At 40.9% G+C, this 72,089-nt stretch overlaps 1 protein-coding gene across 1 annotated transcript; it reads left to right on the forward strand.

Annotated features, from left to right (window-relative positions):
* The first annotated feature begins 11,016 nt into the window (after positions 1-11,016).
* On the forward strand, positions 11,017-52,706 carry LOC149469980 (adenosine receptor A3-like). The gene is made up of 2 exons (XM_089668367.1): positions 11,017-11,670; positions 51,262-52,706. Exons 1-2 carry the CDS (start codon positions 11,327-11,329, stop codon positions 51,887-51,889), a joined length of 972 nt encoding a protein of 323 aa, XP_089524493.1. The 5' UTR covers positions 11,017-11,326; the 3' UTR covers positions 51,890-52,706.
* The last annotated feature ends 19,383 nt before the right edge of the window (positions 52,707-72,089 follow it).

A 72,089-nucleotide genomic window follows, 5' to 3' on the forward strand; every position in this document is an offset into this window, starting at 1 on the left:
GGTCTGGCAACACTGTGAAAACACTAATTGTTGTATTGCTTCGTGTCAATGCCTTAAAGAACTATTAACATTCAATATTCTTTACCTATATATGGTATATATGCAATATACCAGAAAATTACAACATTTATGTATGTGGTCTCTCCCTGACTGGGTACCTTTGGCCCGGGGCCCACCTACAAGTAAACAAAGTCCTTTATTAAAACAATTTAAAAAAGTCCCACAATGTAAATCCATCATCAATCAGGTCAACCAGTAACGTAGATCAACTTCAATCACAATGAACGATGTCTGCCAACCTGGTGAAACAAAAAGCACGTCGACCCCTTCAACCTCACTGACTGCCACAAGCTACTGACCTGGCCTCACTAATGTACTGAATAAAAACTAAAAGTGTACCCACCAAATTTTTTTGTGTTGCTGTGTGCCAACACACAGTAATGAATTACCACAGCACAATGATGTGTAGAATCTCTAATAAATACCCCGGCATCAGTTGGAGTATAATGAAAAAGCCCTGGCATCAGTAGTCAGTGAGAGCAAAAAATGCCAGGTCAGTGGCAAGTTTGAAATGTGGCGCCACACACTGACAGCTCAATGTTTGGTAAACTAAGAAAAGCGGCCTTAGCCTCAGCTCTTCCTGAGACCACAAACTCCTACGTATTTCACCCCACCCCAGTGACTTAGTCAGGAGTCTCAGGAGGAGCTGGGGTTTAGGCCACTCTTCACAGTTTAACACACACTGAGCTGTTGGTGTGCAAATTGCACATTTTGGTATGCTGTTTGGATTAGCATTTCTCATGACAGCACCCCTTTGAAAGTATGGATCACCCGAGCAACTTTGCTGGCACTTGGAGAGGCACTCTAAAAGGTCATAACAGATTGCAGTGGTACTTGAGAATCATAAATATCGCTACTTCAATGGTAAGTAAGACTAGAAAATGCCCCTATGCTGGTGGCCAGTGGGTAAGAGGGAGTAATACATTCCTCAGTGGTCAGTAGCAGTAAAATTATGCCTCTGTGTCAGTGGTCAGCGAAAGTAATAAATGCATCTACATCAGTGGTCAGTGAGAGTAAAAAATGTCCCTATATCGATGGTCAGTGGGTCTACAAAAATACCCTTGTGTCAATTGTCAGTGAAAGTAAAAAAGATGCCTCATAATCTTTGGTCAGTGGTCAGTTGGAGCAATGGAGCCTTATTATTGGTGTCAGTAGGAGTTAATCTCCTGTATTGTTGAAAGTGAAAAGTAACCTTGTGTCAGTGGTCAGTGAAAGTAAAATTTGCCCCTTCATTAATGGACTGTGGGAGTATTGAGTTGTAAATTAATGGTAGCCCCATCAGTGGTGTGACTGGAAGTAATAGATGTTCCTGTGTTAGTGGTAGGAATAGTGCCTCATCGTTGGTATCAGTGGTCAGTGGAATGAATAGTGTCTCAGCTCTAATGCCCCACCATTAGTTTCATTAGTGTCAGTGAGATTCTGATCTGCAAGCTGTTCGAAAATGCTGCTTAACAATGGCAGCGGGGATTGCAATGGGATTTCTAGTGATACGCCTCTAAAAGAGCCCACACCTGCATCCAGCATGGTAAATCGATTCACTACCCTGATGACTGCCTGTTATAGAAAGATATTTTTGGGTCAGAGCAGGAGCTATGATTTTGGAATATCTTCCAAAAATCACAACAAATGTAGATTTATCTGGAAAACTGTGCAAACAGCAGTGCTAAGCTTTGTATTACCAATATTTTTTTTATCAATATACAGAATTTATATACGTAGCATCAGTTCGCACATCTCCTTACAAAATGGAGGAAGACAGTACAGTTACAATTCAATACTTTAGAGGGCCCTGCTGGTTAGAGCTTACAACCTAAAAGGAAGGGTCAAGTGATGTAAAATCTGATACAGAAAGGAGAAACCCAATTTATTAGTTAGAGGTAGGATGAGTCACTCTGAAAATATGAGTTTTCAAGGATTGCCTAAAGGCTAACATAATCAGACAATTAGAGGTAAGGAGTGTTGGAGAGGCTCTGGAGAAGTCCTGGAGGCATGCATGGGAAGAGGTGACAAGGAAGCTAGAGAGTAGTAAATCTTGGGAGTGCTAAAATAATGGTTTGGCAGTTTTTTTCAGGTTGCTGATGTAGCTGGGGGTAGAGTTGTGGATGGCTATGTAGGCTGTTAGTATTGTAAATTTTATTCATTGAATGAGTGGAAGACAGTGGAGGGATTAGTAGAGTGGGGAGCCGGACACCAAACAGTTGGTAACGTGGATGAGTCTGCCAGCAGCATTCATGATGGACCGAAGGTGGAAATAGCCTATGTTATTATTATTATTATTTCAGGTACTTATATAGCGCTGTCAATTTATGCAGCATTTTTACATATATGTTGTACATTCACATCAGTCCCTAACCCTCAAGGGGCGTACAATCTAAGGTCCCTAACTTACATTCATACACACACATACTAGACAGGAGCCAATTAACCTACCAGCATATCTTTGGAGTGTGGGAGGAATAAACTAAGACTGTAAGGTAATTCTTGCTGATAGAAGTAAGTTCAAAATGTTTTTTTAATGAAACCATTTTAGCTTCTGTGTTGGAATTCTCTTTCTCAACCTGCTTTGCTTCTTCAGAATATTACAACTGTTTTTTTTTTAATTTCTCAAGCTTGGGTTTCCTGAAGGTCAGCATTCTTAGCAATGTCTCGTGACACCTATACATTTTTTAGTTACCACAATCTTATATATATGTAATTACAGGATATCAAATAATAATATAATATACCTGCACTAAATGCACTATATACAGTGAAAAAGCAGCTAACACATAAATGCAGGCAGCATATAATAAAATGCAGGCAGCATATAATAATAACAAAAAACAAAAATGTAGCTCTAATTTACTGTACTTGTACACTAAAAGTGATATGGTGATAAATATAGTCCTCAAGGAAAAGTCCATAAATGTGACTATAAGTTAAATATAAACCATATCTTCAACAAGGTGATGTGCCACCAATATGAAAAAGAAAGAAAGAATCCTCCACCATAACCCTTCACAGCCTCTTACTGGAGAATATGACCATGGAACATGCGGTCAAATACAGCAAAAATGAAATATATTGGATCGTAAATCTTCTCCACAAAAAAGGACAATTCCACAGTTGGTAACTCAATGATGATAATCCAGTTTTACATCTCAGAGATAATGGAATATGTACAGAAAGAACAAAGGCTCCTCATAGTGTAGTATTTAAAATAATCGACAATTTAATATAAGTATTGCACTTACAAGCATATGATGAAAGAAGCATGTTGAATCACAAATGTTTCCAACCAACAAAATGGCCACGGTGTGTAGCGTGATGATGTCATAAGCCGCAGCTCCACCCTACGTGTTTTGTCATAGAAAGACACTGTCAGGGGCGTGGCCTCCGCCGCTCATCACGCTATATATAGTTGCAGGGTGGAAACAAACCCGTGACATTTTCGCTCCACGGACTGGAACTATAGATGGATAACCAAAGCGGATGCCACAACGACATCTTAGAAAAAAGTCTATAAGGGTGTAAATGGACCCTAAATCACATAATAAAATAAAGGCCAAAAACAATTCTTAGCCTCAATCTCCTAAAAAAAAATATATAGTAAACATTAAGTCCAATATACCACCTAATGGTTAAAAACTGTGCAGGTATATCCGCCAATACTTTCTCCGGCTCTATAAGACATATAGTGGTTGAAAAATATACAGTGAAGAAATTAAGTATTTGATCCCCTGCTGATTTTGAATGTTTGCCTACTCACAAAGAAATGATCAGTCTAAAAATCAAATGGTAGGTATATTGTAACACTGAGAGACAGAATAGCAACAAAAAATTCAAAAGAAATGCATGTCTAACAAATTATGCACTGATTTGCATGTTCATGAGGGAAATAAGTATTTGATCCTCTATCATTCAGCAGGATTTCTGGCTACCAGGTCTCTTTCATACAGGTAACAAGCTGAGATTAGAAGCAGTCTCTTAAAGCAGTCCTATTGTTCAGCGCTGAGCAAACCCTTTGGCGCTATATAAACTCGTAGTAATAATAATAATAATAAATAATAATAATAAAGGGAGTGCTGTGAATCTCATTTTGTTACCTGTATAAAAGACACCTGTCCACAGGAGCAATCAAACAATCAGATTCAAAACTCTCCACCATGGCAAAGACCAAAGAGCTGTCCAAGGATGTCAGGAACAAGATTGTAGACCTACACAAGGCTGGACTGGGCTACCAAACTATTGCCAAGCAGCTTGGTGAGACGGTGACAACAGTTGGTGCAATCATGCAAGATCTCACCTCGTGGAGTGTCAATGATCACGGGAACAGTGAGGAATCATCCCAGAACTACACGTGAGGATCTTGTCAATGATCTCCAGGTAGCTGGGACCACAGTCACCAAGGAAACAATTGGTAACACACTATGCTGACAAGGATTGAAATCCTGCACTGCCTGCAAGGTCCCTCTGCTCAAGAAAGCACATGTCCAGGCCCATCTGAAGTTTGCCACTGAACATCTGAATGATGCAGAGGAGGACTGGTTGAAAGTGTTGTGGTCAGATGAGACCAAAATCGAGCTCTTTGGCATCAAGTCAACTCGCCATGTTTGGAGGAGGAGGAATGCTACCTATGACCCCAAGAACACCATCCCAACTGTCAAACATGGTGGTGGAAACATTCTGCTTTGTGGTATGTTTTTCTGCTAAGGGGACAGGACAACTGCACTGCATCAATGGGACGATGGACTGTGAAATCTTGGGTGAGAACATTCTTCCCTCAGCCAGGGCATTGAAAATGGGTCATGGATGGGTGTTCCAGCATGACAATGACCCAAAACACACGGCCAAGGCAACAGAGGAATGGCTCAAGAAGAAGCACATTAAGGTCCTGGAGTGGCCTAGCCAGTCTCCAGACCTTAATCCGATTGAAAATCTGTGGAGGGAGCTGAAAGTTCGAATTGCCAAACGTCAGTCACCAAACCTTAATGACTTGGAGAGGATCTGCCAAGAGGAGTGGGCCTAAATCCCTCCTGAGATGTGTGCAAACCTGGTGGCCAACTACAGGAAACGTCTGACCTGTGTGATTGCCAACAAGGGATTTACCACCAAGTACTAAGTCATGTTTTGTGAAGGGGATCAAATACTTATTTCCCTCATGAACATCCAAATCAGTGCATAATTTGTTAGACATGCATTTCTTTTGAATTTTTTGGTACTATTATGTCTCTCAGTGTTACAATACACCTACCATTCGATATTTAGACTGATCATTTCTTTGTGAGTGGGCAAATTCACCCCTAAAAGCAATTCAACTATTATTAATAAAAGCATTGATGTCCCATTCAATATGTAAGCCAAATGGAATATAAGTTTTTAATGTATAAATCGATCGAGTCTCTAATTTGGAAATTTCGCTCCTGGTATGACTAAAAAAAAAAAAAAGTCTCTCACAGCGTCTTTAAACAAGTAACCCCCAAAGTGATGAATAAATCCTTCTTCTTTGTTCGATTCTTTCTGTGCATGATAATTAATCCTTTCTCCACTTGTTACCCTCAAAAAAAGATAAAAGGTACATAGCGTATTAGCCTGAATTTGTGCAAAATTATAACTCCGAATCACACTTACAAAAATTTGTGAAAAATATGTGCTCCACACTCCACCAAGTGTCCACGTCTAAATATCTGTTATCCTTACTCTTTCCCTCTAATTACTTGAATATTGCCTCATAATGCATTCCACCAATAAGATTCTCCCATGAAGTAACCTTTTCTCTGTCTTTCCTCTCCAAGGTAATGGACCCTCCGAAAAGATGAAAATATAGTATGATATCTAGACTTCTCAATATGGTGCTCTTTTGTGCTCCCTTTACACATTCATATTACCACCAGTGAAAAGTGAATCCACACTCCACCACCTCACAGACCATGCGCCTTACCGGACCAGACTGGGTCATCAGCATGGAATACTACCGGCTCCTCCTGGCCACTATTGCTCCCAATGCCACATAGCCATCAGGCTACACCACTTCACCAATACTGAATAACGATGATTTAGTCAATAATACTTCCGATCCCAGATGTCAATATATAATGGATCAAAACAAGAAGTCCTCCGTAATATAATACAGTATTAAAATCTGCTATTTATTCCATAAAAAGCGCTTACATACAAACATAATATAATAGCACGTTCTCCTTTAAAATCAGCGTTTGCTCACTATAGACCTCGTCCAAGATTGGTGCTCTGTAACTTCCAGTCTACGTCTAACATCAAGGAAGTGACGTCACACGTAGACCGGAGGTTGCGGAGCCTCTTACTACAGCATCTCTATCCTTCTACTCCTTCGAGGTCCACTGCATCCGACTCTTCTCCCCCACCCCTCTGAGGATTGCAGTAATCTATCAGCCTCCCGGACCCCTTTCCCGCTTCCTTGACGACTTTTCCGCCTGGCTACCCTTCTTCCTCTCCTCTGAGCTATCCACCATCATCCTTGGAGACTTCAATATCACTATCAATGTCAAAAACCTGGCTACATCCAAACTCCTCCACTTAACCTCTTCTTTTGCACTCACACAGTGTACACAGTCCTCCACCCACACCGACGGGAACACCCTGGACCTCGTTTTCTCCCATCTCTGCACCCTCCACAACCTCACAAACACCCCTTTCCCTCTCTCTGACCACAACCTCATTATGTTCTCCATCTCCCCGTCCTCAAACACCTCCCCCCCAAATGTCAAACCATCACCAGCCGTAACCTCCGCAACCTGAACCCGGCCCCTCTCCACTCTGTAGCTGACCGTCTGTATGACAGTATCCTTCCACTGTCATGCCCTGACCTGGCCACTACTGCGTGTAACGACTCGCTATCAGCTGCCTTAGACTCCTTAGCACCCCTAACCACACGTAGCATTAGACCCTGACCGCTTCAACCCTGGCAAAAGGACCACACTAAAAATCTTAAATGACGCAGTCACGCGCTGGAACGATTATGGCTCGAAACCAAATCCCCTCGAGCGTTCTCCCTCTACAAATCTGCCTTCCTCACCTACTGCTCCTCCCTCCATGCCGCCAAACAAGACTACTTCGTAACCCTCTTCAACACCCTCTCCACCTGTCCTCGCCGGCTCTTCTCCACTTTCAACTCCCTACTCTCTCCCCACCCAGTACTTCACTCACCGCCCACGAGATTGCCAATCACTTCCAAAATAAGATTGACGCAATCCGTAAGGACATCGCCAATGCTCAACCTACCTCCCCACCTAGCCTCCCTCCCACTATAACCCCATCAACTCTCCCCTCCTCTGACCTTGCAACTGCCCTACCCCCCACCACACCTAACATCCCGCACACTATAACCTCCCCAACACTCCGCTCCTTCAGCCTTGCTACCACTGAGGAGGTCACTAAGGTCTTCTCAGAAGCCCACCTCACCACTTGCCCCCTTGACCCTGTCCCCAAACAACTCCTCCGGTCACCCTCCTCCTCCATCCTACGCTCCCTCACCCACATCTTCAATCTCTCCCTCTCTACTGGCGCATTCTCCTCCCCCCTAAAGCACGCGCACATCACCCCCATACTCAAAAAACCCTCCCTGGACCCCACCGACCTAAACAACCTTAGACCCATCTTCCTGCTGCCATTTACTTCCAAGCTCCTTGAGTGCTTAGTCTACAATCGCCTAAGCGCCCACCTCACTGACAACAACCTTGGCGATCCACTACAGTCTGGCATCTGTCTCCTACACTCCACCGAAACTGCCCTACTCAAAATCACTAATGACCTGCTAACCGCCAAAGCTAATGGCCACTACTCAGTCCTCTTACTCCTCGACCTTTCTGCGGCCTTCGACACAGTTGACCACCCCCTCCTCCTTAATAAACTACACTCCCTCGGCATCAGAGACTCCGCTCTCTCCTGGCTCTCCTCCTATCTATCCCAACGCTCCTTCAGCGTTACCTATAACGCTACCACCTCCCCCTCTCTCCCCCTCTCTCCCCCTCTCTGTTGGGGTCCCCCAAAGCTCTGTGCTCGGGCCCCTTCTCTTCTCCATCTACACCTCCTCCCTCGGCAAACTGATACACTCCCATGGCTTCAACTATCACCTCTACGCCGATGACACGCAAATTTACCTCTCCTATCCCTCGCCTCACCCCTTCAGACTCCGCCTGTATCACCCACCTACTGAACCCCAGACACTACTAAACAACTCGGTCACTCCCTTATTATCTCACGTCTGGACTACTGCAACTCCCTTCTCATCGGCCTACCCCAACACTATCAGGCTATCCTGAACTCAGCGGCCAGACTCATCCACCTTACCAACCACTCTGCTTCTGCCACCCCCCTCTGTCATTCCCTCCACTGCCTCCCGATTGCCCAACGCATTAAATTCAAACTACTAACACAGACATACAAAGCCATTCATAACGATGCCCCAAACGACCTCACCGACCAGATACCCAAATACCACCCAACCCGTACTCTTCACTCTTCACAAGACCTCCTACTTTCTAGCTCTCTGGTCTCCACCTCTCACGCCCGACTGCAGGACTTCTCCCATCCTCTGGAACTCACTACCCCAATCCATCAGACTGTCACCTACCCTCCTCACCTTTAGGCTCACCCTGAAAACCCATCTCTTCAGGGAAGCCTACCCCGCCCTCACCTAACAGCCGATCTCCTCCACTCCTCCTACCACTCCATCCCCCACAGCCACTTCCTCCTGTACCACTATCCCCTCCCTCCTAGATTGTAAGCTCAAAAGAGCAGGGCCCTTGACCCCCTCGTGTTTTGTTTTGTTACTGTATTGTCTCATGTTCTGTCCCCCACTATAATGTACAGCGCTGAGCAAACCTTTTAGCGCTATATAAATACTGTATAATAATAATAATAATAACTAGAAAAGCTACAATTTCTGGGGAAATTGTGTGAAGTGTTCTTGCCTCCACCAGTAGTCTACAACTGGAGTGGGCGGAGTAGCTTTTGTCACTCTGCTGCCTGCTCACACACCTGGGTTCCTATGGCAACTCACTCTACAGCAAGGGCAGAGAAGCAGTTAAAAACAAACTGCTCCAAATTGCTCACTTCACTGGTGGTTGCCATTTTCAAATGGTTGTAGTTTTAAAATTATATATCCTACACCGAAGAGCTTTATATTGTGAGAATCACAAGACCCAGACCTACATTTTGATGTATAGTATGTCTCTAAAATATTAAAAATGAAGGCACAGTCGCAGTTTAGAAATTGCCCTTCAAATTTGAGGTGGCTAGAGTGGAGTTTCAATGAATGTCAATGGGCAGCGTGAGTTGCAAACAAATGGTCATATTGGGAAACCTATCAGGATTATGGCTTAGCCATGGACATTTTTAGTGACAGCAGGGATAGCTGAACGTTTTGATATAAGATTTGCATAGGTGGGCTTGAAAATGAGGGAGTGATGGCAGTTTAGGAAATCATGTCCTGATTTTTCAGCTCACACTCTAGCTTTTGTCAGCTCCCACTCTAGTTTTGAACATTCCGCCATTCATTCCTACGGCACGAATTTCACCACAAAAACGCCGATATTTCGTGAACCATTCGGTGAAACGTTCCACAAAGTAATAGCACACCAATCGGGAACAATCCACACGTTTCGGTATATTACTGTCTATGTAGTGTAAAAACTGTGGGAGGAGTTAGGGTGGTAAATTTGGCTATAATAATAAGAATATATATGTGAGATAACAATAAGTGGTCTTGCCATGCAAGAACACTTAAATATTATTGCTGTGAGTTACAAACAGTTTTCTTATCTCTGCCATTGGTTCACTGCCTTGCAGTTTTCACACAGGATGCTGCTAAAGTGTATGTTAACTCGAACACAAAATTTATAATATTTGCTCCCTTTAGGCCTTTTACATATACAATTGAAAACATTTTGTTATATCATAGTGCAAAAAAAGTGGCTGTTCATCCAGCCAGAAATGTGTGAGTTGATAACTTTCCATGCTTTCTGCCATGACTGTTATCAGCATTGTTCTCTGCAACCATCCTGGACTACAAAACAACTCCCATTTGTTATGAAGAAGAAAGGAGAGTGTCATGTATTCCTAACACAGGGGTTTATTTACTAAAGCTGGAGCGTGCAAAATCAGGCTCGCTTCTGCATAGAAACCCATCAGCTTCTAATCTCAGCTTGTTCAATTTAGTTTCGGCAATGAAACCTGGAAGCTGATTGGTTTCTATGAAGAAGTGAGCCTGATTCTGCATGTTCCAGCTTTAGTAAATAAACCACACAGTAGTCCTAACATACTCTCTGTCCTAGGGGGACAACTCTGCTCAGTATTGTTGTCACTCTAGGACACAAAGTGTACAAATGGAAGGATTACTAGGCTCAAATAAAGGATAGAAGTGGAGAAAAAAGACAACTAATGCAGCAACCACCTCTAGGACAGGAAGTGTTTTAATGGCAAGATTACTAGGTTAAAATAAAGGGAAAAGAGTTTGTGGAAAAAAAGGAAAACAAATGCATTCACCACCTCAAAGGACATGTAAGCTGCAATGCTATAAATTTTTGTTCTTGGATTTAGGTTAAACACTTTAAACGCAATGCCATCCCTCCATATGCACCTCATTGTATTTTGCATTTGTGCTTATCTAGTCTATTTGTGATTGTTTTATTGTTTTTTTCTTTCTATTTTCATTCAGTTTCACATTAAATTTTCCCTATCTTTTTATTATTATTAATTATAATATTATTTTTGTTCTTTCTGTACTTCATATTTCAACAGAGCTGGAGAGGAAGCTTGCATTCTGATTGCTTTGCCTTAAGTTCCACAAAATTTTCAACAAAAAAGTGGTTATAGTGCATTTGTGCTTACAGTGCCAAATAGAAAGTTCCTCATTTTTTTCAGCTTTCAAAGCCATTAGTAGCATTTGTCAAAACGAAGTAGGTTTCCGGGATCATTTTAGTTTTGTTATAACAAAACTAGTGGTAAGTGTCTTCGTAAGCCTTGCAGAGCATCCTGTAGGTTCTTTTCATTTGAAAGCACAGCAGAAACTTCCTATGACACAAGCAGGAATGGCAGCAGGATTTAACCTTTTATCTATTTTAAAAGATCAATAGGAAGTGTCATTGCAAGAGGTTTTCTTTTCCTATTTACAAAGTGCGAGAAGAATATTTTCAGGAGTAAGTGCAGTAAAAGAATGAAGCGCACACGACATAGCATTTAATTTTTATTGTCACCCTCTGGCTTTTCTTCACTTTGAACGTCAGTGAATGTAACATCACTTTTGGAAATGGCAAATGAGACTGATTTATCGTATACCGCAGCCTATATTACAGTGGAAACTGTGATTGGAATATCAGCTGTCTTGGGCAACATCCTGGTCATTTGGGCAGTGAAACTAAACTCAAGCCTCCAGAACACAACTTTTTTCTTCATTGTATCATTGGCATTCGCTGATCTTGCGGTTGGAGTCCTGGTTATGCCCCTGGCCATTATTGTTAGCCTTGGAATGGAGCTACCCTTTTACAGCTGTTTGTTTATGTGCTGTCTGATGATAGTATTAACCAATGCATCCATCCTATCTCTGCTGGCAGTTTCTATTGACAGATACTTGAGAATTAAGATACCCACTAGGTAAGTTATTTTTATCTAACATCTTTATCTTTATCCTATTTTTTTTATCCTATGTATTTTATATCCTATTTATTTATTTTATTTCATTTATAGTATACATGACTTATTTGGTTATTTTATCACTGCCTAATTCAATGTAAAAAAAACCCACCTATGTCCAGTTCCCTATTCGACTGTGTATCCTTTCCTATTCTGAGTTGGCTTTCGTGTAACATGCATTAAAAAACCCCCTTTGGTATTAAACAGATATCTTTTTGTAGCGGCTAGCTCCAAATTGGTATCTTTACGTTTGAGGTGGAGGACGAATATTCCTAATTTAGATGATGAAGATTGGTCCGAGGTTTGGGGTTATCCATTTTCTTCCCTAGTTTCTGCCAGAGATAAACTAATTCAATTAAAAAATTTACACCAGGCTTGCTTTACCCCGTATCAGTTACATAGAATGAACCCCTCTTTTTCTTCAGTATGCTGGTGTTGTTCTCATGTAGTCTGGGAGCTTTTTCATATTTTTTGGACCTGTCCTGTTATAATGTCTTTTTTGGCAGGAGGTATTATGTACAATTGAAGAAGTAGTATATATTAGTGTTCCCTTTGATCCGAAATTCTGTTTATTGGGGTTGATTACTCTACATTGGAAAAAACGGTCTCCCCCTACCATGACCCACTGGAAAAATCTTGTGAATTTTAATTTACCCCTTTATCAGACTATCTATTTTAACAGAGGATGCCCCCACAAATTTTACAAAATTTGGTCATGTTGGCTGGATGATGTCTCTACCACCACTGTGGCTGCTGAGGTGGGGAATTGATTGTTTGATAGTCTTTCAGGTGCTTTGTCTTTTCTGTTGTGAGCTTTGTTCCCTTCTTTATGTTATGGTCCTGATAAATTGTCTTTATATGATTAGGCCTTGACTATTATGTGTGGTTTCCCCCCCCCCCCTTTTTCCTCCCCCCCCTTCTGCCTTATTTTTGTTTCTCTCCCTTGGGTTGTTTTTTACTGTTGTTGTTCTCTGTACATTTTGTTGGGCTTTGACCCTGCCCCTATGTCACCTATGTCATTGTAATTTCAAACAAAGCTATCTTTTATATGTTTTACTCATAAAGCTTCAATAATTTCAGCAAAATTTGGGAGAATAACCTAGTATTGTGTAGTATATGAACTTCATAAGATCACATTGCCTAATACTTGTTCCATATACGTTTATTGGGAAAGATATTGATAAACTGTTTTTTATTTTACTGTTAACATACTGTATTCTCACATAGTTAAAAATGAGTGTTTTACCCTGGGCAGAAAAACACAGTTTGGAAACAGATAAAACTATTGCTAACAGACTCTGAAAGTTGAGGCCCTATTCTCTGAAGCTGCGCAGCAGACAATAAATTTGCAGTTATTCCCATCAGACCCCAAGCATACCATGAAATTAAAGTGGTTATAAAAACAATTATTTTCCTAAAATGAAAAAGAATTGATACTTACCTACTCTGTGTAAGCCCTGGTTCACATCTGTGCAATCATACAGGCCACGATTTGAATGAACTCCCGGTTCCCGGGACAAGTAGGGAAAAAGTCCCTGCACTACTTTGGAAATTGTAGCCCACATGGGAACCAAGGTTCCCAGTACAGTTGTGATTTCCAGTGCGGGTGGCATGCCATTAGAATTAATGGCACCCGCCTGTGAGTCCTGCATTCCTCTGTGTGGGTGGTACAGCTGCAGGTATTTGTTCGGGTCCCACAGCAGCACCACCCGCACAGATGTGAACCGTGTGTAAGGGTATTGCACAGAGAGGTCTCTTACTTCTGGAGTCACCCACTGGCGCTCCGTTCTTCCTTTCTGCAAGTCTCTGATAGCACACTGGCTGCAGCGGGGAAATTTGTGCAGGTGTAACATGTTACCAAAGAACACCTGCCCAGGGGCGGACTGACCATTTGGAAACTCGGGCAATGCCCGAGGGCCCGGGGTCAGTAGGGGGCCCCATGAGATGCCCCTGGTACCTTTTTCATAGGCTTTTTTGAGTTTGGGCAAGGACACAGGGGCCCCATGATCCCCTATTGCCCGGGGGCCCCATGAGTTGTCAGTCTGCCCCTGAACCTGCCTATGCCCCTCCAATCCCCCACTGTGACAGTGGGCAGGGGATCTTCTCCCTGCACCTCCCTGCACATTTTAAAATGAGTGCGGCTGTGTGGGGATTCAATCACACAGCCATGTCATTCAATCACAGCAATTTATAAATGAATGAACTACAACTACCGTCTGCCACTGTGGCAGGTGGCTTGTAGTTCTTTAAGGGCACTGGTGAGTGCTCTCGTAGTTCATTGATCTTCCTGCTCTCTAGTAACTGTTTGCCTGCACGAGGTACGGGCAGACAGCTATACTGAGATTCTGCAGGAGCCTGACATTGCACCTGCAGTCTTTTGGTCGTGGGTGCAATGTTCCACAGGATGCAGAAAAAAAAATTATAAATGCACATTTTTTTACCTGCAAAATGTGAATTTAGTCTTCAACCACTTGTAGCACTGTCACTGTACATTTACTGTGGCAGGGTGGCATGGGCCAGCACAGTCACATACTGTATATATGCGTGATCTGCCCTCTTCTGGGTTTGGGATGTGCGCCCCCCTGCCGACCTGTGCTGTGATTGGACACAGCATGAGTTTGGCAGCTGATTTCAGCCAATGATTTTAGCTGAAGTCAGCTGATTGGCTGTGTCCAATCACACACAAAGTTCGGTGTTTGCAAAACACAAGACTCTGTGTACACAGAACAGCAATCTGGTGGCTTGCCATATAGTAAAATAAAAGCAACACACATTATTCATTGATAACACTAGAAGATAATTCCTTCCCAATGTCAATAGTACCGTGACAGTGTATAGTATTATCACTGATCATTGTATTGGTGCCACTATATTATTGTCACTATTGATGTCAGTATCAGTTAGTCAAACTCCCAGCCAGTGTCAGCTAGCGCCAGATTGCCTGCCACACTATCACAGTCCCACTGTCACTGAGAAGTTGCTGATCACCACCATTGCTAGTCTAGCATCATAGCTTCCTAAATTCCAGTATATATCCCATAGTTTGTAGATGTTATAACTATCTCACAAACCAATGTACACTTATTGGGATATTTTTTTTACTAAAGACGTGTAGCAGGAAACATTTTGGCCTAAATTTGTGAAGAAATTTGATTCTTTAAATTTTTTTATTGGATATGTTTTATAGCAGAAAGTAGTAAATATTGTTGTTTTTCTTTAAAAATTCTGTCTTTTTTCATTTATATAATAAAAAAATAAAAAGCACAGTGGTGATCAAATGCCACCAAAAGAGTTTTTGTATCTGTGAAAAAAATTATAAAAAATTAATTTGCATATAGTGTTCCATGACCATGCAATTACCAGTTAAATTAGCACAGTGCCAAAAAATGGCATGATCATGAAGGCGGTAAAACCTTCCAAAGGGCAAGTGGCTAATGCAGGAAACATATTAACCAGTTGCTCTTCACCCTATAGCAGAAATACTGCTACAGGGTGGCAGGGCTGCGCAAAGTCACGTATATGTACATGATTTGCATTCCTGGGAAGGGGGGGGGGGCGCACCGCATACCCGCACCGCCATTGGCAGCTAGGGATGTCAATCTCTGGGTCCCAGCCAGAGATTCTCTGCCGGCACCCAGCACCAGCCAAGAAGCAGTGATAGGGGAGAGACCTGTTTGTAACAACACAGGTCTCTCCCCTGCCAGCAATAACATGCTGCTGTGTATTACTCTGCACAGTAGAGAAATACACAGCAGAATGTTTCCCAAGTAAAACACACACAGCACACATAGTAAAACAGCACACAGTTAACCCTTTGATTGACCAGATGTTAACCCCTTCCTGCCCAGTGTCATTAGAACAATGTCAGTGCTTTTTATTAGCACTGTCACTGGGGATGTCAGTGGCAGTCAGTTCCCACCCAGTGTCAGTCCCACTATAAGTTGCTGATCGCTGCCATTACTAGTATAAAAAATTAAAAAATGATAGTATACAGTATATACCGCCATTTGTAGAAGCTATAACTTTCACTTAAACTATTTAATTTGCATGTATTGGGATTTTTTTTTTAGCAAAGACATGCAGCAGAATACATTTTGGCCTAAATTTTATGATGACCTTTGATTTTTTAAATCTTTTTACTCGATATGTTTTATAGCAAAAAGTCAAAAATATTGTTTTTTTCAAAACTGTCAGTCTTTTTTTGTTTATAGTGCAAAAAACAAAAGATGCACAGGTAATCAAATTTATAAATTTCATTTGGGTGCAGCATTGCATGACCGCGCAATTGTCAGATAAAGTAAAGCAGCGCTGTGTCACAAAAAATGACCTGGTCAGGAAGGGGGATAAATCCTCTGGAGGGCAAAGTGGTTAAGGTAGAAAATTAATTTTTTATGAATTCTTTATTTAGCATTCAAGGAATTCCACAATAAAAGGTAGAACGGAGTTGCAAGAATATATGACAGCTCAATATGTTCAAGTAAGAAAACGCCTTGACTTTAGAGTCTCAGGAGTAAGCCTGCTGGTGCGCCCCCATAGGAAAAGCTTCCTGTGGTGGTGCATCGAGAAGAGAAGCCAAGAGAGTTAGCAGAGGACCCCAGAAGAGGAGGTTCAGGGCTGCTCTGTGCAATGGAATTGTACAAAATCTTGTTATAAAAAAAAAATTATATATATATATATATATATATATATATTACTTTATACTCACTTTTTAGATCTGGAGTCTCTTTTTTACAAAGCCTGGTCTTGTCATCACCCCATTTTTGAACATGGGAGGAACTTTACTGCTTCTGTTCAGGTTTTATGAATCTTAAATGCTTTTCCTGTTTGGGCTGGTCTGCCAGCCTCTTTTCAGCTTTTTTTTAAACCTGTGTTTGTGATGCTTACCCTCCCTGCTGGCGAATTACATTAGTAGAGCTGGGTACAGATACATATTTTTTTTGTTCAGGTGGACTCACCCCATCCACACAAACAAGGGGGATGGAGGAATCTTCCCCTCTTTGTTATTGTATTCTGACAGCGGGATTCCTCTGTTGTCAGGATGCACTGATCAGCACTACAGTTAATTGGCTACAGTTACTGATTGAATGAAAGTTTTTCAGCAGTGCCATTTGATAGAAGGTGATCTACCAATCAACTTCTGTCAGACTGTAAGGGCCATAGACAAATCAAAATGTGTCCTGCCCCTGCTGAACTGGCCAGATTTTGATCCATGTGTACCCAGCTTTGATCAGAATTGACTTGAACTCCCAGCCTCTTTTTGCACCAGCATTTGGACTAGAACCTTCTGAGTAAACCCAGATATGTCCTTTTTGGTTAAATGTTCTGTGTCTGTCCTGTATCCTATTGACTCTGGTTACAACTACGGATAAGCGAACCAGGTTCAGTTCGTAGAAGGTTCAGAATGCCCCAAACTTAGCATCAAACCCTATTAAACTCTATAGCAGGGGAATGTTAAAATGTAATTCTGGCTATTTTTACAGATAAACGCAAGGTCTTTTTCTTAAGACTCTGGTGGAATAAGGGAAAAACTGAAAATACACAAATCTTTTAAATACCACATTCTGGGGGGTTGCCTTAAAGCTGTATGTATAGAAAAAAAACAGTACAATTGAGTCCTTAAAAAGTGACATTTCAAATGAAAAGAAGAACAAACAAAAAATGAGAAACCGCGTGGGATTCCCTCCAGGGGATAAGTATGGGGTACATTCATTCCCACCAAAAGATTTGCATGGGCAAACTGGTCAGATATGGCCAGAACGGTCTCCTAACTGCTTTAGTCCACTCAGATCAAAAAGACTGCACTAACTCCTGGTTGTTTTGACCACTTAGTCTCTTAAGATGGCCAAGCTAGCAGAATTTCTTTTGAAACTTTTCATTTTAAGAATGTTTGTTCTTCCTAGTCTCTCCTTGATGTAAAATAGAATCTCGGTGGTGGCCTCTGCATTGGCGGATACTCCAATTACCATGTCTATGCAAATTTTTTTATTGGGTGCCCCTATTACGGGGGCTCCAGTCAACAAAATGAGACTAATCCATAAGATTTGTGTCTCCTCCTTATGGGCCATTGCCCTTCATTGGAAGTTCCTTTGACCTCTGTTTTGCGGAGAGTTGACATGGTTATACTCATGGAATGTATTCACTATACACTGCTAGATAGGATGCACTTATTCGACAGAAAGTGGGATGGTTGGAAAATGTATCGGCATCTAATGTTTGACTGATGGTCTATCATGTTCTGAAGTGTTTTGAGTCTTTGTAAACTGTTTGGTTGTTTTGTATTTCTTACTGACTGCGTCATTCATGTACATGCATTTATCTTTTTAATGCTTGCATTTTATAATACTGTTAATTACCTATGTGCCTTTTTCTTGGGGTGTTTTGATCCTCAAGAGGTTGCACTGGTTTTGTTGTCTATCTCTTAATAAAAAACATTTGTAAACAAAAAGAAAGTTTGTTCCATTTTCTAAATATTAATGGGGTAAAATCAAAGGTTATTTCCGACCGTAGTGATGAGAATATTTGAAAGAGTAGGACTAAAATTTTTTTCTCAAATGAACGCCTGTGTGTACAACTTCATATAGGCCATATGCACTATGCATATGAAACTGTTGCTTAAATTGGAACTTCACCTTCTCAATCAACATGGACTATTTTAATCCTTATACAGCTAGCATAGATAGGAAAGTGTATCATATTCACTTGTTTTAAACATTTTGTTTAACATTTCTTCAGTTACTTCCATGCCTAGGCAAACAATGTCATACATCCCAGCAGTCTTCAGGAGGGGATGGGAGGGTTCTCAGCTTTGCCTGTGCATGAGCTAAGGGCAGATGGATTTCAGGAAGTAAATGCTACATGGATCATCTGCCCTTCCTCAAGATGGCCACTGCCAGAAATTCTAGGGGTGGTTTTCAAAATAATTTCTCTGCAAAATAAAGCATGGAGGCATGGATGGATGGGAGAGTTTGCTTTGAATATTAAAAATGAATTTTATAGCATGTTTGACTTGTAGTTCTCAAATGCAGTGCAGTTCCACTTTAACCTCCCTGGCGGTATTCCCGAGTGTAGCTCGGGGTAAAGTTTCAGTACCAAAAGCGGTAACCCCGAGCTACACTCGGGCTTACCATGCGTCGTTGCACAGGGATTCCCTACAGCGCTTACCTTGTCCTTCGCTCCCGCGATGTGTCCCCTGCAGCGTCCCCGGCCATCTCCTCCGGCCGATGCCGGCATTGGCTTCCGTGTTCCGGTCCCTGTGACGTCGGGACGTACGGGCACCGGAACCGGCAGCAAATTTGAAAATTAAAAAAAAAATGACTTTTTTTTAAAACGATTATTTCATAGCAAAACATTCCTGTATCAAAGCATTTCACATACATTTTGTCCCTACTGCTTTGTCCTGTGCTTTGCCTGCATTTTGACTGTTCTTTCTGCCTGAAAACTTAGAAAAGTCCACGGCGTCCAAAAAGCGTCCCTTTAGGTCAAAATCGGTTTTAGACCGGCTAGAGAACAGAGATAGTAAATCAGAACTACTTGCAGAATTGAGTGATAATGATTCATGTCGGAAATTCGTCATCAGACACTGAAAACGATATTGCGACTTTGCTCAGTGATGTGCAAACTTGGCGCTATATTTCAAATTTCAGTGTTTTTGGTTTGATTATATTATTGAATTAAATTTATTATTATTATTATATTATTATTTTTTATGAGTATTTATTAAATTATAATTTATGATTTCGTGTTTCAAGTCTTATCATACCCGGAATGTTTACTAGACTCTTGTTCAGACAGATTTCAGGGAGTTATTCCTAAATTACAGGCCTACAATAAAAAAAATACATATTTCCATGCAAAAAAATGGTACCGCTTTTGGTACAAAATTCCTGACATAATCATACCGCCAGGGAGGTTAAAGTGTGGCAGAGCCTTATGTACAGTTACATTTATTGAGCTGTACAAAAGTGCAGTTAAATTATTAGCAGTTCATAGTCTTCCATCCATGGTAATGAAATTCTTATGCCTGGTATCATTTGTAGACATTAAAAAAAACCTGTCCAATCTGTACAGGGCAGAATTGTGTTAATTCCCAATGGAGTTGATTTTCAGGGCTCATTTCTGTCTGTTAAAACAATTAGCATTTTGTGACCTTGTAGGTCCTGTTTGGCTGTAATAAATGGTGCTATATTTTGTTACTACAAAGTTTTATCTTATCAAACTAACATGCATAAAAATGTAAATGCTTTCTCTGCAGCATAAGCATAATTGCCGGTTACTTACATAAACCATTTCCTCTTTTTGGAAAAGGTTGGGTATTTCATGGTCTGTTACACATAACTTTTCAAGTATTCATGCGGCATGTGTTAACTAAAAATTAAATTGTGAATGCAAATGGCTGAAGTTCAAACTTAAAAAGAAATACATCTTTTTTAATGGTCTTATCTTTGTGCCCCTTATGTCACTCAGCAAAAAAAAAAACTTGGATCCTGTGATGTCAAATTAAACTTTTGTGGAGAACCGTTGTCATAAAAAAAAAAAAAATCACTAACCGCTTGACCACTGGAAGGTTTTACCCCCTTCATAATCACGGCATTTTTTTGCCATTCAGCACTGTGTTATTTTAATTGTCAGTTGCTCAGTCATGCAATACTGTATCCAAATGAAATTTATATAATTTTTTTCATACAAATAGAGTTTTTTTTGGTAGTATTTAAATACCATAGGGTTTTTTATCTTTATCTTTTCTATCTGATATGTAAACAAAAAAATACAGAAGATTTTGAAGAAAAAAAACATGTTTTTCTTAGTTTCTGTTAGAAAATCTTGCAAACAAATAATCTTTCTTCCTAATTGTAGGCCAAGATGTAGTCTTTAACATTTCCTTGGTAGAAAATAACCCACATCAGTGTATATTATTTACTCTGTATGAAAGATATAGAGTCTTCAAACTATAGAATACTGTATGTATATTTGAAAATTGATCACTCTTGATGTGATGTACTGATAGCCTGTCTCATTTCTTGAGGCCGTAGAATGCCAGGACAGTACAAATACCCCCCAAATTACCCCTTTTTGAAAAGTAGACAGTCCAAGTTATTTATTAAGAGGCATGGTGAGATTTTTAAAGTTGTAATTTTTTGTCAGAATGTTTTGGAAAATGAAGAAATTAAATAAAATCTGGGTTTTTTTTTACATACTGTCACCAGTGCAGTACAGCATTTGACTGGTGTGGCAGTGATCAGGCATACTCACTGGTGACAGTATGTAAAAACAAAATACTTTTTTATTCCATTTTTACATTTTTTTTGTCCTTTTTTACTATTTTATACTATTTATGGTCACTGTTATAAGCAATTGTTTTAAGTGTCATGAATGGATTTAATTTATTACAGCTTGGCTACAGCTAATCACAAGGTACATGGTGCTGTGATTGGCCCAGGTACCATGTAATAGCTGTGGGCTAATCACAGCATCACAATAGTAAACAAGCTATCATGAATGGAAGCCATTCATGACAGTTTTCCTTACATGTTATCATGTGATCGCTATGATTGGTCATAGCAGTGACATTTTTTTTAATACTGGCCACTCACAGTGGCCGGGTACTCAGCACTTTGATCCACCAGACACAACAATCACAGGACCGCACCACTGTATGCCCCAGTGCGTATGTGCAATGTGACGTACATGTACACCACAGTGACTGGGGAAGCAGCCCACCTGCAGTAAATGTACTGTTGGTAGGTGGCAAGTGGTTAAAGTGGTTGCAAAATTTAAAACAAAAGCACAGTAATACCTCTTCAGTAAATTTTATAACCTCTCCGTGACCCTTGTTTTTCTGTTTAAATCTTTCTTTTATAGAATTTACCTGTAAGTCAATAGGCCCTTCTTCTTTGTGGCAACAATCTGCAGACATCTACAATGTTGCCACCATAATGCATATGTTCTCCTTCTCTTAGCAAGTAAGGTCGCTCATACATGGTTTGTTTTTTATAGTCCAACCAGTGGGCTGAATGAAAAAAAAAATGAACAGATTCCTTCATCTACAAAAATGAAGGAATGCACCCTGCAGATCAAGTTACATTAGTGCTTCAGTTACAGTCTGTGCTACTTGTGAAGAAACTTCTTTATCACTCTAGTTTGCCACCCCTTTAAAGATGAATTAACCCCTGCTGAAGTTTGTTTCTGCTCTTTCCTTAATCTCAACCTAATCTCAAATTTCACTCTGTGTGTACTAAAGAAATACCACCCAAATTCAACGTCATTTAAAGGACAAGTTCCCTTTCCTTTGTGTTCACCCTCTCTTAAGGAAATCCTACCTTTACATCAAGAAAGATTTAAATCCTCATGTGCACCAACTAGGGCCCCATCGAGCATGCAGAAAATTGGACACTTTAGTTTAAAGGGACAATGACATATCTGATTAAAGAGCTCTTTTCCTTTTCAGAGTTAAACCCAGCTACCAGTAACTGAGAACCTAAAAGTGAGTTAGTCTGGCCATTTGATGGTTTCCTGCAGCTCACTTGGGAAGAAACATCTCAGAACTGTCGCTACTGTTTAAATTCTGATTTGTAGGACATCTAAAAATTGATTAAAGTTGTTGTGTTGCAACTCTTACTAGAGTCTTCTAAGAGTGTAAGATCTTGTAGTACCTGGCAGTACTGAAATGTAATGTTACCTGGGGGTAAACTAAATACACTTTAATATTTTTTAATGTTATTAGCTTAATAACTGATGTTCACATCAATTATCTTTAAAATAAACAAATATGGTCAAATCCCAATTGGTAAATTAAATGCACTACTGTTTAAAACATCAGTTTTTCATAATACATTATGTACCATAAAATTAGATTTAGGTCATTTATTTATTTATTGTGTAGCACTACCCCTTAGGGATTGTTGATGAATTTGGGTCCCCCTATAGTTTTGTACAGCCAATCAGGTAGCATTTTTCACACACACTTTCATTTGTAGACAGAAATCAGGCCTTGATTGTTGGTTTTGTTATTTTATTGAGGGGATTAAACTTGGATAGGGTAAGGGTTGTATAGGATGCCCAAGGGAACTGAAATCTGAGGACAACTTCCTGAACTATTCACAGCTTCACTTCTCTGACTCAGTCTCTGTTGGAGTGCTAGCCAGCAGCTCCAGTTGTACCACGCCATACCCCAGATGAACTCCTCTTCACCCAGCAATCTGGAGATTCCTGAGCACGGGATCTGGCTCCTGTTCCTTTAAGTAAGGTGTACAGTCACAAGCAGAGGGCTAATCGGGTTTCCCACCAGAGTGCTCGTTCCCCTATCTTCCCAGGGGGTGCAGGTGTACACACTCAGATCCTTTCCTTTACCATTTGTGGAATGGCTGCTGCTACCAGGCCTATCAGCTGGGCTGTTCCTTCCCTGCCATACAGGTGGTCCTCTCAGGGGGCCAGTGAGTCCTGAGTTTTCCTCCTTTCCAGGTCCAGGCTCGCAGGCAGGCCCCATCCCACTAGGCCTCCTGGCAGCATTCCACCTCCAGCCTTCCACTCCTCTCCCACCACCAGACTCCGGCTACTGAGCAGGCTCCAATACTTTTCAGCCCCTTGCCAAGCCTCCTGTTGTTGATTGGCTGAGGTCCCTCAAAAGTGCAGCCAACCACTTCTCAGATCCACCCACTGCTTCAAAGGCCCTCCTCCGAAAGCCTTAGAGCAGTGGGAAATTCCAGAGGGGCTGACTTCTCAGTCCTGACCAGAATCTGACCCTCTAACTATCTCAACTGAGCTGCTAATCAGCTCCTCACTAGGGTCTAGCTCCCCCTAGCTAAACTAGGAGGGTGCTACATTTGAGTGAGACAGCAGTTAGGTCATTACTGACTAAATCAGTCTGTGGTTTATAAACAGGAAAATAGATCTCTACTCATACCACTTTTTTCCACCTATTTTGGGGCTGACCTGTTGTGAGAATAATTTGCCTTTAATGTTAGGTATCTTTTTATTTGGCCTATCTTCTTTTATAGTTTACAAAACAGTTATTATATTATGCCTGTGTGCATTAAAATTCATTGATTTTCTTGAAAATGTGCATTTGACAAATCACTGTGCAAACATTGTGTGACATTTTAACAACCACCATTTCATTTTCCAGGGCTTTTGCATACAGAAAATATATATCATTTGAGGATTCTAATTAATTTTCTAGCACAAAAATGCAGATTTTTACATGTATGTGAACAATGTTTAGAATTGGCCCAGTAGGCAAGTGGTTAATGTTTCATCGATGTTCCTTTTCCATAGAAAGTATTCATACTGATGATCCCGATTTTATGTGTGCAAGATGAAGACTGTGGTCTAGTGTCTGTTCAAGAACATAAAAATTAAGCACAAGACTATAGAAATATCTGCTTTCAGTTCAGAAAGCCACCAAGGGGAATTTGTTTCAGTGGTTACATGATTACAAGAAGTAGGAGTGTGCTAGTATCAGACGTTAGCCACTTTGGTTAGTTATAGAAAAGATTTTTAACCACTTTCTCTCCAGAGGATTTACCCCCCAGAAGATTTACCCTCCTTAACCTCCTCGGAGGTATGATTATTTCCGATTTTTTGTGCTGAAAGCGGTACCACTTTTTTTGCATGGAAATATGTAGTTTTTTTATTGTAGGCTGTAATTTTTAGGAATAACTCACTGAAATCTGTCCGAACAAGAGTCTAGTAAACATCCCGGGTAGGATAAAATTTGAAACACAAAATCATAAATTATAATTTAATAAATAATCATAAAAAATAATAATATAATAATAAATTTAATTCAATAATATAATCAAACCAAAAACACTGAAATTTGAAATACAGAGGCAAATTCGCACATCGCTGAGCAAAGTCGCAAAATCGTTTTCAGTGTCTGATGATGAATTTCCCCACAAATCATTATCACTCAATTCTGCAAGTGGTTCTGATTTACTATCGCTGTTCTCTAGCTGGTCTAAAACCGCTTTTGACGTAAAGGGACGCTTTTTGGACGCCATGGACTTTTCTAAGTTTCCAGGCAGAAAGAACAGTCAAAATGCAGGCAGGGCACAGGACAAAGCAGTAGGGACAAAATGTATGTGAAATGCTTTGAAGCAGCAATGTTTTACTATGTAATAAACATTATAAAAAAAATGACATTTTTAAAAAATTTCATATTTGCCGCTGGTTCTGGCGCCCGTACGTCCCGACGTCACAGGGACTGGAACACGGAAACCTGATGCCGGCATCAGCCGGAAGAGATGGCCGGGGACGCTGCAGGGGACACATCGTGGGAGCGAAGGACAAGGTAAGTGCTGCAGGGACTCCCGAGTGTAGCTCGGGGTTACCGCTCTTGGTACTCAAATTTTACCCTGAGCTACACTCGGGAATACCGCTAAGGAGGTTAATGACCAGGCCTCTTTTTGCTACTCGGCGCTGCACTAATTCAACTGATAATTGTGCAGTCATGCAATGCTATACCCAAAAGAAATTTATGTCCTTTTTTTCACACAACTAGAGATTTCTTTCGATGGTATTTGATCACCTGTGCGCTTTTTATTTTTTGTGCTATAAACAAAAAAAGACCAAACATTTTGAAGAAAAACAATATTTTTTACTTTCGGCTATAAAAAATATATAGTATACTTAAAGTTAGTTATAAATTTAGGCCAAAATGTATTCTGCTACATGTTTTTGGTTAAAAAAATCCCAATAAGTGTATATTGATTGCTTTGTGTGAAAGTTATAGCAGCTACAAACTATGGTATACATAATGGAATTTACACAGTTTTTAATTTCTGACTGCCCATCACATTTCTTGAGGTGCTAAAAAACAAATCCCAATAAGTGTATATTGATTGCTTTGTGTGAAAGTTATAGCGACTACATTTCTTGCTATACAGTGCTGCACTAAAAACTATATTTTCTCATTTCTGTCATAAAAAATATCCAAAAAAACAAAAATTTCATCATTAATTTAGGCCAAAATGTATTCTGCTACATGTTTTTGGTTAAAAAATCCCAATAAGTGTGTATTGATTGCTTTGTGTGAAAGTTATAGCATCTACAAACTATGGTATAGATAATGGAATTTACACAGTTTTTACTTTCTGAATGCCCATCACATTTCTTGAGGTGCTAAAATACCAGGATAGTACAAATACCCCCAAATGACCCCTTTTCGGAAAGTAGACACCCTAAGCTATCTGCTGAGAGGCATATTGTGTCCATAGAAGATATATTTTTTTCCACAAGTTTCTGGAAAACTACAAAAAATTTTTTTTTTTTACACAAAGTTGTCACTTAAATGATATATTTCTCGCACAAGCCATGGGTATATGTGGAATTACACCCCAAAATACATTCTGCTTCTTCTACCGAGTATGGGGATACCACATGTGTGAGACTTTTTGGGAGCCTAGCCACATACAGGAGCCTGAAATCCAATGACCACTTTGAAAGCTTGAAGGTGCGTAACTTCCTCATTTCACTTCCTCACTACCTATCACAGTTTCGAAAGGCCCTGAAATGCCAGGAAAGCACCAACCCCCCCCCCCCCCCCCAAATGACCCCTTTTTGGAAAGTAGACACCCCAGGAAATTTAAAAAGAGTATTTTCAGGATCTAATTTTCTTCACAAGGTTTTGAAATATAAAAAAGAAAAGAAAAAAATATGTTTTTGTTTTTTTCTTCGTATTCCAAAAACTTGTGGCAACAAACAAGATCTGCAAAATACTCACCATGCTTCTTATCAAATTCCTTGGGGTGTCTACTTTCCAAAAAGGGATCATTTGTGGGGGTTTGGTGCTATTCTGGCATTTCAGGGCCTCCGAAACTGTGATAGGTAGTCAGGAAGTGTAATGAGGAAATAAAGCCTGAAGGTGCTTATTGGATTTTGGGGTCCTGTACTTGGCTAGACTGCCAAAATGTTTCTCACATGTGGTACCCCCATACTCGGGAGCAGTAGCAGAATGTATTTTGGGGAGTAATTCCACATATACCCATGGCATGTGTGAGCAATACATCATTTAAGTGACAATTTTGTGTAAAAAAAAATGTTTTTGTCATTTTCCAAAAACTTGTGGTAAAATAATAATTCTTCTATTGATTCAACATGCCTCTCAGCAAATAGTTTGGGGTGTCTACTTTCCAAAAAGGGGTCGTTTATTTTTTTTGGGGGGGGGCATTTTATGCCCAGCATTAGAAGTTTATGCCACACATTACTCACTCTTCTAACCACTTGAAGATCAAACTTTTCTGACACTTTTTTGTTCACATGAAAACAAATCAGTATCTTTTGCTAGCAAATTAATTTAAACCCCCAAACATTATATATTTTTTTTAAGCAAACACCCTAGTTAATAAAATGGTTGGTGTTGCAATATGTTATGTCACATCAAACGCAAAAAAAACCAAACACTTTTTTTACTTTTAATGCACAAAAACACAGTATAATGGCCAATTATTTGGTAAAGTATAAAAGATGATGGTATGCTGAGTAAATAGATACCAAACATTACATGCTTTAAAACTGCGCATGCCCCGTGCAATGGCGACAAACTGCATACGTTTTTAATATTCATAGGCAACAGTTTAAAAGCTTTTACAAGCTACCATTTTAGATTTACAGAGGAGGTCTAGTGTTAGAATTACTGCCCTTGATCGGACGTTCACGGCGATACTTCACATGCATGGTGCAACCGCTGTTTACATACCGGCACAGGGTCAATGCTCACGCACACGGGGAGGGGGCGAGGGTGATTTTTTTTTTTCAAGTTGTTTTGATTTTTTTAAATTATTTTTACACTGTCCCTTTCATTTTTTATTTTGATCACTTTTAATGCTATCACAGGGAATGCAAATATCCCCTATAACTTCAATGGGCATTGTCATATATTCTTTTTTGGGAAATCTGGGGTCTATCAGACTCTTGATCTCTCCTCTGCCCTTACATTATCTAATCAAACCAAGATCGGTGTGATCAGATGCTTTCCCAATTTACAAATGGCGCTGTTTATATCCTGCGAAACTGAAGTGATGAAATGCTCATAGCTTCCGATTTCATAGGCTATAGAGATGATTGGCACCATTCTGGTCTCCAATCAGCTCTATGGTCAGCTGGCAGAAATACTGGCTGCATTTTCAGGTTCCCCCGATGGCACGGGACAGCCCGAGAAGGCCGTGAAAGGCAGCGGGGAAGGGGGGGCATCATCTCCCACTGCAGCTATTTAGCCACTAGGATTGCTTTTACATGAAAGCTGACTGAAAAAAATGATACCAGGATGATGCCTGCAGCTGTAGGCATCATCCTGGTTTAACCATTCAAAGTCCAGTGATGTACCAGTACTTCGCTGGTCCTTGTTGGGTATATATGCTATGTTCTTTTTTTTTTTTTTGAATGCAGCCTGTGGACTGAATGAAAAAAAAAAATCTCTGCCAGAAAAAGTGTGTGGTATGCCCACCATTAGAATATATGGCCCTTCATCCACCCATTTCTAATGGTGGGCACACATTAAGTCACACTGTGTCACATGAGCCAGCTCCAAGATTGTACAAATGTCTAAGTAGTGGCACGCTTGAATAAAAATTGTCCACATATAAGTGGTACCCCATATGGAAAAAGGATGACAGCAAGTCCCAAACTGTCATGCCACTGCTTCCCATGTAGTCTGGGCATTTGGGGGGCTCCACGTGACTATCTTTTCCCTCGTAAATCCAAAACTTATATGAATAGCCTGTTGCCCTCTCACAGGTCTTGACCCCATATTTGGCACACTTGCTGGGCAAGTGTGCCAAATGGGGAATACAAGGCAGCCAGAAAAATCAATGAGGGACTCATCAACGCAGATTTTTTGCTGGAGAGTATAGACATCTGCAAATTTTTGGTTAAGGTGATTTATGAGGGTCTGAATTTTGTGGAGTCGGTCAAATTCAGGGTCACCTCGAGGACGACAGAGTGTATTGCCATTGAAATGCATAAAACACATTATTCTCTCATATCTATGCCTGGCCATGGCAGCAGAGAACACGGGCATGTGAAGAATCGGGTCTGTGGACCAATACAACCGCAATTAATTTTTTTAGTAATGCCCATGTTGAGGGTTAGGCCCAAAAAAACATTAAATTCGGAAACCGTAATGGGTTTCCATGCGAATGGTCTGGCAAGGTTTGAATTTGGGTCAGCGGCGATAAGTTGTTGTGCAGAAAAATTGCTTTGATCCGCAATCAATGCATACAGATCTTCCGTGAAAAACAGCTCCAAAAAATCAAAGGGAGTAGTTAAATTTGCTATTTCCACCTGAATTCTGGGTTGGGCAGTGAATAAGGGAAGTACGGGTGCTGCAGAATTCGTGGGCTGTCAATCGGGATTTGCAAGCACATCCGCAAGGATACTAGGGGCTCTACGAGCCTGTGTGCAAATACTTGTGCTCGCCATAGCACCAGATTGTACTGCACTTATGGGACTTGCCACGTCACCAAGTGATACTGTAGTGCTGGTATTATTCTTCTTCTTATTATTATTATTATACAGGATTTATATAGCGCCAACAGTTTTCTCAGTTTTACAATATAACGGGAGATAATACAGCAACAATACAGTTCAATACAAGATGGTTAGGAGGGCCCTGCTTCTTGGAGCTTACAATCTAAGAGGTATGTGAAAGAAAAAAAAAAAAAATTTACCGACAAGTGCTAACAGAGATCAGGCCTAATTCTGCCAACACTGCGGTTTTGTGTGCAATGTATCAAGTGACAGTAACCTACTGACACTAAAAAAACAAAAAACAAAACAAAAAAAACCTAAAAATCCTCCTGCGCTGATACGGAATGGTGCAGCGCTAACTACAAAAGTGAATAAAAATGAATAAAAATAAATGTGTATCCATATAATCATAAAGTGCTAATAAATCAACAAACCACAAATATACATATAACAATAAAGTGCTAATCAGAACCGTGATATAAAGTGGACAATACTAGTGTATGGGTCACCTTAGTGATCTAAAAATAGTGATAAACACACACAATATATAATGAAATAAACTGGTGTTAAGTGTCCTTGGTATAATCAAAAAACCTTTTAAAGCAAGTACTAATAAGTCCATATAGTAACAAGTGCTGATAAAACGTGATAAAACACCATGCAATGTGTTAAACGTGAACACTTCGTGCAAGTGCCGGCACACTTTAAATCCACTCCAGCTGGAGTGCCTCCTCTACCTCCTTCCTGTGACCCAAAAGGGCCCAACAAGCATTCAGGATCACTCTGGATCCTTTATATCTCCGGCTAATACCTCTCCAGAAAGCCAAGGATCATAAACGGTCTCCTGTTCAGCCTCCAAATGATTCCTCCTCTGCCTTTTATAAGGATACTCTGTAGGGTATATTATTCACAATCCCAGTGAGTAATAAAAAGATCCACAAAAATGCCACAAAGCCACCAGGCAGACCAACCATGTGGCAGCATCAGACCATCATTTTCATTAACCTACTGACACTGCTCTTGCTGGGGAGAAGGGGGGGTAAGCGTAGGGGCTAAACACAGGTGCTGGGAGGTGCTGGGGCAGATCCCACTAACGCTGCATTTTTGGGGATGCTATACTAATGTGAACACTGGTATAGTGCTGATCTGATCAAAGATATTGATTCGTTCAGACACTATACTAGCAATGGAGGTTTATTGTGTATGAGCATGTTCCTGGCAATCAAGGGGTTAAATGTGATTACTGGTGTACTGACAGGCAATCTGACGCTATCTTGGAGGGGCGTGAAAACCACAGGAGCATTAATCACGTATATATATATATATATATATATATATGTGTGTGTGTGTGTGTGATTTTGCGCACCTGTGCCGCCCTGTAGCAGTATTTCTGCTATAGGGCGGTCAAGAAGCCTTTACATAAGCGGTTTGTGTTATGGCGCTGTGTTATTTTAATTGACAATTGAGCAGTCATGCAACTTTGCACACAAATTTAATTACTTTCTTTTTCCCCCACAAATTGAACTTTCTTTCGGTGGTATTTGATCGCCTGTGCGGTGTTTATTTTTTGCGCTATAAAAAGAAAAGGCCAACAATTTTGAACAAAAAAAACAATATTTTGGACTTTTTGCTATAAAACATGTCCAGTGAAAAAATTTAAAAATCTAATTTCATCCAAAATGTATTCTGCGACATGTCTTTGCTAAATAAAATCCCGATACGTGTAAATTAATTGGTTTACGTGAAAGTTATAGCGCCTACAAATGGCGGTATAGATACTGGAATTTTTTGTTATATACTAATAATGGCAGCGATCAGCAACTTATGGCGGGACTGCATGACTGCGGCGGACATTCTGACATTGGGTGGGAGCTGACTTGGGGTCACTGACATCCCCAGTGACACCAATACAGTGATCAGTGCAAAAAAAAAAAACACTGACACTACTAATGGCACTGGGGAGGAAGGGGTTAACAATGAGAGGCAATCAAAGGGTTAACTGTGTGAGGGGAGTGTTTTACTAGGGGGCGGGTGTACTTCACTGTTACACTCTGATCCAAAAAGCTGAACTCAGCAATCCAGAACAGTGTGCTGAAAACTGACAGGGAGGAGAGCTGCAGTGTAAACACTGCAGCCGTTCTCCCTCTCAGTGATTGCCGGTAATTGGCGGGCTCCGGCGGGTAATCACCGGTCGGGACCCAGTGGTTGACATCCGCGGCCACGATTGGAGGCGTTGGTAGGGCGGTCGCATGCCTCGCGTGCACCCCCTACCTGAAATGCAAAATCATGTATATATACTTGATTTTACACAGTGGTGCCGCTCTGCTGCAGTATATGTACTGTGGCTGGTCGGCAACCGGTTAGACAGTGAATTCACAGGCAAATATACTTTATAAATAGGACAAATGTTTTCCTATGAACACACACATTCAAAACGCAGCAAATGTCTCATGGGAAGGTTATAACCCCTATGAGTTTTTTTGATATCTGTGTCCCAGATTTCCTTTGGTTTCCTGTCCTATAGCCAAAAGAGAAAGTGAGAGGTAATCCTTCCAAAGTGAGGGAATCCCTGGCTGCCACCAGAGTCACTAGAACTATTATTTATTATTATAATACAGGATTTATATAGCGGCAACAGTTTGCTCAGCGCCTTACAATATTAAGATTGACAATACAGCAATGATACATTTCAATACAAGAGGGTTAGGAGGGCCCTGCTCCTTGGAGCTTACAATCTAAGAGTTAGGGGTTGGTGGTACAAAAGGTAATAACTGTGGGGGATGAACTGATAGGAGAAATAGAAGATTCTGTTATTAGCTGAAGGCAGGATAGGCTTCCCTGAAGAGATAGGTTTTCAGAGATCACCTAAAAGTGGGCAGAGAAAGAAACAGTCGGATAGATTAGGGTAGAGAGTACCAAAGGATGGGGGAGGCTCTGGAGACGTCCTGGAGATGAATATGGGAGGAGGAGACAAGGGAGCTAGAGAGCAGGGGGTCATGGGAGGAGTGAAGAGGACGGTTTGGGTGATATTTGGAGACAAGATTGGTGATGTAATTTGGAGCAGAGTTATAAATGGCTTTATATGTTATTTTTAATGATTTTATTCTTTGGGCAGTGGGAAGCCAGTGGAGGGATTGGCAGAGAGGGATGGCAGATATGGAAAGGTTAGTAAGGTGGATGAGTCTGGCAGCAGCATTCATGATAGACTGAAGAGGGGATAGCCTGTGATTAGGTAGGCCAATGAAAAGGGAGTTACAAATGTCAAGGCGAGAGATAACCAGGGAGTGAATATGTTGCTTAGTGGTTTCAGAGGTTAAGAACGGGCATATCTTGTTGATGTTGCAGAGGTGAAGTCTGCAAGATTTGGACAGTGATTGGATTTGGGGCTGAAAGGACAGATGGGAGTCTAGGATTACACCTAGTACGCTGGCATGAGGGGAGGGACTGATGGTTGTATTATTGATCTTGATGAAGAAGTCAGGGGAGGGGGCATGGGCTGTACGGAATAGTATGAGCTCCATTTTGGAAAGACTTAGTTTGAGGAAGTGGAGTGACATCCATGCTGATATGCCACTTAGTAGGTTAGTAATGCGAGAGGAGACTGAAGGAGCGAGGTGAGGAGTAGAAATATAGATTTGTGCATCATCAGCATAGAGATGGTACTTAAAGCCATGGGAGTTTATCAAGTGACCAAGGGAGAAGGTGTAGATGGAGAAGAGAAGGGGTCCAAGGACAGAACCCTGTGGGACCCTTACAGAAAGAGGAAGTGGAGAAGAGGAGACTGAGTTATAGGTAATGCTGAAGGAGCGCTGCGATAGGTTGGAGGAGAACCAGGAAAGAGCAGAGTCTCGGAGGTCAAGAGAGGGGAGTTTTTTGAGGAGGAGGGGATGGTCAGCAGTATCAAAAGCCGCAGAGAGGTCAAGTAGTAAGAGTATGGAGTAGCGGCCATTGGTTTTAGCAGTTAGTAAATCATTAGGGAGTTTTAGTAGGGCAGTTTCAGTGGAGTGTAGTGTAGTGAATGAAAGCCAGACTGTAAAGAGTCAAGAAGGTTATTGTCAGTGAGGTAGGAGATCAGGCAATTGTAGACTAAGCGTTCTAAGAGTTTAAAGGTAAACGGGAGCAGGGAAATTGGTCTTAGGTTGTTCAGGTTGGTGGGGTCCATCATAGAGGGAGAGATTGAAGATGTGAATGAGGGAGCATAGGACAGAAGAAGAGGGTGACTGTAGTAGTTGAGAGGGGACAGGATCCAGGGAGCACGTGGTGAGATGGGCTTCTGAGAAAACTTTAGTGACCTTTTCAGTAGTAGCAAGGTCAAAAGAGGAAAGTGTTGAGGGAGGTTTAGTATAAGGTATGCTAAGCGGGATAGATGTCTGTGTAGGAGAGATGCCCCTATGAATTGTTTTTGAAATTATTTGCAATCTTGTAAGCAGTGAGTGAGGTACTGGGTGGAGGTGGAGAAAGTAGAGCGTTAAAAGTAGAAAAGAGACGGCGAGGACTGGATGACAAGGTATTAATATGAGTTACAAAGTAGGCTTGTTTGGCAGCATGGAGGGAGGAACTGTATGTTAGGAAAGCAGATTTATATAGGAGCAAGTGAGTCTAGTGTGGATGAAAGCGAACTGTTGTAGACAGCAGTGGCCAGGTCAGGGCAGGACAGGGGAGAGATTCTGTCATAGAGGCGGTCAGTTGCAGAGTGGAAAAGAGGGTTTAAGTTGTGAAGGTTTCTGTGGGTAATTGTTTGCTGCTTGGAGGGATAAGTGTTTGAAGACGAGGACACTGTGAAGGTTATGAGATTGTGATCAGAGAGAGGAAAGGGGGTGTTTATGAGGTTGTAGGGAGTGGAAAGATGGGAGAAAACAAGGTCTAATGTATTCCCATCAGAGTGAGTGGAGGACTGTGTCCATTGTGTTAAGGCAAAAGATGAGGTTAGGTTGAAGAGTTGGAATGTAGCTGGGTTGTTCACATTAATGGGGATGTTAAAATCTCCAAGAATGATAGTGGGTATTTCAGAGGAGAGAGAGTAGGGTAGCCAAGCAGAGAAGTCATCAAGAAAGCGCGACACCAATCCAGGAGGTCGGTAGATCACTGCAATCCTCAGAGAAATGGGAGAAAACAGCCGAATGCAGTGAGTGTCAAAAGAAGAGAAGGATAGAGAGGGAGGGTTATGGAGGACTTGAAAGGTGCTCAGTGGGGATAGAAGCAAACCAGCTCCACCTCCTTTCCGAACACTGGGTCTGGGTGAGTGAGTCCAGAGAAGGCCTCCATAGGAAAGTGCTGCAGGAGAAGCAGAATCTGATGTTTGAAGCCAGGTTTCTGTAATTGCTAGTAGGTTAAGGGAGTGGGAGACAAAAAGGTCATGGACAGAGGTGAGCTTATTACAGACAGAGCGGGCATTACAGAGTGCACATGAAAAAGGGAGTGTGGTTTTTAGGAGCATGGGGTTTGAGATTAAATTGAGTGGATTGTGGTTATTCCTGGAGGAAGGAGGGTGCCTGGTGTGTGGGTGAGATACTGGAGGACCAGGGTTTGGGGAGATATCCCCAGAGGTTAGGAGAAGAAGGAGGGTGAGGAAAGTAAGATGGGAGTGGGATGTATATGAGTGCACATGCCTTCCTGGTATTTAGGTCATTAGGTGAGTAAAGTATCAGCAGGAGGAGATGATCAGTAGTAGGGAGATGGTAGACATGAGGGTGATATGTATAAGCTTTGGGGTGGAGAAGAGGGGTAAAGAAATGAGATTTTGATAACAGAGGATAGTAATATGAAAAGGAGGAGTAAAGGAGGCCATATTAAAAGGTAGATGGAGTGGGAATCAGACTTGAAGGAGATGTTTCCCAGGGTGTTTACTGCATGCTGGATGGCCTGCAAGCAGAGTTATTTGTTGTATCTTCCTGCTGCTTGAGTTATCCTGCTTTAGTTAACCACTTCCCATCCGGCCCATGTACATAAATGGCCGGACGGGAGCAGTGCAGGAGCAGGTGGCCATTTATAAATGTCCTCCCGCATTCCCTGCATGTGACTCATCACCCCCCACTATGGTGACACTGTACTGCTAGGGTGACAATATGTTAAAAAAAAACAAATAATAATATAAAAAATAAAATAAAAATGTACATTTTTTTTGAAAAATTATAATTTTTGGTTGTAAACGAATTTGGGTTATTTTGTTTTTACTAAAGAGATAGCTGAATACATTTTGGCCAATATTTATGAAAAAAGATTATTTATTTGTAAAATAAAAACCTTTTTTTCCAAAATGTTTGGACTTTTGCATTTATATAGCAAAAAAATTTAAATCCCAGTGGTGAATAACCACCAGAAAAATTAATACGGGTACAGTGTTGCATGGCCGCGCAATTGTCATTCAAAGGGTGATAGCACTGAAAGCTGAAAATTGGCCTGGACAGGAAGGGGGTGAAAGTGTCTGGACTTGAAGTGGTTAAACTGCTGTGTTCAACTGCTGTTTTGCACTCCAGCAGAAAATGCACTCACGCAGGACAATGCCCCATCTGCGACTGTTCCCCCCTGCCTTTGACCTCCCCCATAAGCTGGTCTAAATTTATAGGGAGATGATCAAATTAGCAATTCTTTTCTGCCCCAGTTAGGAACTGATAAGGATCACATGAATTATTGGGGGAAGACCAATAACCAGGCCAGTCACAGACACAGGCCAAAGTCATATTGGTTCTCTGATCAGAGAACGGGCAAAAGGATGGAGGAGGTGAGAATCAATAGGATATCTGTATTGAAGAGGCAATTAAATACTTGCAATGGGCATGTTTCAGAATCCCTCCGGGGCACCACACGTTCTCTAAAGAAAGGAAGTGTGTAACAGCAATGCCTGGAAAACAGATAATTTTCAGACCTTTATCAAGTAACTGCATGTAGTAATGTATTTCTGCATAAAAAGAATGGTTGACTAAAGGAATAGGTTAACAGATTTTAGTTAAAGTCTTGGCTGCAAAATTATTAAGTTTAGGAAAGTAATAACTTAGATGGTGTTAGGATCCCATGGATTATAACTTATTTAATACCATACCAATGGCACATCATGAACCTATAATTGGGTCTATGGTAATAAACATGTTAATTAATATGCTATATGCATTTGTACAAAAATTGTCAGTACATTATGCAAACTTTTGTTTGATTTTCACCTTTTATTTTGGAATGAATGCTGAATGAAAACCACATACCCTGCTAGAAATTTGTTCATTCAAAAAAACTTTTCCATCTACTGCTTTGAATCTTCTAATCACAGCAGTCAAAAATGAACATTGATTTCACCACATTAGTTGAAAATCAAACAAACATTTCTAAAAAGAAGGATTTCTAAGAAGATTCTATTAATATAAAGCCAGCTTTAGTAATGCTGAAAGCATTGCTGCAAACTGAGTTGTGGATTTATTGATGTGTGTATGTGAAATCAAAGCATTATTTGATCTGCACAAAATTCTATTTTGAAACAAACCTGCAATTGTAATGAGAGAAAACAGTATCGGGGAAAAGGTTCATTGCGCAAAGCAGCCAACTTTATGGAACCAAATAAAACCTTACAATTATACTGCATTCACATGTATATGTCCCTAAGGACCGGTAGCAGGTACATCTAGCATTTATGGTTCAGATGGCCGCTGCCACACTGGACCAGAGGCTGGTTTGTGCTCCAGGGATGGGATGTAACGTATCAACTGGGGGACACTGCCATTTGAAACCTTTTATAAATAGTATGAAATAGTATGTAATAACCTCCTACTGGCCATTAAAAAGCACTAATTTGTTTTATTAACCTCCTATGCTATGTCTTCTCTTTTTTTCCTGATTATTAATATACTTTTTTTTACAGTTTGTGAGTAAACTTTTTTCGGTTCATCCATTTTATTTGTACATTTTTGCATTGAATTTTAGAAAAAATACCAATTTTTAAGATTGTATTCCTTTATATGTGGTACTCCTGTGGATAAACACACCTTCTATCTCTGAATGGCTATACTCATTCCTCCATTGTATTTAAAGAGGGAATCGTGATTGTCTCCTATGACCACATGAACAATGTTGATGATCAACTTTTTGTGCAACAGCAACCACGGCCTCCCAGACACTGTTCAGAGAGGTACACTGTTTTCCTTCACTGTAAATCTGCCATTTAAGAAGGGCCCACAAGTTTTCAATAGGGTTTAAGTCATGTGAAGAAAGGGACCGTGTCATTATTCTTATATCTTTAAGGCCTTTACTGGCTAGCCATAAAGTGATGCATACAATGGAGCATTGTCCTGTATAAATATCATGGTCTTCTTGAAAGATGCAGACTTTTTCCTGTACCACTGCTTGAAGAACTTGTCTTCTAAAAACTGGCAGTAGGTTTGGGAGTTGTATTTGAGTCCATCTTCAATCCGAAAAATTTCCAACTAGCTCATCTTTAATAATACCAGCCCATACCAGTACCCCACCTCCACCTTGCTGGCATCTGAGTCGAAGTGGAGCTCTTTCTCTGTTACTGATCCAGCCACAGGCCCATCCATCCTGTCCGTCAAAAGTCACTCTCATCTCATCAGTCCATTAAACCTTTGAAAAATCTGTCTGCAGATATTTCTTGGCCCAGTCTTGACATTACAACTTGTGTCTTGTTCAGTGGTGGTCGGGTTTCAGCCTTCCTTACCTTGGCCATGTCTCTAAGCACTGAACACTTTGTACTTCTGGGCACTCCAGGTAGCTTGCAGTTTTGGAATTTGACAGCACTGGAGGATAATGGGTTCCTGGTATCTTCACGTTTGATTCTTCTCAAATCTTTGGCTGGTAATTTGCATCTTTTTTTCTCAACACATATCTTATGACCCTGTTGACTATTTGCAACAAAACGTTTGATGGTTCTGTGATCATGCTCCAATATCTTAGCAATTTCATAAGTTCTGCATCCCTCTCAAAACCTTTTTTCAATTTCTGACTTTTTAAAGCTAGTTAGATCTCTTTTTTGGCCCATTTTGCCTGAGGAGAGAAAGCTGCCTAATAATTATGCACACCTTGATATAGGGTGTTGGTTTCCTTAGGCCACACCCTTCCTCATTACACAAGTAGACATCACCTGATATGCTTAAATCCAATAAGCATTCAAGTTTATACAGCTTGGAGTTGCACAATATATATAAAATTATCTGGTCAAAATAATCACTTGCCTTGGGGCACAGTTAGGGAAAATGGTGTGGGTACCACATACATTTTGCACATTGGATGTGAATATTAGTTCACTGACAAAGAAAGTTTTAAGTTTTTGGGATATATTGTATAAACAAAAAGGATGGGAATATAATTCACCTTTGACTCCCCTGGTTGGAACTGAGTATTTCCCCCCGGGGAAGGATAACATTTCTGGGAAATGGTTTAAAGATAAAAATGCATGTTTGAAGGATATATTGAATAAAGGGAAATTGTACACTTTTTCAGAGTTAAAGAAGAGTGAAGATTTATTTTTCACATTAGATGAGTGGCGGTATGGTCAATTATGTAATTTTCTTTCAACGTAACCACAACCTCTGAGGACCATGGAGGATCTGTATCCATTTGAAAAACTGTTGAATGTAACTTCAGTCCCCAAACTAAGTATCTCCAAGATCTATAGGATTCTTGTGGACTTGGAGAGTACCAATCCTCCTTGGTTCTTGGGAAAATGGGAACAGGAACTTGCAACAGAATTGAATGAACAACAAAGGAATAAAATATTTAAATTAACACATGGGGTGATGATTATGAGCACAGTTGAAATGAATTACAAATGTTTGGCGAGATGGTATATTACACCGAGTAGGGCACATAAACAACAAGAGGTTGCGGGGAAAAGGGAACAATGTTACACATATGATGGGACTGTCCAAAAATACAAGATTACTGGAAGGGAGTAATACAATATATTCAGGAAATATGTGGGATTATGGCACAGAGGGACCTGTGGAAGTGCCTGTTTTATAAATGTGAGCCTTCAGTAGATCTATACAGGAATAGGGTACTATACCATTTATTCAGTGCGGCTAAGGACTTGATTCTCACATTTTGGCAAGTCCCAGAACCACCAAGAATAAATGATTGGATAAATAGATTAGATAATATCTATAGGATGGAGGAGTTATAACACATTGAGGAGGATAAAATAGACCAATTTTTGGAAAACGTGGAGTAGTTGGTTAAATTTTAAAACATCTAAAAATTATCTTGAACTGGTTGGAGCTATGGTGGAAAGACATTAGAGAGAGCTTAAAGGAGAACCCCCAGAGAGAGAATGGAGGTAGGAGTGAAGGGTTACAGATATAGACAGAGAGCAAGAGAGAGATTAGGAAAAAGGAAAGAGGATATGGACTGGGGTATGTGGTGGGAGGGCGAGTAGAAGGGAGATGGGATGGGGAGTAGAGAATGGAATTTATGTATTGTTGAGGTATTTGCATTTTGTATTTCCTTCTTATGTTTTGTGTATTAGAAATTTTCTTTTCTTGTTTGTATTGAAAAAAGTTTATAAAAAATATAATAAAAAAAAAATACTCACTTGCCTAATAATTGCGCACAAAGTGTATATCTTAATTTAATTTTAAAATCTCCAGGTTCATCCAATATGGTTCAATATCCTGTCTCCTTCTCCTCTTTCCCCACTTAAATACCTAATTAGGGCAAAGGCTTCTCTTTTCAGATTACTTAAACCTTTGGATCACAAGGAAGGGGCATGTTGGTCACAATAAATGTCTACCTGCAAAAAGTAATAGAATGCTACCCTTTCCTACTGTTTGCGCTGCTGTTCTCTGCAGTGAAGAGAAATTGCTGGCTAAAGATCCTACAGAATTGACACTTTTGGAAGTGGCAAATTCCTGGTACCCTGTTGCACACTTTGGTTCCTAACACCAGCTCTCACATCCCTACATGCACATTACAGGTTTTGTAGGCTTAAACCACACACACGGCAGAGGACTGGGAAACAGACACACCCAGAAGTGATGGGTGCTGCAGGATTTTCAGCTAGTGGTTAGTCATCACTACTGCAAAGATCTGCGGTATTTACAGGGAGTCATTTATTGTACAGATCTAATTTGGTGGCAGACAGGGACAGAAAACACTGAGCAAATGTCTAATGTTCAAAGAGTAAGTGTGTTGCATTAACAATCTCCCAATGGAGGCACTTGAGCAGGCCACTTTTGCAATATATTATAGCCTCATAGATCTGGGAGTTTAGGAAATTCAGAGCTCAACACTTCATAGGTTTAAATGAAAATATGATAGCCATCCACAGCCATCTTTCTTTCCATTTACTGCAATACAGTTTAAAAGGCTACAAGGCTGAAATCCAGCCAAAATCTATTCTACAACTCTGGGTTTCTCCATGAATTACCCTGTAACATCTCCTAATACAATACCATATATGATGAATGCTGGCATCCACATATTTATACATACAGTTGCAAGAAAAAGTATGTGAACCCCTTGGGATTACATGGAGTTTTGCATGAATTGGGCATAAAATGTGCTCTGAACGTCATCTAAGTCACAACAATAGAAGAACACAGTCTGCTGAACATAATACTACACAAACATTAGATGTTGCCATGGTTTAATTGCACATAACATGTAAACATTCACAGTGCAGGGAGGAAAAAGTATATGAGGCCCTAGCTTAATGACTTCTCCCAGAGCTAATTGGAGCCAGGAGTGAGCCAACCTTGACTCCAATCAGTGTGATGATATTGGATGTGTTGCTGACAGCTGTCCTGCCCTTAAAAAACACACACCTGTTTTGGGTTTACTGGTTTCAAGAAGCACTGTCTGATGTGAACCATGCCTCGCAGAAAAGAGCTCTCAGAAGACCTCCTCCTCTCTGGAAAAGAATCGTTGAACTAGTTGCTTGCTAGTACATTTATAAATATACGCTGGTCATACATCCTCCAATATCATGAGAAGACAACAGTTGTAAAGGTTCAGGATTTTTTACCTCCATGCATTCTATGCAACAGGTAAAAAAAAAACCTTCTGTGTGCAGCAGCCCCCCCACCAGCTCCCTTTTATAATTACCTGAGCCCCATGTCGATCCAGCCATGTGCACGAGAGTCTTGGCTCTTTTGGGTCTCCCCCTCCCCATTGAGTGAGACAGCAGCAGGAGCCATTGGCTCCTACTATTGTCAATCACAGCCAGTGAGCCGATGAACAGAGAGTGGGGAGGGGGGGGCAGTGTGTGAATGAACAGACAGAGCAGTGGGGAGGGTGCCCCCTGTCAGGAATGGACTGGCCAGCAATAGTGGGACTCACCTGCCTTATGAGCTGCAGTACCAGGGCTGGCCAGCGGGTGCTCCCAGCAATCAGAGACTCAACCTTGCAGCCAGCAAAACACCTGAAACTGCTTATGCTGGTGTATTTAAGGGATGGCCAGACCTGCAGACTCTGCCTTGGTGTGTGTTTTTCCTGGACCCTGTATCCTGTTCCTGCATCCTGTTTCTGTTCCTGTCTTGTTGCTGACCCGGCCTGATCTGACCTCTGCTGACTTCTCCTGCTCTGACCCCGGCTCGTTCCTGACCATCCCTCTGCCTGACCCTCTGTACCTCGCTGTCTGCTACCTGCTGAACCTGGCTTGTGACCCCGACCATTCTCCGCTTGCTCCCCCTGTACCTACCTGCCCGATTGATATTGACCCGGCCTGCCTGACGACGCTTGCATTGTATGTACTGTTATATGTGGGTGGTTGGTTTGGTTTGTTTGCACTGTATTATGTTTTAGTATGGCACTGCGTTTATTTTTGTATTGTTAGTGTTAATATATTATATCATTTATAACATATCTGAAGTCTGCGTTTCCCTGCGTCAGTCACACACCTCTGGTCATACCCGGGAGCCCTGACACCCCCATAGCAAGCTTCTTGCTCTTGGGGCACTCAGCAGGAGGGAGGGGCCAGGAGCGCTGGAGAGGGATCCAAGAAGAGGAGGATCGGGGCTGCTCTGTGCAAAGACATTGCACAGAGCAGGTAGGTATGACATGTTTGTTATTTTTAAAAACAATCTGCCTTTAATATCACTTTAAGGTCTTTTGCACATGGTACTGATGTTTGAGCATCAGCATTTCTAGACGCAATTTCAGGTATTTGTTTTGCATATTTTGTTTGCATGCATTTGCACAAGCCGTCTCAAATTACTTACCAGAATCACAAATGTTTCTATTTTTTTTTCACTCAAGAATATGCAGCGCTTGTTTACATACTTGTGTGTACAGGCACATTGGAAACAATGGGCTGTAATTTAGATCAGTAAAAAAAACTGAACTGAGCTTTCTCAAGCTGCAGCGTGCAAGAGGCCTACAGTTGCAAGAAAAAGTATGTGAACCCCTTGGGATTACGTGGAGTTTTGCATGAATTGGGCATAAAATGTGCTCTGAACGTCATCTAAGTCACAACAATAGAAGAAAACAGTCTGCTGAACATAATACTACACAAACATTAGATGTTGCCATGGTTTAATTGCACATAACATGTAAACATTCACAGTGCAGGGAGGAAAAAGTATGTGAACCTTTGGACTTAATAACTGGTTGACCCTCCTTTGGCAGCAATAACCTCAACCAAACGTTTCCTGTAGTTGCAGATCAGACCTGCACAACGATCTGGAGTAATTTTGGACCACTCCTCTTCACAAAACTGTTTCAGTGTAGCAATATTCTTGGGATGTCTGGTGTGAATCACTCTCTTAAGGTCATGCCACAGCATTTCAATCGGGTTGAGGTCAGGACTCTGACTGGGCCACTCCAGAAGGTGTATTCTGTGCTGTTGCAGCCTTTGTTTTGTTGAATGACTTGTATGCTTTGGGTCATTGTCCTGTTGCATCACCCATCCTCTGCGGAGCTTCAGTTGGCGGACAGATGGTCGTACGTTTTCCTGCAAAATGTCTTTATAAACTCTGGAATTCATTTTCCCATCAATGACAACAATCCGTCCAGGCCCTGAGACAGCAAAGCAGCCCCAAACCATGATGCTCCCTCCGCCATGTTTTACAGTGGGGATGAGGTTTTGATGTTGGTGTGCTGTGCCTTTTTTTCTCCACACATAGTGTTGTGTGTTCTTCCCAAACAACTCAATCTTGGTTTCATATGTCCACAGTATATTTTGCCAGTAGTGCTGTGGAACATCCAGGTGCTCTTTTGCAAACTTCAAACGTGCTGCAATATTCTTTTTGGACAGCAATGGCTTCCTCTGTGGTGTCCTCCCATGTACTCCATTCTTGTTTAATGTTTTCCTTATTGTAGATGTGTCAACAAAAATGTTAGCATGTGCCAGAGATTTCTGTAGGTCTTTAGCTGACACTCTGGGATTCTTCTTTACCTCATGCAGCATTCTGCGCTGTGCTCTTGCAGTCATTTTTACAGGACGACCACGCCGAGGGAGAGTAGCAACAGTGCTAAACTTTCTCCACTTGTAGACAGTCTTTCTTACCGTAGACACATGAGCATCAAGGCTTTTGGAGATAATTTTGTAACCCTTTCCAGCTATATGCAAGTCAACAATTCTTGATCGTAGGTCTTCTGAGAGCTCTTTTCTGCGAGGCATGGTTCACATCAGACAGTGCTTCTTGAAGCCAGTAAACCCAAAACAGGTGCGTGTTTTTTAAGGGCAGGACAGCTTTCAGCAACACATCCAATATCATCACACTGATTGGAGTCAAGGTTGGCTCACTCCTGGCTCCAGTTAGCTCTGGGAGAAGTCATTAAGCTAGGGCCTCACATACTTTTTCCTCCCTGCACTGTGAATGTTTATATGTTATGTGCAATTAAACCATGGCAACATCTAATGTTTGTGTAGTATTATGTTCAGCAGACTGTGTTCTTCTATTGTTGTGACTTAGATGATGTTCAGAGCACATTTTATGCCCAATTCATGCAAAACTTAACGTAATCCCAAGGGGTTCACATACTTTTTCTTGCAACTGTATAAAACACCAGATGACAGTAATACATAAAGATCTGGGGCAATTCCTATCTCGAGTAGAAGAAACTGAAGGAAAGTTGGATAAACATGCCCAAGTAATAACCAATCTGGAAAAACTAATGGAGGAGATGCAAAAGGAGCAAAGGAGATTGCTATATAAACTGGAAGATCAAGCAAACAGAGATAGAAGGAACAATCTGAGCATACAGGGATTGCCTGAGATATCGCAATGAGAAGATCTGATAGAGATAACAAGGAAAATGTTCAATATAATAATGGACATATCAGCAACAGAGCATGTGAAAATTGATAGAGTACATAGAATAGGAAGATACTAAGGAACAGTGAGTGAAAATCCCAGAGATGTGATCATGCGAATACATCATTACAAAGACAAAGTAGATTTATGGAAGAAGATGAAGAAGATAAGAGGGATACCAGTAATAAAATATAAAGAAGCAAGCTTACAAATTTTTTTGATATAACATCAGAACACTGGCGAGAAGGAAGATGTTGAAACCATTATTGGAACAGATGAGAAATTAATTGGATGGAGAGATGGGAAGAAGGGGTTAAGGAGAATAGGGGAATAGAAAATGAGAGATGGCAGTTAGTCTCCAAAAGGGGGTTTAGGAAGTAGTGAGAGGACTTCCCTTTTTTTTTCTCTTCTTTCTCTTCTCTCCCCTACCTTTCCCTCTCTCCTTCTCTTCCTCCTAAGTAGGGAGAGAATTTTAGAAGATAGGTGGGAAATGGGAAGTAACTCATGTATCCAGACACACACGACCCAGGGATTGGGAACGCGGTCTAGTTGGGCGTATGTGGTCAGAACTCCACCCCAGACTGGAATCGATGGTGGGACTAGGACCACAAATGATTCAAAGGCAAGATAAACGCCTAGGGGTAGTTAATGGGATGGGAGGGGTGGTAGGAAAGGGGGATGTATGGGGTAGGTGGGGGAAAGGAATTATGGTGGGGATATTCATTCCTACGGATTGATAACTGTACTCTCGGTGGGACAAATATGGTTGGAGAAAAAAGAAAATATGGGAAATAGAGGAGGTTCATTTTACGACCTACAGTATAATGTAAAGGGACTGAATACCCCGGGGAAGAGGAATAAGATTCTTACAGAATTACAACAACGATCAATGATCTAATGCAGTCGTTTTTTTACAGGAGATTAATTTATTACAGGAAACAAATATTAAGTTATATTCTAAATATTAAGTATACTGTATGATCCTCCTGCACTCAGATGTAACTCTGAATGAAGCTGCTAACACCCTACCACATACTAAAAAGGACAATAGTACAATAAAATGATATATTATATCATTATATTATATTCTAAATATTATCTAACCTGGTATTATGCAGATTCACCAAATAAATGTGCCGAAGGGGTAGCAATTGGTATAGCAAAAAATTTTAGATTTAATATGGAAGACAAGTTGGTGGACCTTGAAGGTCGATTTTTGTTCTTGAGGGGGAGATTACAGAAAATAGAATGTACAATGGCAAATATTTATTGTCCTAATAGAAATCCAGTGACCTATTTGAAGAATATACTAAGAAGCTTTTGAATTTTAAGAAGGGCAAATTAATTGTTGCAGGAGGTTTTAATTTTTGCATGGATTCCCAGATCGACACGTCATCGCATGTGCAGAGAGACAGAGGTAGATATTCAAAATCTGTATAAAGAATGCTAAATCAGTGTCAACTTATAGATGTATAGAGAATTAAACATCCTAGAGAAAGAGACTATACGTTCTATTCCCCTGCACATGCGACATATTCTAGATTGGATTATATATTGATAGAACACAGAATATTGGAGTTGCTGGTTAAAGTGAATATAAAGGTTACAACAGTATCGGATCATGCACCTGTCACAATGAAGTTACAATGGGGAAGCGAACAAAATAAGATAAATATGTGGAGTCTGAATGAGATCCTCCTTCATGACCATGAGATGGAATTGAGACTAAAAAAAAGAAATAGAACAATATTTTAGAACAAATGAGACTTAAGGAGTCTCAATTGCTAGGTGTGGGAAGCACATAAGGCAAATATCAGGGGAATTTTGATAGCTATCGGAGTGCAAAAAAAGAGAGAACGGCAAAAGGAAATAAATACGCTAATAACGGACGTACATGAACTTGAACAATCACACAAAAAGAGAATAGTAAAAGATACACAGCAGAAAATAATTAGAAAAAGAGATGAAGTAAGTAACTTAATGGATCAAGAAACAAGGAAAATATTTAACATAATGGCAAGAGAAAGTTATCAGTGGGGGAATAGACCTGGTAAATATTTAATGAGAACATTGAGAAATAAGAAATTGAGGAATTATATAGAGAAAATTAAAGATGATAATGGAGAAATGGTATACTCAACCACTGATATTGCTAATGCATTTAAGATACATTACAGGAAGCTATACATAGTAAATAAAAAAAATCTAAAAGAAAAGGAAGCAGAAATAACTAGAAAAAGACAGAGGTATTTAAAAGAGGTGGGATTACTGAGATTGGGAGAGTGATAGCATTTTTAGAAAAACTAATAACACAGGAGGAAATTCAGGAGGCACTTAAGGGCACAGTTGCTGGGAGGAGCCCTGGGCCAGACGGGTATACAGTGAGATATTACAAGAAATTCAAAGAACAACTAGTCCCTAAACTGAGTGTATATATGAATGCACTAGGAGATGAAATAGAAATGAGGGAGGAGTCATTGCAAGCACATATTACAATCATACTGGAAGAGGAGAAAGATAGGACCCAATGTGCTAGCTATAGGCCTATATTGCTATTAAATCTTGATATGAAACTATATGCAAAAGTTCTGGCAACTAGGTTGAAAGACTTAATGCCAGAATGGATTCATTTAGAACAAGTGGGATTTATCCCTGGGAGGGAGGGAAGGGATAATGGGCTAAGATCATTACTCCTCCTACAAAAATGTAAGACAGAAAAAAAAACCTGTATTGGTTTTATTGATAGACATTGAGAAACCTTTCGATAGGGTAGATTGGGTATTTATGATGGATACACTGGAGGTTTTGGGAAATGGACCTAAAATCAGAAAGTAGATAGGAAAGCTTTATAGTCAACCTTCAGCAGAGGTAAAAGTCAATGGCTTGTTATCAGAGCTCTTTAAAATGTACAATGGGAAAAGACAGGGGTGTCTCCTTTTGCGCCTCTTGTTTGTCTTATCTTTAGAGCCTCTTCTGGTGACAGTACAAAATAGTCTGGGTGTAAAAGGGATACAGTTAGGAGAGATAGAACACAAAGTCATAGCATATGCCGATGACATGCTATTCTATGTGGTAAACCCTAGGCTGACACTACTCAATCAAATGAGAATAATTAAATATTATGGAGACTTATCAAATTTAAAAAGTAACCTGTCAAAATCAGAGATCTTAAATGTCCCCACAATAGAAAAAAAGGTTTTACAGAGAATATTTCTCTTTACATGGAGGGAAAAAGAACTAAAATACCTGGGAATAAAACTGACCTCGTCCTTGAAGAGCCTACTGTATATAAAATAAACTACATTCCATTAATAAACGAGATAAAAGACGAATTGAGGAGAATCTCTATAGGAACACTCTCTTGGATAGGACGAATAAATCTGGTAAAGGTCATAACAGTCCAGAAAATCCTATATAAATTTCATATGCTACCTATATATCTACTAGGAACTTATTTTAAAATAATTTAAAAAATGATATTGAGGTATATTTGGGGAAATAAAAAAACAAGAATAAGTTATGAAGTGCTGTGCAGAGATAAAGAAAACGGGGGTTTAAATGTACCAGACTTCAAGAGATATTACTCCGTATTAATGTCACATATTTTTGATTGGACATATAATGCACCAGGGAAAAGTTGGGTTAATATAGAAAACACATTAAGTGAGACACAATTAGATAGGATTGTTTGGTTGCCACATCAGTATCGTAAGTTGACTGAAAGCATGAGCACTTATACACGAAATGTAATTAGAGTATGGGAGGTAATTCACAAACAAATGGGATGGGAGTATAAATCCATGTTAATACCGATAGTGGGAACAGACTTCTTCCCACCAGGGAAGTGGTAAATGGATAAGAAAAGGGAATATAAAGTTAAAAGATATAATGAAAAAAGGAGAAATATGCTCCTTTCAGGAGTTAAAAATAAGAGGGAGGTGTTTTTTATGTCAGGTGAGTGGAGATATTTTCAATTAAGACACTTTGTTGCAATGCTCTCAAAACCACTAAGGACAATGGAGGACTTAAATCCATTTGAACAACTGTTTAGTGCAAGTGAGATACGAGATAAGGAAACATGGTACTTCTCGTATTTATAAAATCCTTACTGCAATAGCAGGATCTACTCCCCCAGCCATACGTGGAGAAGTGGGAAAGGGAACTTGGAATATCATTTAATGAGCAGCAAAAAAAAGAAAATATTTAGATAAACACATGGGGCTGTAGACATGAAGGTGGTGGAAATTAATTATAAATGTTTAACTAGGTGGTATATTACACCTAGTGTGGCACAAAAGCAGCAAGCAGAGAAATCACCTACGTGTTGGAGGGGATGTGGAATTAAGGCTAATTTCACATGGAGGAGTTTTTGAAGCGTATTGGCATTAAAAAAGTGCCTGAAAAGCTCATGAAAAACGCTTCCCTATGTATGTGAATATGATTGATACCTAAATCCTGGCAGGCACAGGAGGCACCAAAAATAAAGGACTGGATAAATAGGGTGGATTATATACAGTGGGGCAAAAAAGTATTTAGTCAGCCACCAATTGCGCAAGTTCTCCCACTTAAAAAGATTAGAGGCCTGTAATTGGCATCATAGGTAGACCTCAACTATGAGAGACAAAATGAGAAAAAAAATCCAGACAATCACATTGGCTGATTTGGAAAGAATTTATTTGCAAATTATGGTGGAAAATAAGTATTTGGTCACCTACAAACAAGCAAGATTTGTGGCTCTCACAGACCTGTACCTTCTTCTTTAAGAGGCTCCTCTGTCCTGCACTCTCTACCTGTATCAATGGCACCTGTTTGAACTTGTTATCAGTATAAAAGACACCTGTCCACAACCTCAAACAGTCACACTCCAAACTCCACTATGGTGAAGACCAAAGAGCTGTCGAAGGACGCCAGAAACAAAATTGTAGACCTGCACCAGGCTAGGAAGACTGAATCTGCAATAGGCAAGCAGCTTGGTGTGAAGAAATCAACTGTGGGAGCAATAATTAGAAAATGTAAGACATACAAGACCACTGAATCTCCCTCGATCTGGGGCTCCACGCAAGATCTCACCCCGTGGGGTCAAAATGATCACAAGAATGGTGAGCAAAAATCCCAGGACCTAGTGAATGACCTGCAGAGAGCTGGGACCAACGTAACAAAGGCTACCATCAGTAACACACTACGCCGCCAGGGACTCAGATCCTGCAGTGCCAGACGTGTCCCCCTGCTTAAGCAACTACATGTCCGGACCCGTCTGAAGTTTGCTAGAGAGCATTTGGATGATCCAGAAGAGGATTGGGAGAATGTCATATGGTCAGATGAAACCAAAATAGAACTGTTTGGTAGAAACACAACTTGTCATGTTTGGAGGAGAGAGAATGCTGAGTTGCATCCAAAGAACACCATACCTACTGTGAAGCATGGTGGTGGCAACATCATGCTTTGGGGCTGTTTCTCCGCAAAGGGACCAGGACGACTGATCCATGTACAGGACAGAATGAATGGGGCCATGTATGATGAGATTTTGAGTGCAAACCTCCTTCCATCAGCAAGGGCAATGAAGATGAAACCTGGCTGGGTCTTCCAACATGACAATGATCCCAAACATACCACCCGGGCAACGAACGAGTGACTTCGTAAGAAGCATTTCAAGGCCCTGGAGTGGCCTAGCCAGTCTCCAGATCTCAACCCCATAGAAAACCTTTGGAGGGAGTTGAAAGTCCGTGTTGCCCAGCGACAGCCCCAAAACATCACTGCTCTAGAGGAGAGCTGCATGGAAGAATGGGCCAACATACCAGCAACAGTGTGTGCCAACCTTGTGAAGACTTACAGGAAACGTTTGACCTCTGTCATTGCCAACAAAGGATATATATATTATATAAGTGCATATACACATAAATTTTAAAGTTTTTTTTTTTTTCTCTCTTTCTTTCTTTCACAAGTGGTGTGCATGTACTCATTATATTTATTTTTGAATAAGGGTAATGCACTATATGCAGTTTTTCTGATTTTTTTGAGGTATCCGGAATTTTCTCAAGATTTGGAAATCTTTGTTGTGGAAACTTTGGACTATATTTGTTGTGGACATTTTGGACTTATTTTGGTCATTTATAGGAAGATTTATATTGTATTTGTAGAAAAGGTTTCATATATATTTTGCACTTTCAAGGGTGAAAGTTTAACCTTTCAGAGGGGGATTATAGTCAGAGTATTATTTACTATTTTGTCTCTCATAGTTGAGGTCTACCTATGATGCCAATTACAGGCCTCTCTCATCTTTTTAAGTGGGAGAACTTGCACAATTGGTGGCTGACTAAATACTTTTTTGCCCCACTGTATATAGGATGGAGGAACTTTACCACATTGTAGAAGATAAAGTGGAGACATTTAAAAAAAGATGGTAAAAATGGGATGAGTTTAAAAGATCAAATAGATATGTTGAACTGGTAGGAATAGAGACTGATGAGATAGGAATAGATAAAGATGAGAAGAGAGGACATGTCTAAAAAGGTAGGGAAATGGGAGGCAGGAGGAAATAAAGGAGGTGAAGGAAGTTCCGAGAGTAATAAAGGGAGAGGAGGAACAGGGAGATAAGGGGAAAATAAATGGGAGTTGATGGAAGAGGGGTGGATAGGGTGGGAGGGGAGGGTCTTGGAGGGAGAGTATGGGGAAAAATGTGAATAGGAAAAATGTTTTCTCTTGTAATGATGAAAAATGTGATAGTCTATTTTTGTAATGTTGTAACGTGGAAATCAATAAAATATTTATTAAAATAAATATATTATTGGGGCATATCAGTAATAGGAATAAAAAATAAAGTATTTTTTTTACTTTGCAAAGATAGTATTGTAAAAATAAACAATATTCATATAACATATTACTTTTTTTTTTGCAGGTATAAAATTGTGATTACACCAAGACGAATTTATATGTCCATCTGGTTTGTTTGGATATTGTCCTTTGTGGTTGGGCTGGTTCCAATGTTTGGATGGAATAAAAAGTCTAACTCAGACTACCTGGAATGCCAGTTCCTTAATGTTGTGAAGATGGACTACATGGTCTACTTTAATATTTTTGGATGGGTTTTTCTTCCTATGTTGGTTATTTTGGCTTTATATATTGAAGTGTTCTATCTAATCAGAAAACATATCAGAAAAAACATTTCAAATACTGGAAGCAGGGGACTCTTCTATGGCAAGGAATACAAAACTGCAAAATCCCTTGCCCTGGTTTTTTTGCTGTTTGCAATCAGCTGGTTGCCTTTGTCTATTCTTAATTGTTATATTTACTTTACTGAAGGCACTCAACGTTCCAATGCATTTAAGTGGTTCATATATATAGCCATACTGCTGTCCCATGCTAACTCAGCAATGAATCCCATTGTCTATGCTTTCAAAATAAAGAAATTTAAAGAATCATATTCCCAAATTATAAGAACATATATCCTGCACAAAGTGAGATTGACTGAAAGTTCGAGTGCGGAGCACACGTTGGATGACATATCTCAAGACTGTGTCGAATGACTATATGCTCTCTATCATTATTATTATACAGGATTTATATAGCGCCAACAGTTTGCGCAGTGCTTTACATAATGAAGGTAGACATAACAATTACAATACAATTTGGTACAAGAGGAAACAGAGGGCCCTGCTGTATCATACAATTATTTGTCAACTTTCTACAGTATAATTGGTATGACAGGGAATCTAAATTGTTATAGATATAAAGAAAGCTATAAAAATTGGGTATGCATTAATTTCTGATTAATCATTATAGACTGTGTTTATTATGTGATTGTATGTAAATATTATTTAGATTTTATTAGTTATTTTAACCTGTTTTTCCTAATGTTTTGACATAGTATGTTCTTCCAATTTTTTATTACTATACATACAGGGATATGTGGACCGGCTTCTAGAGACAAGTTATACTAGGAGATGCAATTACCCTGTTGTTGAAATGAGATTTTAGCTACCTATCCATTGTACTGTCTTCAGTGAGCCGGTGACACATAGACCCCCACTGTGAGAAACACTGATAAAGAACAACCACTCCAGGGGCATCCCTAGGGGTGGTGTCACCCAGTGCTATAACACTTGGTGACACCCCCTCCGACAATCCCCACAGAATGGATCGGATCTGAGGATTGAGCATAATGGATCGGACTCCGATCCATTACGCTCAATCCACAGATCCGATCCATCCTGCGGGATCGTCGGCTTGCTTTGCAACTTACCTTTTCGTGGAGCGGGTCTGGTGTCACCCCGTATAGGTTGCATGCCGACGGTCCCCACAAGATGGATCGGATCTATGGATTAAGCATAATGCATTGGAGTCCGATCCATTATGCTCCCCAATCCGCAGATCCAATCCATCCTGCGGGGAGCGTCGGCATGCAACCTATACAGGGTGACACCGGAACCGCTCTTCGAAAAGGTAAGTTGTAAAGCAAGCTGACAATCCCTGCAGGATGGAGCGGATCTGCAGAATGGGGAGCATAATGGATCGGACTCCGATCCATTATGCTCAATCCGCAGATCCAATCCATCCTGTGGAGATCGTCGGCTTGCTTTACAACTTACCTTTTTGTGGAGCGGGTCTGGAGTCACCCCGTGCGGTAGGTGTCACCCGGTGTGGTGCGCACCCCCGCACCTGCCTAGGGACGCCACTGAACCACTCTGTACCACTGAAAAACTGCAAACAGTCTTTGTATGTGTTATGCAAGCATTGCTGCCAAATATACATATTAAAATGATAAACTATACAAATAAACAAGAATTTTATATAATTACACACCGAAAACATTATTTACATTAATATAGCTTCATGTATATATAAAAGAAACACAGTGAAAAGACAATACATTTCTTTAAATACTGAACAGTTGTTGAAGTTGTTTTAAAAAAAATCTGCATCCACCACTCTGTATTGTTTATTGCTATGGAAACATGTAATGCATCCAGATTTCTGCTTTAGGATACCTGTGAATAGTTATGTCACATATGATACATGTAATGTGATACATATGATTAAGTTCTCTTGTGGCTTTTTTATATACACAGAACCTTCATCCTAGAAGTGTGACTGCGCTTATATAAACAAATCCTTTTTAGCAGGGATATCAGTTTGTACATAAACCACATTCAGCAGTCAAAGAACAAACACACAGAGGAAAAAATAAAAAAAACATTTCACATATTAACCTTTATTAGACTACAAACTTAGTGCCCTGGACGTAATATAGTGTATTCTGAAGAGTGAAGGCAGGGGCCTAGGAAAATTATTGCAAGGAAAATGTTTTAGATTTTATAAATAGGTATGCAAAACATTCAAGTCCTAATGATGAATCTGTTTTGAATGTTTATTGTACATTTTATTTGGTTTCTATAGGTTCTTTGGTCTCCTGTGAAGGGGTTAAATGAGAGCTAATTTCATAAACTGCAAAATGGAGTTACCTAGTAAAGTTAAAGTGTTTGTAAAGGCAAAGCTTTTTTGTTTTGGATAGAGATGGGTAGGGTTTGACTCTCTGCAAAGTTTTTAGTGTAGTCTTTGTGTCCGTGTTGGATGATTCAACTCTACACACTTGGAATAGGGAATGATGAGATTTCCTCTCACTTCCTGTTGTGGGTTCAAGACAAGAAGAGTCTTACCCAGCAGGGTAAAGACAGCAAAAAATGACTTTATCTTGATCCAGCACTGTGCCCAGCTCCAGTGGCTCTCTCCACTCTCTCTGCTCACAGAGACAGCAGCGGTTCCTGCTGCTGTCAGTCAAATTCTGTGAGCAGGGGGCAGGGCCAAGCCGTGCTGTCTGTGTCTATGGACAAAGGTAGAGCGGCTCAAGATCAAGCTCACAGGTGGGCCCCCATAGGAAGCAGCTTGCTATGGGAGCATACTAAGAAGAGGAAGAGCAGAGAGCTTGGGGGACCAGAGATGAGACAATTTGTGGCCTCAAACCAAAAAATGTAAGCTTTACATTCACTTTAAGTTTAAACAGACCAAAAAAAAAACTTTTCTAAGGTTTGACAAAAATATATTTGTAGAAAACCATGCCTGTGGCACAGCACCACTATATACCTCACTAGCCTTTACAGGAATACAGAAATAATAATCAGCAGAAAACTGTGGGATCAGTGTGGCAGTGTTCTTGGACACTGCTTCTCCATTGTAGTTCAAAGTTATATGGTTGTGGTCTAGAGACTGGAGTGGGGGTGCACATTAAATACAAGTCTTCACATCAACACTGCAGAGCCTTAGGCTGGCCATAGATTTATCTATCTTCAGATGTACTGAAGTCAATCTATCGCAACTCAGCCTGTCAGGTTTTTTTTATGCGATCACAGCTGGTGGCTATAACCACCAGCAGTGACCATTGTACTCTGACAGTGGGGAAACCTTTCACTGTCAGCATACAATAGCATAGTTGAAGGAAAGAAAATTGCTCGAAATCAAGCAATTTTCTTTCCTCCAACTTGTGGTTTAAGGAAAATTGCATAATCTATGGCTTGCTTTGAAGTTAAAGTACTAATCCTGATGAAAGTAATATTGTTTTTTTCAGCATAGATGGCAAACTGTTGTGAATGTAAGTGGAATTGTATAGACTGAGCATAATGTTGTGCCCAAAGATCAGCTTTGGATATAAGAACTACTAAACCTAATTACAGCGTATTTATTAATTGCATACCAAAAATGAACACGCCAAGGATCATTCAGTGCCCCCAATCATAGCAATGCTTGACACAAGAATAAAGGTGAATAAAGCACCTGGACCGGATGGCATACACCCACGGTTCCTTAAAGAATTGAGCTCTGTCATTTCAAAGTCATTGTTTCTAATTTTTAGGTGCCAATATTTAAAAAGGGGTAAAGATCTTTACCAAGTAATTATAGACCTGTTAGTTTAACTTCTATAGTTGCGAAGATACTGTAGAGTTTATTAAAAGACCACATAGATGAGTTCTTGTTATAAAAAAAATATTTTAAGCAACAGACAGCATGGATTCATGAAAGACAGAAGTTGTCAAACAAATCTGATTTCTTTTTATGAGGAGGTGAGCAAAACCTTGGACAGAGGGATGGTGGTGGACGTGGTATACTTGGATTTTGCAAAAGCGTTTGACATAGTTCCCCACACATGGCTAATGTGTAAGGTAAAGTCTACGGGCTTGGAAAAATCTGTATGTAAATGGCTAGAAAACTGGCTAAAATATCGTATTCAATGAGTAGGGGCTAATGATTCATACTCTGAATGGTCTGGGGTCATCAGTGGTGTTGGGATCCTTACTTTTTAATATATTCATAAACAATATAGGGTCTGGGATTAAAAATATCATTTCAGTCTTTGCAGATGACACCAAGCTGTGCAGTGGAATAATGTCCTTACAGGATGTCTTCAATTTACAATGTGGCAAATGAGGTTTAATGTTGATAAATGTAAGGTTATGCACTTGAGGGCTAAGAATATGCATGCATCATACATACTAGGGGGAGTACAACTGGGGGAATCAATGGTGGAGAAAGATCTGGAGGTTCTGGTAGATCACAAGCTTAATAATGGCATGCAATGCCAAGCTGTGGTTTCTAAAGCAAGCAAAATCTTCTCTTGTATTAAACGAGGTATAGACTCTAGACAGAGAGATATCATATTACCCCTGTACAAATCATTAGTAACACCTCATCTGGAATATGCAGTTCAGTTTTGGGCACCAGTTCACAAAAAGAACATTGGGGAACTGGAGAAAGTACAGAGAAGGGCAATCAAACTGATAAGAGGCATGGAGGAGCTCAGCTATGAGGAAAGATTAGAGGAACTGAATTTATTCTCTCTTGAGAAGAGGAGATTAAGGGGGGATATGATCAACATGTATAAATACATCAGTGAACTCAGTTTAGAGCTATTCGCCCTGAGGTCATCACAGAGGACAAGGGGCACTCTTTATGTCTGGAGGAAAAGAAATTTAATCTCCAAACACGGAAAGGTTTCTTCACAGTGAAAGCTGTGAAAATGTGGAATAGACTCTCTCAACAGTTGGTTCTGGCCAGCTCAGTGGATTGCTTCAAAAAAGTCCTGGATTGTTTCTTAGATACACAGAATATAACTGGATACTAACATTTACAGGTAAAGTCATTTCAGAGAATATCCTATTGCCTCTCGGAGGATCAGGAAGGAATTTTTTTCCCCTGCAGGAGCAAATTGGATCATGTTTTGCTGGGTTTTTTTTACCTTCTTCTGGATAAACTGTAGGTATAGGATTATAACTTTTTTTTTTTAATAGTTGAACTGGATGGACTTTTGTCTTTTTTCTGCCAGACGAACTATGTAACTATGTAACAAGTATAGCCTAGAAATGCCACTTCTAATGCTGTTTAATTTTGCAGATAGTGCTTGTTTCAGCAGCGAATGGATCCCTGAACAGATGTAAAACTGATTGGAAACAAGTGGGAGTATCCTGTTTCATTGCTTCATTATCTGCTGTGAGAAAAACCCCAAGCCTGACACATGAGGAGCATGTTCAAACAGTGGCTTAAAGGAAAAAAAAGTCACATATCCCCGCATCCACACAAACGATGAGGAAGAATGTATCTCCCCAGCTGTGCTATTGTATCTTGACAGATACACTGATCACCAAGGATTGAATGCTGCTTTTCCAGTAGGACTGTTGAACAGAAGCTAGATAGATAGGTAGATAGAGCGGTGTGTTATGGAGCCTACTAGAAGTGCAAGGCTGAAAGAAATCTGTTAGGGGACCTTTTCATTAATTTTGGTTACAAGTGGTCTGAAACCTTTACTTGAAAGGGTTCCCATTTCACCTCCAGGCACAGTCTTCGAGAAGGTGGGGGGAGCTCCAACCCCTTTGTAAATCAGCAGCATACAAATAAGTCTTTCCTGGCACCCCTAAAGCTCTCAAGACAGGAAGTCTAGGTCCAAAGTTACCAAAGCAGACACAGGGCGGATAACTGCTAAGTCTTCACAATCTGTGCTCACAGAATCCATTTCCTCTAGCTTTACCCACATCCTTTACAGAGTACATCTTACTCAATCCAATAACAGAATGTCCAGTACGGTTTTATATTTTGTACAAACATGGATATAAATTTACTTTCCAAAGAAAAACGGAACAGTTTCATGAAATGAACATGGCAAATGAACATGGCAAACCATTTCCTCTATAAGAGTATTTAGATACTCAATTAATCTGCTCTGGACTTCTTCCAGTCCATCTTTCTCCCACCTCATTAGTTGTGAGTCGAAATGCCCTGGATTTGGTTATGCAGGGGTTCAGTGAACTTCAAAGAAGTTCAGTTGCCAAACCCAAACTCCACTGAAATCATCCCCATTTTCTGGACAAATAGGCACAGACGTGTCAATACTAGCATGGGGGTTGTCATTGCCCTGTGGAACATCAGATGTGTGTGTATCAGATAGTAGCCTGAATGGATTACAGAAGCTATACCTAAATATCTGACTGAATCTGAGCATTTTCTAAAGTTATGCTCCCAAGAAACATACTGGATTTTTATGTTGGACACATTGTCCCTGGGCAGACTTATTGAGGAATTAGATGTTAGTGTCATCTTATAATGTCATTCTAAATATGGGCTACTGGCAACATGTTTTTAATGGAGGTATTTTTTTACAATATCACAATATTACAATATTAATTTACTTCTTTGTTAATTTTGACAATCAATTATCACATCCTTATTTATTATTTATCATTCTTCTTTTTAGTTACCAATACATCAAACTTATCATTGGTATTTGATGTAGAACAAATATATATATATATATATATATATATATATATTTCTTAATTTAATTTTTTCATTATTTTTCCTTATCATCTTTATTTATTTTTCTTCCTCCTTTGTCCATTACGTATACAGTTAATTTTATTTATTCATAACAAATCAATTTAATTATCTTTTTAACCATGATGTCCTCTTTTATAAACTTAATTGTCCATTTGTTCATTTGTGTAGTGCTCATTAGAGTTCCCTGTATATATACACATAGCGTCCCTGTTACTTTATCAGCTTGTACTTGAGAAGGGAGCTAATCAAAAGCACTGACACTATACTAATGATACTGAGCAGAAAAGGATTAACATCTGGGGCGATCAAAAGATAAACTGTGTGCTGTGTGTGTGTTTCACATTATGTGCTGTGTGCTGTTTTACTATGTAAGCATTCTGCTTTGTATTGCTCTACTATGCAGAGCAATATAAAGCAGCATGCTGGTGCTGACAGGGGAGAGATCTGTATTGTTTACATACAGACCTCTTCTCTGTCAGTGTTCCTCGGTGATCACCAGGTGCTGGCGGGGAAGTTCTGGCAGGGATCTGGTGATCGACAGCTGTAGTCACCAATGAGTATTACGGCGCACACTCCCTATCCGGAAATGCAAAATCATGTATATATTTGTGATTTTGCGCAGCCCTGCTGCCCTGTAGCAGTGGTTCTGCTATATGGCAGTCAGGAAGCGGTTAAAGAAAACATGAGTGAGCAGGGAAAACACATTTATTTCTTATGGGATACATATTCAACTGTAGGTCACAGGTAAAAGTAAGTAAAATAAGTAAAAATAAAGCTATTTTGGTCTCATCATTCCAGATTACAGTGTGCCAGCAACTGTGAGGTGTGTCAAGATGTTGTCGGGCTTATTGTAATCAGGCTTTTTTGTAGCATTGGCGCAGTAAAGGCATCTTTCTGCCAACTCGACCAGTATTGTTGTATTGTGCTCCTTGAAACAACCACACCATCTCTTTCCAGAGCAGCCTGTATTTTTCCTGAGGTTACCTGTGGGTTTTTCTTTGTATCCTGACCAATTCTTCTGGCAGTTGTGGCTGCAATCTTTCTTGGCCTATCTGACCTTTGCTTCGTATCAAGAGATCCCCGAATTTTCCACTTCCTAATAAGTGATTGACCAGTACTGACTGGCATATTCAAGGATTTGAATATCTTTCTATATCCTTTTCCATCTTTATAAAGTTTCAATACCGTGTTATGCAGGTGCTTTAACAGTTCTTTTCTGCTCCCCATGGCTCAGCATCTAGCCTGCTCAGTGCATTCATGTGAGAGCTAACAAGCTCCTTGACTATTTATACACAGACACTAATTGCAATTTAATAAGCCACAGACTGGAACTATCCTTTCCGGTTGCAGTTCACCTATAATGGCAAATCTTATTCTTTTTCCACATTCACCAAAGGAGAGAAGGTCTTATAGAAATTAGGCTTTATTTCTCACAGTCTGCTGTCTCGGAGCCAATCAAGAGCTAGAGGCCCTACTCCTCCGCTTTCACCTCTCTGATCTATTTCTCTGACGAAGAAACCTGCTACTCCTCACTGTGGTACCTGGGAACTTGCTGTTTACTGCTAGTTGAATTTTTCTTAGCAGTGGCTTCTCAGTGGTACCTTCACAGGACATTAGCCACTGCATTTGTTCCCTTTGAGTTTTTCTGTATGTGCCTTAACCACTTCAGTATCGGGCACTTTTACCCCTTTCCTGCCCAGGACAATTTTCAGCTTTCAGTGCTCTCAGTTTGAATGACAATTCCGTGGGCATGCACCACTGTACCTAAACTAAATTTTTATCAAATAGAGCTTTCTTTTGGTGGTATTTAATCACCACTGTTTTTTTTTTTTTTTATAACCAAACAAAAAAAGATTTTGAAAAAAAAATTTTTCTTCATTTCTGTTATAAAATTTTGCAAATAAATAATTATTCTTCGTAAATTTAGGCCAAAATGTATTCTGCTACATTTCTTTGGTGAAAATAACCCAAATTAGTCTATATTATTTGTAGGAAAGTTATACTGTAGAGTCCACAAACTATGCTATACAGTTGCAAGAAAAAGTATGTGAACCCCTTGGGATTACGTGGAGTTTTGCATGAATTGGGCATAAAATGTGCTCTGAACGTCATCTAAGTCACAACAATAGAAGAACACAGTCTGCTGAACATAATACTACACAAACATTAGATGTTGCCATGGTTTAATTGCACATAACATGTAAACATTCACAGAGCAGGGAGGAAAAAGTATGTGAGGCCCTAGCTTAATGACTTCTCCCAGAGCTAATTGGAGCCAGGAGTGAGCCAACCTTGACTCCAATCATTCTGATGATATTGGATGTGTTGCTGACAGCTGTCCTGCCCTTAAAAAACACACACCTGTTTTGGGTTTACTGGTTTCAAGAAGCACTGTCTGATGTAAACCATGCCTCGCAGAAAAGAGCTCTCAGAAGACCTACGATCAAGAATTGTTGACTTGCATGAAGCTGGAAAGGGTTACAAAAGTATCTCCAAAAGCCTTGATGTTCATGTGTCCACGGTAAGACAGACTGTCTACAAATGGAGAAAGTTTAGCACTGTTGCTACTCTCCCTAGGCTTGGTCGTCCTGTAAAAAATGACTGCAAGAGCACAGCGCAGAATGCTGCATGAGGTAAAGAAGAATCCCAGAGTGTCAGCTAAAGACCTACAGAAATCTCTGGCACATGCTAACATTTTTGTTGACACATCTACAATAAGGAAAACATTAAACAAGAATGGAGTACATGGGAGGACACCACGGAAGAAGCCATTGCTGTCCAAAAAGAATATTGCAGCACGTTTGAAGTTTGCAAAAGAGCACCTGGATGTTCCACAGCACTACTGGCAAAATATACTGTGGACAGATGAAACCAAGATTGAGTTGTTTGGGAAGAACACACAACACTATGTGTGGAGAAAAAAAGGCAGGAAAACGTACGACCATCTATCTGCCAACTGAAGCTCCGCAGAGGATGGGTGATGCAACAGGACAATGACCCAAAGCATACAAGTAATTCAACAAAACAATGGCGGCAACAGCACAGAATATGCCTTCTGGAGTGGCCCAGTCAGAGTCCTGACCTCAACCTGATTGAAATGCTGTGGCATGACCTTAAGAGAGCGATTCACACCAGACATCCCAAGAATATTGCTACACTGAAACAGTTTTGTGAGGAGGAGTGGTCCAAAATTACTCCAGGATCATTGTGCAGGTCTGATCTGCAACTACAGGAAACGTTTGGTTGAGGTTATTGCTGCCAAAGGAGGGTCGACCAGTTATTAAGTCCAAAGGTTCACATACTTTTTCCTCCCTGCACTGTGAATGTTTACATGTTATGTGCAATTAAACCATGGCAACATCTAATGTTTGTGTAGTATTATGTTCAGCAGACTGTGTTCTTCTATTGTTGTGACTTAGATGACGCTCAGAGCACATTTTATGCCCAATTCATGCAAAACTCCACGTAATCCCAAGGGGTTCACATACTTTTTCTTGCAACTGTATATCTGAAATTTGATCAATCCTGATGTACTGATGAAAATGATCTCATTTCTTGAGGCTCAAAAATGTCAGGACATTACAGATATCCCCCAAATTACCCCTTTTTGGAAAGTAGACAGTCTGCAGTATTTAGTAAGATGCATGGAGAGTTTTTTAAAGTTGTAATTTTTTTGTCATAATTTTTTGGAAAATGAAGAAATTAAAAAGCAAAATATTCAAATTTTTTTTTACACACTGTCACCATGCAGTATAGCGTCATCATATAACTGGTGTGGCAGTGATCAGGGACACTGAATGGTAACTGTGTGAAAAAAAAAATACAGTGAATAGTGAATCTCACTGCTACAGGAAAGCATTTAGCTGAATGAGATCAATTCATTCAGTGTTTTTGTTGTGATTATCTGTGATTGACCGAGTCTGTATATGTGATCACCATGACCAATCACAGCTAACAACAGAACTGTATACAATGGATGGCATAAAAGGAAGCCATCCATTGTTTACAATTTTCTTGTGACCTGCTGTGATTAGTCACAGATGTCACATGGTACTGGTAATAGGTCAGTACACAGACCAGCTATGGACACAGCCAGTGATAGATCTCGGTGTAGCACAGCCCCGCAGGCGTGCGCAAGGCGGGGATCCCGGAGGACGTCATATGACGTCTACCCGAATCGACAAAAGTCCAACTCGGCCATCATTCCACTATAGGCAGGGTGGAAACCTAGCAGTTCTTGTTCTTTAGGTTACTATATTTTGTTTAGGCCTGGTGATATTGCTTCGGCCTAATCATGATATACATATAAAGGTTGTTGGTTTAAAATAATTGTTCCTATTACAATTTTCATGGGGCTCCTAGGAGCCTTTTATTATCTATAGTATAGATTACAGTGTCGGGAACAGTCTACTCTCATTATCCCTACTCGAAGGACTCTTCCCATCGCTTGGCCTTGATGAAGACTTCTTCGTTTACAGAACTTGAGTTCTGGAGTACTTGATTATTTTATTTTATTGAACTATACATTGATATTATGTTGCCTTATTTGATGCTGGGCATCATGTATCTTTCATTTCTCTTTTTCCTTCTTTTTCTCTTTCCTAACCTTTTTCACTGTTCCTTTTTGAGGATCATCTTGGACTCAGTCGACTACTTTGGATACCATCTTTCTATGTCTATAATTGTATTTGTTATTTTTCATGTCCAATTTAGCAAACACCACTAACACTATCCGAATGCTTTCCCATAACGTACAAGGGTTTGTCTCCCCTTCTATATGTCTTCAGGTATTTACATATTATATCTCCCTAGGAGCTGATGTGTATAAAATCAAGCACCTAGGCATGCAGACTGCTTTTACAAACATTTGTAAAAGAATGGGTTGCTCTCAGGAACTTAGTGAATTCAAGCATGGTACCATGATAGGTACCTGTGTAACAAGTCCATCCATGAAATTTCCTTGCTTCTAAATATTCTATGGTCAACTGTTAGTGGTATTATAACAGTGGAAGCAACTTCGAACAACAGCAACTCAGCCACGAAGTGGTAGGTCATGTAAAATAACAGGGTGGGGTCAGCGCATGTACAGTGTGCCTTCTGTGATCTACTGTTTGTGTGATGTTCTCGCCACCTGTCTGCAGTCAATAGCTAAAGACCTCCAAACTTTTTGTGGCATTTAGATAAAGCTAATTATAAAACACTGTTACATTGGTACTTGGTCCCTGCTTGGTTCACTTGATTTCACATTTGGGACTTTATTTCACTATTTATTGTTATGTGTTCATTATTTAAGCATGTTTTTCATATCAGATAACATACATTGAGGCAGTGCTCCTGCTATTTTGTGTATTATGTTGTTAAGGTTGTACCTTGTGTACCTTATGTTGTTAAGGTTGTATGGGAGCAGCAGCCCAGTTTTTGTTTAATATTGAGTGTGCACTATTGATTGGAGTGTCCTAAGCACAGGTGATCATTACCTATCATTCCTTGCTTCTATACCATGCTTGGCTAGGCTAACAAATTTGTCCTGATTCTACACACAAACTTGGAATTGATTCCTCTTCCTTTTGCTGCTGCATACAGAGGACAATTGAACCTGCACACAGATAAAGTTTAGTGCTCTGTTTATCCTCTGGTATGTTTCCTCCCACATATAAGAAGTGTTCAAGGTGCTGATATAACCCCCCCCCCCCCCCAAGTAGAATTATAGGCAGTTGACCACTTTAAGAGAAATTAATCCATGGATTGCTCTGCAGGACATGTTCACGGTCATTTCATTGACTGTTATTACTATACACTAATTACACACCTTTTAGGCCATTGCAACCTAAATTGATATTAAAGGCAATGTTATATTTACCTGCTCTGGGTAATGCTTTTGCACAGAGTAGCCCCGATCCTCCTCTTAGCAGGTCCCCCACAGGTGCTCCTAACCCCTCCTTCCTGCCAAATGCCCCAAGAGCAAGCAGCTTGCTATGGGGACACCCAATCAAGTTTACTCCTGAGCTGCTGTTAAGCATGTTCATTCACACAAAGAGCTGTGGCTTGGCCCCGCCCCCTCTCTCTCCAATGGTTCCCACTGCTGTATCAGCCAATGAGGAGGGAGAGTCCCCAGAGAGCTGAGGATCACATGCACATCATTGAATTGTGATGACTAAGGTAAGTATTAAGGGAGTTGTAAAGGCTGAAGGTAAAAACCTTCAGCCTTTACAGCTACTTTAATCCTTGGTGTTACTAAATGTACTAAATGCCCCTTCCCTTAGAGATGCCATTTTCTTTTCCCTCTTTAACTCTTGGCTCCTATCTCCAAATCTCTATAGTAGCGAATACCCATTGGGTCATTATGAGAATGCGCCTAGTAGGACTTTGCTGACATGTACTACTTCCAATTCTTGTTAGTTTTTTGTGGATATGTGTCAGCTTCCTAATTATAGCATGTACTATTGCCAACCAGATCTGCTGTCAAGGACACATTGGAGAAAATCTATTTTTGGGTGCCCTTCTTTATTCTTCAAAAAAAACACTTTGGTCCATCGTGGCTACCTTTAAGTAGGAAAGAGATGAAGAGCTTGGAAGGGTTGTGATCTACTGTTTGTGTGATGTTCTGGAACCTTTAAGAATCACAGAGATTTGGTTTGCCCATGCTTGCTCCTTTGTGCGTTGTCATCATCGTCAACGTCAACAATTTTCAGACACTGTCTTTACTTTTTTACATGACTATATAAAAAGAGAGTTGTTAAATGAAAGGAACATTTAATTTTAAATCATGTGCTATCTGCCCTTGACTCTTAAATCCCACAAAAGGGAAGTTCATATATATTTTGCCATTCTTTCTTCCTAAAGTTGTTGAATGTGAAAGCGAAAAAGGGTACATAACACAAGAAAAGCAGACTAATACAAAACAGAGAAGTGTCCCTGTGCTTGGTTATTGTGTTACATTGCTGACTTGTGTCACATCCTATTACAGCCTGTGCTCACAATATACATGTCCTAATAACTACATGTATCTTTGGAGAAGCATGTATTCACCCATGTACTGGTGTCTAATGCTGGCCATGCACATGGCAATTTACAGACAATTTTAAAGTGGTAGTAAGCTCTTATTTTTAACTGTTAGCTACAGGTAAGCTTTATTATAAGAAAAATGTGCACCGTTATTCGCTCTTTTGTAGAGCCAGCACATGCACTCTGAAGGAACGGCATATCTGTGCCATTCCTTCAGAGTACTGTGCCGTGGCCTGGGGCTCCCATGCGCCAGAGCTCACAAACCCGGAAGGAAGATCAGGTGAAGATGGAAGCCTCTGCAACGGTGACAATATGCCGCTGGAGGGCTTCATTTTGTCCTTCAGTCATTTAGGTCCTTCATAATGTGCTAGTATGCAATGCATACTAACACATTATGCCTTTGCCTTGCAGGGGAATTTTTTGTTTTGTTTTTTACCTGCTACCGCTTTAACCAGTTCCAACCTATTTTTTATTGCAAACAAGGATTCATGTGACCTACCATCCTTAATCTGCTCTGCTGATTTGGTGATTAAACTCTGGTTGAAAAAGCTAAAATTGTCTAAAACTGCCCTATGTATTATCAGTATAGTGTCCATGCAGTCAATTGTGGCAATCTGGTGGCATTCCGTGAGCTTTTAATCACAACATTTCCAAGTTTTCAAAGAACAAATGAACAGAAAATGTCTGTTCATACACATAACAATTTGATAGAGCAGTTGAACTTTTAAATCCATTTTTTGCTGATAGTTACAAAACAATCAAGAACATGAAGTTTGGTTTTTTTTTTCGTTTTTTTTTTTCCAGTAAAAGAGGGAACAAATTTAGTGACATTAGACAAGTAGCCATTGGTTACTTAAATATATCAAACCTTATAGATAGAGATGAGCGAATCGAAGTATCCGAAGTGGAATTCGAGTCGAATATCGGAAAAATTTCGATTCGTGCCGAATCCGAAAAACAGCCTAATTCGGACGCGCGAATCGAAATTTTTCCGAAAATGGCGGCTGACATGTGCGGCGACGGAGCGGGGATGTCGGGGAAGGCGCGCAGACAAGGCGCGCTGCCCCATAATGCATTCCTCAACGACATGTGATCGCATCAGCCAATCAGCAGCCAGCCAGCCAGCACTGTGTAATGGTCGAGGTATATATAGCGGCCATTTTGGAAATCTTCATTTGCCTGCAGTCATTGAACAGAGGCAGACCGCTCTGTACTAGGGACAGGGACAGAGTTAGGGCCACAGAAACGAGAATTGGGGACAGAGAGAAGTTACTTAGGGACAGAGAACCATTACTCAGGGACACAGACTTGTTAATGAGGGCCACAGAATCGTTATTTAGGGACAAAGAAACGCTAGTTAGGGCCACAGAATTCATACTCAGGGACAGACAGAATTTTCACTCAGTGCCAGAGAATTGTTACTTAGGGCCACAGAAACGTTATTAGGGCCACAGAATTTTTACTCAGGGACAGACAGAATTGTTACTGAGTGCCAGAGAATTCTTACTCAGGGCCACAGAATTCATTCTCAGGGACAGACAGAATTGTTACTCAGGGACAGACAGAATTGTTACTGAGTGCCAGAGAATTGTTACTCAGGGACAGACAGAATTGTTACTGAGTGCCAGAGAATTGTTACTCAGGGACAGACAGAATTGTTACTGAGTGCCAGAGAATTGTTACTCAGGGACAGACAGAATTGTTACTGAGTGCCAGAGAATTGTTACTCAGGGACAGACAGAATTGTTACTGAGTGCCAGAGAATTGTTACTCGCACAGACACAGAATTGTTACTCAGGGCCACAGAATTCATACTCAGGGACAGACAGAATTGTTACTGAGTGCCAGAGAATTGTTACTCAGGGACAGACAGAATTGTTACTGAGTGCCAGAGAATTGTTACTCAGGGACAGACAGAATTGTTACTGAGTGCCAGAGAATTGTTACTCGCACAGACACAAAATTGTTACTTGCACAGACACAGAATTGTTACTCGCACAGACACAGAATTGTTACTCAGGGCCACAGAATTCATACTCAGGGACAGACAGAATTGTTACTGAGTGCCAGAGAATTGTTACTCAGGGACAGACAGAATTGTTACTGAGTGCCAGAGAATTGTTACTCAGGGACAGACAGAATTGTTACTGAGTGCCAGAGAATTGTTACTCAGGGACAGACAGAATTGTTACTGAGTGCCAGAGAATTGTTACTCAGGGACAGACAGAATTGTTACTGAGTGCCAGAGAATTGTTACTCGCACAGACACAAAATTGTTACTTGCACAGACACAGAATTGTTACTCGCACAGACACAGAATTGTTACTCAGGGCCACAGAATTCATACTCAGGGACAGACAGAATTGTTACTGAGTGCCAGAGAATTGTTACTCAGGGACAGACAGAATTGTTACTGAGTGCCAGAGAATTGTTACTCAGGGACAGACAGAATTGTTACTGAGTGCCAGAGAATTGTTACTCGCACAGACACAAAATTGTTACTTGCACAGACACAGAATTGTTACTCGCACAGACACAGAATTGTTACTCAGGGCCACAGAATTCATACTCAGGGACAGACAGAATTGTTACTGAGTGCCAGAGAATTGTTACTCAGGGACAGACAGAATTGTTACTGAGTGCCAGAGAATTGTTACTCAGGGACAGACAGAATTGTTACTGAGTGCCAGAGAATTGTTACTCAGGGACAGACAGAATTGTTACTGAGTGCCAGAGAATTGTTACTCGCACAGACACAAAATTGTTACTTGCACAGACACAGAATTGTTACTCGCACAGACACAGAATTGTTACTCAGGGCCACAGAATTCATACTCAGGGACAGACAGAATTGTTACTGAGTGCCAGAGAATTGTTACTCAGGGACAGACAGAATTGTTACTGAGTGCCAGAGAATTGTTACTCAGGGACAGACAGAATTGTTACTGAGTGCCAGAGAATTGTTACTCGCACAGACACAGAATTGTTACTCAGGGCCACAGAATTCATACTCAGGGACAGACAGAATTGTTACTGAGTGCCAGAGAATTGTTACTCAGGGACAGACAGAATTGTTACTGAGTGCCAGAGAATTGTTACTCAGGGACAGACAGAATTGTTACTGAGTGCCAGAGAATTGTTACTCAGGGACAGACAGAATTGTTACTGAGTGCCAGAGAATTGTTACTCGCACAGACACAAAATTGTTACTTGCACAGACACAGAATTGTTACTCGCACAGACACAGAATTGTTACTCAGGGCCACAGAATTCATACTCAGGGACAGACAGAATTGTTACTGAGTGCCAGAGAATTGTTACTCAGGGACAGACAGAATTGTTACTGAGTGCCAGAGAATTGTTACTCAGGGACAGACAGAATTGTTACTGAGTGCCAGAGAATTGTTACTCAGGGACAGACAGAATTGTTACTGAGTGCCAGAGAATTGTTACTCAGGGACAGACAGAATTGTTACTGAGTGCCAGAGAATTGTTACTCAGGGACAGACAGAATTGTTACTGAGTGCCAGAGAATTGTTACTCAGGGACAGACAGAATTGTTACTGAGTGCCAGAGAATTGTTACTCGCACAGACACAAAATTGTTACTTGCACAGACACAGAATTGTTACTCGCACAGACACAGAATTGTTACTCAGGGCCACAGAATTCATACTCAGGGACAGACAGAATTGTTACTGAGTGCCAGAGAATTGTTACTCAGGGACAGACAGAATTGTTACTGAGTGCCAGAGAATTGTTACTCGCACAGACACAAAATTGTTACTTGCACAGACACAGAATTGTTACTCGCACAGACACAGAATTGTTACTCAGGGCCACAGAATTCATACTCAGGGACAGACAGAATTGTTACTGAGTGCCAGAGAATTGTTACTCAGGGACAGACAGAATTGTTACTGAGTGCCAGAGAATTGTTACTCAGGGACAGACAGAATTGTTACTGAGTGCCAGAGAATTGTTACTCAGGGACAGACAGAATTGTTACTGAGTGCCAGAGAATTGTTACTCAGGGACAGACAGAATTGTTACTGAGTGCCAGAGAATTGTTACTCGCACAGACACAAAATTGTTACTTGCACAGACACAGAATTGTTACTCGCACAGACACAGAATTGTTACTCAGGGCCACAGAATTCATACTCAGGGACAGACAGAATTGTTACTGAGTGCCAGAGAATTGTTACTCAGGGACAGACAGAATTGTTACTGAGTGCCAGAGAATTGTTACTCAGGGACAGACAGAATTGTTACTGAGTGCCAGAGAATTGTTACTCGCACAGACACAAAATTGTTACTTGCACAGACACAGAATTGTTACTCGCACAGACACAGAATTGTTACTGAGTGCCAGAGAATTGTTACTCAGGGACAGACAGAATTGTTACTGAGTGCCAGAGAATTGTTACTCAGGGACAGACAGAATTGTTACTGAGTGCCAGAGAATTGTTACTCAGGGACAGACAGAATTGTTACTGAGTGCCAGAGAATTGTTACTCGCACAGACACAAAATTGTTACTTGCACAGACACAGAATTGTTACTTGCACAGACACAAAATTGTTACTTGCACAGACACAGAATTGTTACTCGCACAGACACAGAATTGTTACTCGCACAGACACAGAATTGTTACTCAGGGCCACAGAATTCATTCTCAGGGACAGACAGAATTGTTACTGAGTGCCAGAGAATTGTTACTCAGGGACACCTAATCGTTGAATTAAATAGTATGTCAGACAACATGCAGAGGAGTGGCAGAGGAGGCAATGTTTTAGGAGCGAGCAGACGTGGCAGCAGAGGAAGGGGTCGAGGCAGCAGTATTCGCAGCCAGAGGCCAGTGCTCCCGGTGTCATCCAGCGGTCGTGTCTCCACCGACAACCCTGCCGTCATTGATTGGTTGGCTCGGTCGTCTTCCTCTTCCCAGGTCACCTCTGACACCTACAGCCAACGGTCGGTGGGTACGTCAGACACAACCGTTAGTTGGCATGGCCCGGGACCAAGCCCACTGAAATCACGTGTCCTCTACCTGCCCCTGTCCTTTGCTGTTCCCTCACCAAGCGAAGTATCGCATGCTGTGGGCTCAGCCCCACTGTACAGTGAGGAAGAGCTAACAGAGGGCGGTCAGGAACGGGGGGAGACATCGGCCTTTTCAGCAGCCAAGCGAACAAGTACTGGCGAGGAGAGTGGCTCGGTAGCCGGTCTAGAGACAGGTCTGTCTCCTGACCCAGACGCAGCCGAGGGGGCTAGTAGTGAGGCGGAGACCCTACTTGATGATGAGGAGGTTGATCGCACTTGGCAGCCTCGTCGTCATCAGGCAATTTCTTCCGCATCATCAGGAGAAGAGGGTGGCAGCTTGGCAGCGAGCAAAACAGTCGGTGGGTTGCCCAGGAGACAGCAGCAGAGTCGCATCAGTGTCAGTGGAGCCAAACGTCCACGGAGTAGAGCACCAGCTCCACTGCAGCCTACCACCACGGCCAGTAGTGGTGCCGGTGCGCACGGAGGAAGTAGCAGTCAGCCAGTGAAGAGTAGCGGGGGCAAAGTTTCCTACTCGGTGGTGTGGCAATTTTTCCTCAAGCCGCCCGAGGAAGTAAACGTAGCCGTATGTCGACTATGTGGCCAGAAATGCAAGCGTGGCCAGGGGGCCCATGTTGGGACTACAGCGTTGCGTCAGCATATGCAGCGTCACCATTCGGTGGCCTGGGAAAACCGTGATAAACATACGGCGGTTCTGCCTGCCCCAGCCCCCGCTCCATCACCCGCTCCGTTACTTGCTCCGTCACCCGACGTCGTCAATCGCCCTCTATCAGCCAGTCAAGGCTCCAACACCTCTGCTGAGGGGAGTTGTCGCTCATTGGCATCTTCCGCTCGTTCAGATGCTCCTTCTCCTGCTACTCCTCTTCTCGGATTCCGTCAACAGTCTTTCTTGGAATCCGTATCCAAGAGACAACAGTTTGCGAGCACGTACCCGACGGTGCAAAAGCTGAACGTCCTCCTGTCCAAGTTGCTGGTGCTGCAGTCCCTCCCTTTCCAACTGGTGGACTCAGCACCTTTCCGAGAAATGATGGCTTGTGCCGCGCCGCGGTGGAGAGTGCCAAGCCGTCATTTCTTTGCCCAAAAGGCAGTGCCAGCCCTGCATTCACATGTAGAAGAGATGGTGGGCCAGTCTTTGAGCATGTCGGTCTCTGCCAAAGTGCACGGCAGCGCCGACGTGTGGAGCTGTAACTACGGTCAGGGACAGTACATGTCATTTACGGCCCACTGGGTGAACGTGGTGCCGGCACAGCCGCATCAGCAACTTGGACAGGTCACGACGCTTTTGCCTCCACGTTTGCACGTCCTTGGTCCAGCAAGCATGTCCGCCTCTACCACCTCTTTTTCCGCCGTGTCCTCAGCCGCCACCCCCGTGCCAAGTCCCATTACCCGACCGGCATATCACATGTGCAGGGCGCAACGGTGTCACGCTGTGCTGCACCTGGTATGCCTTGGCGAACGTAGTCACACAGGGGAGGAACTGCTGAGTGTAATGAACAGAGAAATCGACAGATGGCTGTCTCCGCGCAAACTAAAAATCGGAACCATGTTGACTGACAACGGAAAGAACATGGTGTCTGCTCTGCGTCAAGGAAGGTTGTGCCATGCGCCATGCATGGCTCACGTGTTCAATCTGGTTGTCAAGCGGTTCCTAAAATCCACCATCCCACTGCAAGACATCCTTAAAATGTCACGTAAACTGTGCATGCATTTCAGCCATTCCTACACCGCAAAGAACACCCTCCTTGAGCTGCAGCGGCAGAACGGAATTCCACAGCATCGCCTGATCTGCGACGTTGCAACAAGGTGGAATTCAACCCTACACATGTTAGACCGCCTTTACGAGCAGC

Source organism: Staurois parvus, unplaced genomic scaffold (assembly GCF_062004578.1).
Source record: "Staurois parvus isolate SC_StPar_1 unplaced genomic scaffold, SC_StPar_1.0 ptg000056l, whole genome shotgun sequence".
Taxonomy (NCBI): domain Eukaryota; kingdom Metazoa; phylum Chordata; class Amphibia; order Anura; family Ranidae; genus Staurois; species Staurois parvus.

What these genes read in the sequence shown, in the direction of transcription:
- LOC149469980 (XM_089668367.1), top strand. Translation starts at nt 11,327, where the DNA reads ATGGCAAATGAGACTGATTTATCGTATACCGCAGCCTATATTACAGTG. An exon ending in AGAATTAAGATACCCACTAG is followed by an intron (nt 11,671 to 51,261) that starts GTAAGTTATTTT and finishes TTTTTTTTGCAG; the next exon opens with GTATAAAATTGTGATTACAC.